The sequence below is a fragment of the Mus caroli genome, chromosome 12, assembly GCF_900094665.2.
Source record: "Mus caroli chromosome 12, CAROLI_EIJ_v1.1, whole genome shotgun sequence".
In the NCBI taxonomy this organism is placed as follows: Eukaryota; Metazoa; Chordata; class Mammalia; order Rodentia; family Muridae; genus Mus; species Mus caroli.
In genome coordinates, this window is record NC_034581.1 from 4,665,979 (window position 1) to 4,735,404 (window position 69,426).

The 69,426-nt window shown below is 42.4% G+C and overlaps 1 protein-coding gene across 1 annotated transcript; it reads left to right on the forward strand.

Annotated features, from left to right (window-relative positions):
* Positions 1 to 18,981: 18,981 nt before the first annotated feature.
* On the forward strand, positions 18,982 to 57,188 carry Apob (apolipoprotein B). Its single transcript, XM_021178578.2, has 29 exons — positions 18,982 to 19,208; positions 19,556 to 19,594; positions 20,581 to 20,696; positions 21,833 to 21,978; positions 24,001 to 24,154; positions 24,801 to 24,956; positions 26,347 to 26,471; positions 27,146 to 27,231; positions 28,791 to 29,010; positions 29,760 to 29,987; positions 30,195 to 30,312; positions 30,420 to 30,566; positions 31,316 to 31,527; positions 31,782 to 32,019; positions 32,427 to 32,603; positions 33,952 to 34,143; positions 35,884 to 36,051; positions 36,526 to 36,737; positions 38,700 to 38,882; positions 39,441 to 39,562; positions 41,214 to 41,424; positions 42,117 to 42,292; positions 42,417 to 42,604; positions 43,604 to 43,749; positions 45,195 to 45,568; positions 46,085 to 53,551; positions 54,061 to 54,175; positions 54,279 to 54,462; positions 55,364 to 57,188. The coding sequence occupies exons 1-29, from the start codon at positions 19,127 to 19,129 to the stop codon at positions 56,897 to 56,899; spliced, it is 13,518 nt and encodes a 4,505-aa protein (XP_021034237.1). The 5' UTR covers positions 18,982 to 19,126; the 3' UTR covers positions 56,900 to 57,188.
* The last annotated feature ends 12,238 nt before the right edge of the window (positions 57,189 to 69,426 follow it).

Here is a 69,426-nt window from a genome sequence, read left to right on the forward strand (position 1 = left end):
TATTTATAATAGCCAGAAGCTGGAAAGAACCCAGATGTCCCTCAACAGAGGAATGGATACAGAAAATGTGGTACATTTACACAATGGAGTACTACTCAGTTATTAAAAAGAATGAATTTATGAAATTCCTAGGCAAGTCCTTTTCTAATTTTAGAATGTCCCTGATGTTGAGGAACTGAAAGAAAAAAGTTTACATGTAGGAATTGTCCCTTACATTGCTAAAGAAATGTAATTTAAGTCTAGCTGTCTTATCAAAAGATGAACTGAAGTCTAGTTTCACAGGTAATAGCTTTCCAAGTAAAATAAAATTTATATATAAAGCAAGATTTTGTCTTATTCACTATATGATAGTACTTCACCTGAGAAGCAAAGACATGTGAATAATTGGAGATGCTCTGGTCCTACTTATGGTGGTGTGTACCTTATGGATAATTTATATATTTTTCAAAACAAATTTATTAGCTAGAAGTTGCAATCAGACAGATAAAAATATGTCCTTTATTCTCAATTATTTTAAATTAATAAACCTCTTTATCAGAACTAGGTCATTACTCATAGAGTAATAAATAGTAGATTAACAGCTAATCATATCACGTGTCTTCAATTATGTAATACTGCCTGGGGACAGTTGTGTAAGCTTTGTACAAAATAAATTCTGATTGGCTGTTAAGGTAATTGATATAGTCATCTTTGTGACAACTAAGGCTATAGCATGACATTTTTAAAATACGTATTTAATGCATGGCAGTGTATTTTAAATGATAATGGAAAAGATGATTAAAGTTATCTCAATGGCATCTTCCAGATAGCTATTTTGTTGTTATTACCTGGCTCATCCTTTTGCTAAGGAACTGAGCAGGTAGTCCCTGTAACAAAGAGCTTGTATTTCTAAGTCTAAACTACTATCTTCTTTGAAATATCAAAGAATTTCATTATATAAAGCTTGTAGCTTATTACTGAATTATATAAAGAATATAAAAGTACACTCTGTACATTTTCTCTCAATGTTTTTTTAAAGAAGAGTGCAAGAAAGAAATTCTCATGATACACAGGAAGAACATTCCCATGTGTCTAACCAGTCAGCAGAAACTAGAAAAGACCACTATATGTTAATGGGTGTGAAGATTTGCCCTTAAATATTCACTAAACATTGAAGTACCCTGGGTTGGAGCAGATTACAGTAGTAACACATAACATGAGATCTTCCCATACACTGAATTCTAAGTGTGCAACACATTGTTATAAATTGTACAAACAGCCAGTTTCTCATACCCAGTCACCGTACTTGACTGACACTTTAGCCTATTGGTTAGTGACCCCCCCCCCATTCCCTTGAACCTTGACAACCACCGTCTCTTCTGTCTCAATTTTAAATAAATCATTCTAAAAGTAATTATGCAGCATTTGTCTTTCTGTGGCTGTCATATTTCATTTAACATAATTCCCTCATGATTCATCCACATCAGTGCATTGTAAAAATTTTGCTTCTTTTTAATGCCCTACAGAATCCCATTGTTCACAAATGTCACATTCTCTCTCTCTCTCTCTCTCTCTCTCTCTCTCTCTCTCTCTCTCTCTCTCTCTCTCTCTCTCCATGTGTATGAACATGAGCTTTGTTTCCATGTCTTGGTTATTGTGCATAATACAGAAAGGAACAAGTGCTGAGGGCCTCCCTGAAACTCTGAGATCAAATTTTCTGGATAAATGCTCAAAAGCCAGGTGACTACATCATATCAGAGATCGCCATTTTGAGATTTATCAAGTATATCTGTGAATAAATAAATATTCAAAACATGAGTAGGAGTGGTTCCATTTTTATCTTGGTTGATCCTTTAAACTACATGTCGTATAAAAGGAAACTTCATTTTAAGAAATCACACAGTGTATTCAGGAAGCGTTCCTATCAATGCTGTGATTTAACCAAATGACAGTTTTTCATGGAACAATGGAAACTGCCTCAGGGGTGGTGGGGAGAGTGAACTTGTCATTTGAACAGACAACTGAGGCTTGGGAGGAGAATAACATAAATGACAGGTGCAACCTGATTATCAAGATATGATTAAGCATCAAATATTTGTCATGAAAGATGGTGAAAGTGGATTCTTCTCACATTCACAAAACAAGAGAGAGAAAAGGCTTCGCCAACTAATTAATTCATTCACACGTCCAGCATGTCACATTTGAAATATTTGCAGGACATTGTGCCAGTCACAAACATTCTGCTGTGCCTGGCAGGCAGTAACAAAAATGAAAGTGTGTAGCCACCATTCCAAATGTTCAGAGTAACAGGGGGATGAGTTGCCAAATGAACAATTACAGTAAAGTGAATGCTTATAGTAAAACTGGATAATTCTATCAAAAAAGTATATACAAAGCACATGGGTAGCATTGGATGTTTAAGTTAAATTTGCTGGGGATTTTTGTGAAGGCTCTACAGAGAAATTTAAGGTTGTTTGTTAGATAAATGGAAAAGGAACATTCTAGGCAGATAGGCATCTCCAAGGAGTCAGAGTCATGAGACAGCTTGAACCATCAAGGAAACCGAGGAGTGATTTTGTGTCTGCTACAACCAGAGAGCAGAGAATCTGTTGCAGTAATACCAGAGACCTATTTAGATGGGTAGTGATTGAAGAGGCAGAGGAATGCGGAAAGGACATACTTGGAAAGTCGGATTTCTAGGTTTAATCACTAATAGGGATGGGAGTAGTAAGGGAGAAAGGGGACTGCAGCAGCTCCTGGGTTTCTACCTGGGGATCATAAGCACCAGTTAGTAAAATCGGGAAGATACAAGGGGTGGAGGTTCATTGGGTATTGAAGATGCTTGTATTCCACGAGATATCTGGTCAACCATTGTAGGCAATCATCTAGAAAGAGGGAGTAGGGTAGGGAACTAAGTTGAAAATATGAATATGGAGCCATTGGTATGTCGCTATAAGTTAAGGAGTTGCAATGGGGCATGGGAAAAAGAGGTAAAATGGAAAGTATGAAACACTGAGCAAACACCCTCTGCATAAGCAAGGAGAAGAGCTAGTGGGACACGATAACCTGAGAGCGATCAGGAACATGGGAACTTGAGACATGGACAGTGCATTCAGTGTCAAGAGCCATAGTGTTTGCTGAGGAATTGCCATAGTGCTTTCTTAGTAGCTGCACTATCTGACATTCTACCTACAGTGCATAAAAGTTCTCTGTCTCCATTTCTTCCCCAGCATTTGTCAGCTTTTGTCTTTCTGATAATAGTCATTCTATTATCTATAGGGTGAGACAATGTCTCAGTATGGTGATGTGGCTTAGTGTATACCTCTGCACACATGTGCATGTGTAGGATGCTTACTAAAGTACATATGTATAATGCATGTGTGGAAATCAGAGTGACATTCAAGGTCAGGCTTCTCCTTCCTCCCACCTTGTGGGGTAGGGTCTCCTCTGCTTGTTTCTGCTGCTGTGCACTGTACTCCAGAACCTCCCAGCTCTGTCCCCCATCTCATAATAAGAAGCTAAGATTACAGATGTGCAGCACCATACCCATCGCTTACACAGTTCCAGAGATCACAGACTCAGGTCACCAGGCTTGAGTAGCAAAACATTTTTACCTGCTGAGCCATCTCTCAGGTCTTCAGTGTGGTTCTGGTTTTCATTTCCCTACTGACTGGTGATGAGGAATCTTTCAATTAAATAAAAACAGCTGGAGTTAGGTTAGTATGGGAAATAATTGAGATGCTGCCATTAGATTCATGCAATAAGCTTCAGCAAGGCTAACAAGGCACTGTTGTGGATTTAAGCAGAGATCAGAGTGCACTGAACTGAGAGATAGAAGTGAGGGGATGGAGGTGACACGAATGATGTATAATGTGAAGATGTTTACAAGGAGAACGGGTAGAGACCAGGGTCCAAATTACTCTTTAAGATGGCAGGTAAACTGGAGAGATTCTATGTCACAAACACCATAACATATTTCATATGTGCTACTTTAGTGCTTTCTATATATTTTCCCAGTTAACTTAGGAATCTCCCTGATAGATAATATTTAAAATTGTATTAAGCACCTACCATGCCAGGCAGTAACTGGCAAACAATATAAGCCAGGCTAATTGTATTACTTCATCTGACCTTCACAATCCTTATGAGGGAAAAAAATAATATCACACCCATTTGCAGGTAAGCAAAGTGGCTCAGAGACGAGTATTTCTAAAGGATATCAAGCTAGGAAACAGCACACACTGTGGCCTCAAAGTCCAGGCAGGCGGTATCGAGGTGTCTCATGTTGACTTTTTGGAGATGGAGAAGCTGATTCCGAGAAGTTAAATAATTTGCCTACTTTAAGACCAGTGAATCCTGATGCAGCTGAACACTCGAACCTAATTCCTGGCTTGGAACAACCATGTTGCTGAGAGAGCAGTCTCGAGATAGGAGAGACAGCCATGACAGGTGGAACAAGAAGCTGTGAAAACATAAGAGGTAAGAGCACAGGCAGAGCAGTTAGCCTGTTGTCTGGAACATGTCAACACGTTTGGGAATGCACAAAGCACAGAATTTGAGGGGAAAAGAAACAGTCTTAGAGACCCTGACTCCTTCATAGCAATTAGCAAAAGCAGATAGGGAAAAGTATATCTGCCTAGTTGGGAAAGTTAGAGGCCAGGAGATGGTGAGAAGATGGAAGTTTAAGCCATATGACCATCACACATGTGTGCATGTGCTTGTGTGTGTGTGTGTGTGTGTGTGTGTGTGTGTGTGTGTGTGTGTGTTATCAGCACTTATCACTGACCACAGTTCTCCTTCCCTACAGAATGGCTTCCTGTTTCCTCTTGCATACACTCCTCTGCTGGTTCTCAGAATACTAGAGAAACATTTACCCCAGCATCCTCCCCACCCAAAGAACAGGAAGTGGTGGTACAAGGTCTGGTGCATCCAGTGTGGCTATCTTTAGCAGATATCATCTCACCGTGCCTTTATTCCAAAGGAACTCAGAGAGTCATAGCAAAACAACATCTCCCCTCCCTTGGACTGTCAGACTCAACTTATTGGCAGCTTGCCCAAATAGTGGGGAATAAAACAAATTTTGAATTAGTTGGAGAAAAAAGCAGGAGCTCAGCATATTCTTCTGCTCACTCTACACATTTCTCCGTAACTTTCTGCTGCTTTCTGGTTTTTATGAGAGTGACAGTCGAGTCGTCTGTGTCTTTCCCATGTGGATAGCGCATGCAGAGTGCCGGCTAGAGCTCAGACAGAAGTGCTGACAAGATGAATGACAGCCATAAGAAACAAATAGAAAGCACAGAAATGTAAGATGACCTTGCATTTTGTGAGGGGTTCTAAAAAAAAAAAAAAACTGCATTCAAAACAGAAACTGGGGTTGGAAAAACAAGTGCAGAAGATCCCAAGAAATGAGAAAATAGGAGTTTGTTCCTCTCTTCCCCATGCTGCCCCTTCCAGGGGTATCATTCCCAACCCCTAGGTGGTCTGTCATATGATAACTCACAGTATCCATTATGGTATTTAAAAAAATGAGAGAGAGAGATTGCACAGACAGGAGCCTAGCCTGGGTGCCCTCTGAGAGGCCCAACAAGCAGCTGATTGAGACAGAAGCAGATACTTACAACCAACCAATGGACAGAAGCTGGGGACCCCTGTGTTTCAATTACAGAAAGGCTGGAAGAAGCTGAGGAGGAGGGTGGTCCCATAGGAAGACCAGCAGTCTCAACTGACATGGACCCCTGAGATCTCTCAGACACTGAGCCACCAACCAGGCAGCATACACTAGCTGGTCTGAGGCCCCTGACACATATACAGCAGAGAACTGACTGCTCTGGCCTCAGTGAGAGAAGATGCACCAAGCCCTTGAAAGACTTGAGGTCCCAGGGAGTGGGGAGGTCTGGTGGGGTTAGGAGGGAGGACATCCATTTGGAAACAGGAGAGGAAGAATGGGATGAGGAACTGTCAGAGGGCAGACTGGGAGGGGTAAAATGACTGGACTGTATAAAAGATTAAAGATAATTTTGAGAGAGAGAGAGAGAGAGAGAGAACTATACATTGTGTTGTAAATTGTATGTTTTGCCCATGCCTCTGCTATAGTGGCACAAGAAGCAAGGGAGTAGCAGCAAGGGTATCCCATGGCTCTGTGTGTTTTGTGTTTACACATCTGGAGATAAAGAAATGGCTACAGCCCGGTGTGGTGGCCACGCCTTTAATCCCACACTTGGGAGGCAGAGGCAGGTGGATTTCTGAGTTTGAGGCCAGCCCGGTCTACAGAGTGAGTTCCAGGACAGCCAGGGCTATACAGAGAAACCCTGTCTCGAAAAACCAAAAAAAAAAAAAAAGAAAAGAAAAGAAAAAAAGAAATGGCTGCATTCGTTCGTTTAAACTGGGATAATTTCAGCTTTCTCTTAGAAGTCTTTCACGCGGTTTTTAGATATAAGGATTCCACCACTGCTACTACTCATCTTTTTTTAATTCTACAGGACAAGGGAGGAGGAAGGTGACAAATGAAGAAAGACCAGTACAGGACTTGGAGGGTGAACAGGGTTGTAGGACTGAGCCTTCAAAACATAAATCCAGATCATAACCCTGTCAACATGATCATATCGGCACGATCATACGCAGATGTATACAGCATGATCATACGTATGTGTGTTCCACATAAGATTGAAGATCTCAATTTTCTTAACCATGCCTCATCATCCCTCTCTTTCAGCACCCAGCAAAGGGCTCAGGATACTGGAAGTCATCGATAAATACTGTTTATCGGTAAATGCTGATTGGCTGACACTAAGAAGGTTTATCATTTTTTTGTTTTTGAGACTCAGCTTCATTTGTACTTAGGAACTTCAACACCCTTGCCCCATAAGCAAACGAAAACCAGAAAGGAAATAAATGAAAACAACAGTATCAACAAGTAATATTAAGCTCGTATTTTTAGAAACTGAAAAAAAATTCTCAGCATAACACACATTCTTTTTTCAATTACTCATAGAACATTCACCAACAGAAACCATATTCTAGAGTATAAACAAACCTCAACAAACTTAAAAGAACTGGAATCATACAGAATAAATGCTCTGACCATAATAGAATCAAACCAATGCTGTGCTCAGAGAAGTAATACAACATTTTCACTTTATTTTGATATCATATTCTATTAACATGCCTTTTGTTCATAGGCTGGCTTGATGTCCTCAGAGTCACTTTAATGATATCACATATAAAGAACCAAAAAATGTTTCCTCTAACACTTCTTTGAAGAAGCCTGGCATTGCATATAAATGAACCTTTTCTAATTTCATAGCTTTTAGGTCTGTTCTTTTCTTACAAAGCGGCACTTTTATGTCTCTAATTTGCCAGCCAAATCATTCACAACACTGAAGCATTAATCCCCCCACCATCACCCCGATTAGAAGAAAATTTGTGGCTGTGTTGTCTCCTTTTATTATTTCTTTCAGTCAATATGGAAAATAACAGGCGTCATTATTACATCTTCAGACGCACAGCATTGTACTTGTGTTTTCTTTTGAACTAAGGAACTGCCTCATTGAAGGTGCGGAGAGTCTGTAGCTCTCTGGGAAGCTGCTGTTTGATCCCTCTCTGGGGCAAAGTCAACAGCCTTATCATGCTTCTTCCTGAGTTATTTTGCAGAGGTGAACAAGCTATCTTGGTTCCAGACAGTTGTTTTCGAGGTTTGCTCTCCCCAGAGAATGAGTACCACATGAGCTGGGGGAATCATGCTGACCAGCAAGATGCCACTGCAGCGTTTCCTTTCCCAAAGCACTCAGCACAGCTGAAGCACATCTGGGGAAGGACGTGGAGGACGGGGAGGCCATACTTGTAAAACAATCACAGGATCATAGTCCCTGTCACTTAGTGAACTGACAAGGTCTTGAAAAGTCTTCCAATGCCATTCTTGGGAGACACAGGAAGTGCAGGTCAATGCTACTGCCCACTCTAAGGACCTTGTAAGTGTGTTTTTCAAGTTACTGTGGCCTGAGATGTACCCCTTTTACATGACAAAGTCTTCCCAGCAAAATGATATAGAGATGCTCCTTGGGAAGTAAATAGGTTTAAATTAGGTTATGTGTACAGAACACTCATGAAATAAATGTCCTTTTATGACAAAATGCCAGAGAGCTCTCTCTCCCTTAGTCTCTTGCTATGTGAAAAGACATCAAGAAAGTGGCATCTACAAGCAAACAAGGAAGAGAGTTTGCATCCTGTTCTCATGCTGCCAAAACTCCAAAATTGAGAAAATAAACTGTTAAAGCCAAACCCAAAGGACTAAAGCATGGGTAGAAGTTCTAAAGCCCAGTATCTCTAAAAAGTTATAAGAGGTCACTAATGTGGGCCCTGATCCAAAAGGATTAGCATCCTTATAAGGAGATGTTTACAGCAATGACACACACAGGGAAAGAACTTGTGTAGAAGATAAACAGGAAGAAGATGGCATCTTCAAGTCAGGGAGTAGAGACTTGAAGGATGCTAACACCTTCATCATTGGATTCATTCTAGAATCCAGAGTTATGAGGAGAAAAAGAAAATGATCTGCTGTTTGATTCTCCCAGTCGGCAGCACATTCACACAGCAGCCTGAGCTGAGTAATGCCTAGGCTGTGTGAAGAGTCATCTAGGGACATTCCACATGTGCCAGCATCACAGCCCATAAAACAACTCAAAATAAATCACTCAGAGATAGTGGGTCACTGAATGAGATGATGAGAAAGACACTGTGGGGAAGAACAGGACGGATCACTTTCATAAAGAGTGTGGCTTTCAGAGATGAGTTTTGGCCTCTTGGGCAGGAGAATGATGCCCTAAGAAGACAGATGTAAGAGAAGAGGGTGGGAGTAGAGGAGCATAGACTTAGACCACTATCACTCCCTCCACAGGAGACCACAGGGAGGGTGGAGCAGGACCCAGAGAGTAGCAGCTACTGGTCTGTCCAAATGATGGGACAGGTCACCAATGAGGTGAGCCTGGAAACTGCTGGAGCCTTATGGGTCTCCCACCTCCCTGTCTCTCTTGTTTTGAGGAATCTTCCAGCTTCTATGCTGAGTAAAGTAGCAAACATCTCATCAGCCTTTCAACAACAAGGAACCTTGGCGATGCTGTCCATGAAGTGAGAGCAGAGCCTTGGTCTGGGTTTCAGCATCCATCAACACTTGTCACTGAGATGTCCAAGCAGAAAGAGTATAGAGTCCAAAAGAGGATTCGGATTTTTAAAAAGTGCCCTTGTTTTGGTTTACTGTTTCATGTCGACAGAGTTGTCCAAATTAAGTGGCAGTATTGGCCTTAAGCTTTGCCTAAAGGGCCAGCAAGTGACAGAGTGATTCCAGCCACTCCCCACGGACTCCAGTTTAGAGGACTGACCTGGTCCAGATAAGAAGACATACATCTCATTTCATATTGACTCAGTCCTGGGTTTTTTCCCCTGGGTGTGATGCGGTGTCTCACACATCAGATTGTTAACCCTGTAGGAATAACAATGCTCTGAGCAATATTGAACAAATGCCAGATGGATATCTATGGAGAAAGAAGTGAGTTGGGCACATAGCTTTTATGTTTACCTGCTTAGGAGAAAACCTATGAAGGCATTCAGAAGAGAAACCTCATGATAAACAGCATTTACGTTATGAACACAGCAAAGCAAACACAGGTGTTTCTGCTCCTTCATGCTTCTCCCCTGAGAAATTTCATCAGAAAGATGGATACTATAAAATCTATAGCCCAGGAAATACCCTTAAGCCCTACAGCCTTTGTCAGCAATGGAATACCCACCACAGGGTTTTCATATTATCTCCCTGGGCGTCAGCTAACATTCAGAACCTCCCTATTGCTTTCCCAACAAATGTCATGAAGACTCTTGCCTCTCCTCGTCCTCTTCCTGAGATCGAAAGATGGCCTAGTTGGCCATCAATGGAAAGAGAGGCCCATTGGACTTGCAAACCTTATATGCCCCAATATAGGGGAATGCCAGGGCCAAAAGAATGGGAATGGGTGGGTAGGGAAGTGGGGGGCGCTATGGGGGACTNTTGGGATAGNATTGGAAATGTAANTGAGGAAAATATGTAATAAAAATATTAAAAATCAAAAAAAAAGAGGGTGGAGTATGAGCTTTATGCCATAAAGTTAGAACACCTGAGTTTGAGTTCTAGCATACCTATTTATACGGTGGGACATCCTGAAATAGCTTTTAAAACAGGCAGCTCCAGGGACCTCACCTACCATATGTAACTTAAAACCCATGGTTATTAGAATTAAAGGGATTAATGGACACCAAAGCAATCAAGTGCATTCCTGTAATACAACAATAGCTCATTTCCCTGGGAAGAGGTCAGCCACAGCACAGAGATGCTATTGTTGCTCATTTGATATATATAGAGAGATAGATACAAATAATTGCTTTTTCTAGGTGCCTATGCTTGTAAATTAAGATAGTGAAATTTGATTTCATATAGGGTATTTTTGCCTTGGCTTTCTCACTTGTAAGAATGATGGTTAACAATACCTATCTTATAATTCTTTAGCAGTTGATTATTAAATGAGGTCATTTATGCTCGATGACAGTAAACAGAACAAGAAACTGTGGTGTATGCATACAACGGAATTTTATTCATCCAGAAAGAAAAACGAAATGATTAATGAAGTAATTAAAAAATGCCACGTCCAGGAAAATTGATGGAACCAGTGGTAGGTGTGTCGAATGAAATAAGTCAGACTCAGAAAAATGAATGCCACATTTCTCTTTCACATGGAAAAATCTGGGCTCAAATGTACATTTATTTACACATCTACATAGAATGTCAAAGTAGAACAGGGAACTATGAGGGGAAACAAAGAGGCGTAGAGAGAGAAAGAACAAGAGAAAGTAGTAAGAGCAAAAAGGACAAACTATAGGGCACTTTCTCTCATACACACAATCTAGATTCAAACACACACATAAAAAGACAGCAGTGGGAGGATTATTGCAGAGAGAAAGAGGAATAGCAGGAGAAAAAGAGAATGGAGGGAGGCAGTGGGGGATAGATAGTACATAAGAAAAACCTGCTGCTTTGTACAACTACTAGAAATTAATAAAAACATAAGTAAATGAAATGACTTATGAAAGGAAATCATCACAAAGTTTGGACCTTGGTAAATATTAGTTTTTTTTTAAGTATTTACAGTGCTGAAGTATTTTCTGCAGCTGCTCAGTAGCAGAGAAATTAACAGGCCACTGCGGAGCCCCCAGCCCGCTTCTTGAAGGATCACCTCATTTTCTCAGTTTGTCTCTGACCTTCACTGCCCAACCCCACCCCATGATTTACTCCTCCAGTTCACCTAAGATAATCATCTCCAGGTCCTGCTATCCCTTTGTCTCATTCCTGTGTCACTGATGCTTCCCATACAACGTGTTGAGCCACTTTGTGTGCCTTGTTGCTCCAACCGCACATAATTTCTAAAGAAAAGGAGAGAAAGTCATTCTTGGGGCTCTCTGGTCTCCAAAGGAGCGAGTGACTTCAGTTTCAGAAACTTAGAATGTCTCTTCATTCTTCCTGAAAAGATGGGATCTCAGGTCTGTCCACGCAGGGGCATACACTTCTGGACCAACCTGTTCCTACCACCTTGGAAAACACTGGGTATGGCAGAGATTAATAATAAGCAATGCTTCTCATTAAGCAACAGGGTTGATGTCATTCTCTTAGGGACTAGGTCACACCCTATGAGCAAGGAAGCAATAAACACTTCAGAGCCTCTTACCAGCTCACAAAACCTAGAAATTTCCCGGGGCAAGGCTGAAAAGGAATCCTCTATATAACATTAACTCAAAATGGATTATAGACACTCGTGACAGGCCTAAAACTGTCAGCTTGCCAGGAAGAAACACAGCAGCAGATTTGCTTGACCTGGTTTTAGACAATGGCTCTTCAGAGAAACCACCAGAAGGACATGCGGCAGGTGAGAAGAATGAATTGGACTTCATCAAAATTTAAAGCATGTGGACTGCAAATCAAGTTAAATTATGGTTCAGATTGAGAGGAAAATATTTACAGACCCTAAATCTGATTACAAACTTGGATAGGTAACATAAAATATTAGAATTTAACAATAAAATGCCCCAGGAACTCAATCAAGTGTCAAAATCCAAGAAACTGAGATAGGAGGATTTCAAGTTGGGGGATCACAGTGAAACCATGTCTCTGATGATGATAATGATGATGATGATGATGGTGGTGATGATGATGATGAGGAGGAGGAGCCAATAAGCACATCTTTAAATGTTTACTCATTTAATACTGGAAAGTGCTTACCTTGGGGCTGAAGGAATGGCTCCACTGTTAAGAGTCCTTGCTGCTTTACCAGAGGACCCTACTTCAGGAAGTGCCCACATCTGGCATCTCACACCTGCCTGCAATTCCAGCTCCAGGAGATCCCATACTTCCATCTGGCCTCTGCAGACACACACACACACACACGCACACGCACACGCACACGCACATGCACACACACATATATGTTTAGGTATAGGAGGGTAGAGGTATGTATATGTATCTGGGGAGTGAAGATAGAGGGGGATTCACACAGCCATATGTAGACAAGCTGGGGTGTTTCCCCTCTTACAAACCCTTGAATACTAGCTGACTATAATATTGCCCAGGTATTTAAAGACTGATGAGCATGCCCGTTGTAAGGAGAATTATTCAAGGACCTCTGGCCCTTTAAGACCCCAAACCTTTGCATTTCTGTGATGAACTGAAGAGTAATATTCATTCTAAATTCAAACCCACAGAAAGTCAATTACATTTTTCCACTTTCATTAAGCAATAAATTATAAGTAACTATACTGATACTAATTAAAGAGTCATCTTTTTAGAGCAATCTCTAAGCAATTTTATGAAGTTAATATAGTGCAATTAGCACAGAATGAGTATTCTAGATTGTAAACTAGGTGGACCCAGTTCAGTTATTCTCATGAAAAAAAAATATTTTTAAACCATGTAAAGCAATGGCAAAAACAAACAAACAAAATAAACCCTTGATTGTCTCTATCTCAGTTTCTGCATTCTTAAGTAATGCAATTAGTCTCCAGTTGATGTGTATGATCATCTCTGTCTCTGGGGCTCCTAATTCTTGTTCCTACATCTTCTTTCACAGCTCTTAACAAGGAGCCTTCAGCCCAGTGCTTATGGCCTTCTGTGTGACCTACAGCTTTAAAGCCACATGTGCCACCCTCAATGTCAAGTGCATCATGTGCTGTCTTAGTAACCTGCAATAACAATGATGGCTTTAATTAGTCTGGCAGCCCTGGCCTGGCCTTGGCCCTGGCCCAAGCCTGCCATATTGTGCTCCCTCCACATCCCAGGTCTCACTTTTGTCTCAAGAACCCCAGTGTGCTGGCTACATCCCAGACTACTGGACCCTTCACACATAATCCTAACTTGCTACCATCTTCAGTAACAGCACTCACACAATGACTCAAAGCTGGCCCAGGATTAATGACCCAGCTCGATCTTATCCATTCTGGGCTTGTAGACTACATCAGTCCTCTTCAGTTCAGCGGCATTGATGCCACATGTACAAGTTTGGCCTGTACTCAGATTTTGAGCTTCTTCTCACCTGTAAGCTATCACGGGACAGTGTCTGGGACAGTCCCCAAAACCTGACAGGCTTACTTATGTCTCCAGCTGCCTCTCCCTAGCACAGGTTTTATCCTTCTGAGCACAATGTCCTTCTGGCTTTAGTCTTATGAAAATATAAAGTCATCTCTTTTAATAAAAATGGAGCCATATAGTTGATTCAGTGAGTGTATACTTGCTGCAAAGATTTCTGGGATCCATAGAAGGAGCTGGACACGATGATGCATGTGTGTAATTCCTGACCTCGTATGACAGTATGGGAGATAGAGAATAAAGAATACCTCAAGATCTCATGGGACAGCTAGCCTGGAGTACACAGCACGTCATCAAACAAAAAAGACTCCATCTCAAAGCAGGTAGAAGACAAGGAACAACTCTCAAGCTCGATCTCTGTCCTCTCCATCCTCATTGCCATACACCCACACACAAGCACACACATGTGCACACACACACACACACACACACACATAGACCAATATTTTAAATGATTAATTTTAAAAGCAATTAACAACACCAAAGTGAATGAGGTCAAGGTAGGGATGAAACTTAAACCCAAACTTGAATAAGAAATTGTAGAGGTTATGGTTGATATGATCTGTTGTCTTGTCCCTGGAAAAGTTTGTCTTCTCCTCCCTCAGAAATCTGTCATCCTCTACCTTGTATGTATGTATGAGTATGATCTTTGCAGAATTAGAGAGCCTCTCAGAATCCCATCATGTTCAGGAATTCTGAATCCTTAGCCTGAGCTTCTAACCATGACAAAGTTTAGAAGCAATGTGATCAATATATTTATTTCTTAATTCCCCAGCTTTCTGTGGAATTACAACAGTCGGTTTTAGATAGAAGAGGCCTTGGAGACCATCCTTCCATCACAGAAAGAGACCTGACACCACTCTCAAAGGCTGCCCTATAATTCATGCTTGCAATTCCTTCTTCTCTCATAGCTTCAAATTCATTACATATCCTAAATTCAGATACTAAACACATGTAGCCATGTTTAAGAGTACTTATGAAGGCATGCAGGAAAAAACATCTTTTCCCAGGACTGTGGGATGTGTACCAACAGTACCTATCCTTAGCCACGCTCCCCCTCATCTGGCGTGAAGTGCTGGTGCTTAGGAAGCCAAGAAAAGGATGTATAATATGTGCATCATGGTCCTTGCCTGACAAGCTTGTTTCTCTGGAAAGTAAGATAATAGACAAACAAGTGAAAAAAAAAATAGAGAATGTTACAGGCTAAAATATAATTAAATTTGTCAGCACTAGACCCTATTGATCACGCATGTGTGAAGATCCTTCATGATCCATGTTCCATACTGAAATTGATTGGGAAGAAATCAGGGCCAGAAGCCATCAAGTCTACCTGGAGTGGTCCCAAGGAAAGAGTCCTTTCAGGAGCTAGGAGAGAAGGAGTGGAAGGATGATTTGAAGTCAAGATAGAGATAACCCCTACTCAGGGGAGCTCTCAGCACACTGACTCCTGCTGTCCTCTGACCCTTCTCCCTAGGAAAAACAGCCACCTGACATTCTGACCTTATCTCTTGGGTAGCAGAATAACAGAATAAAAATGTTTGTTTTTGCTTCCTCATGGGAGATTCATAATCATTCACCTGCAGCGTCTCCATTTGGCTGACACTGATCGCCATTAGAGTGTCCCCTAGCCATCCACCAATGGCTCCCCCTTTATCTTGCTGTATATGATTATGTGAGCGAGCATGTGTGTGTCCCTATGTATATATCTAGGGGTGTGTGTGTGTGTGTGTGTTTGTGTGTGTGTGTGTGATCACACGTTGTTATTTGCATGTTCTGAATTGCTGGGCATGGTTCCATCTACAATCTCTATAATTCTTGAAATTTACTTCCTAGCCTCCAGGCATCATTTGCAATTATAATGCTGTCAGGAGCAGAAAAGAGATGGCCTAATTAATCATTGTCCACACCAGTCCCTATTTACCACAGGAGTTTTGCTGTTGTTTTTGTAACAGCCTGGCTGGGAATAATTTATATCAAAATGTATTTCTTCATTTTATATCACTGAAAACGTTTACTTAGCATCATGGTCACTGTACATAAATTCCCTGGAAGCAATCGGGTATAACTAAATGGCATAGATTCATTTATTATGTTCAGGAAAGTACGTCTGAGCAGCTACTCCAGCACTTGAGCCCCACTGGATTCAGCATAGTGGGCTTCTGGGGACATTAAAAACCTCTGTGTTTCCCTGAACTTGGTCACCCACAAAAAAAAAAAAAAAAAATCAGAATGAAAATTCTGCTCCAGGGGATATAATTGTGTTGTTTAACATGATCTGGTTTCTTGAAATTCCATTGGTCATATGATTTTCCAGAGAAACTCCAGAGCCCTGTGACTATTAAATTGGTTGTCCAACCAACAGGACTTTGCATTCGTGAGCTGATAAGTCATAGTGACAAGCTGAGATTTGTCTGTGTGTAAGGTCAGTGACAGCTACTAGCCAGCTTGCTTTAGCAGGGTCTCCGTCTACTTTGGGAAGAGAGTAATATTAAGCACTCAGAAATCTGAGATGTCAAATGGATGATGATTCGGGATCTCAATCCCTCACAGATGCTCTTCCCCCCCCCCCCCGCCATCCCTTGGCCTTGAGTCACCACCTGTGTTCTGTTAACCTCTGCTTCTGTGTTGTGGTTCCTGAGTTCAGACAGGTACCCAACAAACATGCATCCACTGTAACATACACATAAGGAGTGGTAACCATTATTCTTTATCAAATGCCTTTTATTTCCCAGACATCTTGCTAGATGGCTTGTATTTCACATCATTTTCCTTAATTTTCAAAAGAGAAAATCCTAGAAAATAGATACTATTAATCCTGTGACCACACAGAGACCTAGAAGGTTGATGTCTTGCAACCCCCCATGATGTCAGCTAGAATTCATCCCCACCTCTCTTGAGCCAAATATCCACATAGCAAGTGGTCTCTCTAGGGACTGGGATTTTCTCTGCTCAACAAGGTTCTTATACTCCGGGGTCTCCTGGATCTTCATTTTATTTGAAGTCTCTCTGCAAACTGGCCTTTGAAATTTCCAAGTTGTTCAGTGCAACTCACTCATATACTATGTACTACACTGTGCGTTTCTTATATTCCAAGTTGTTCAGTGCAATGAGCTGAGAAGAGCTGTGCTTAAGAGAGATGAATGAAGGTCGCAGTGGTGGTCACAAATACCTCCAGATGGCTTTTAGCCAAGCATCTAGGCAGATTTTATAATTTAAGGAAAATCGACATGTGGCCCTTTCAGCATTTCTAAGTGTCCTCTGTCAGCTCAGCACTGTGACATTTGCTGTGTGGTGCCTGTGCACTGGACCCTGTCCACAGATAAGAATAGAGACTGAGCCCCAGCCTAGGGGACATTCTCCAAAGGTCACCAAGAGAAGAAAAATAAGCTGAACTCAATACTTCAGAGACTTGGGCTTTTTGCTGTAGAGATGGTTCTGAGCATCCGAGTATCTCAGCATCTTCTCTGCATCCAGGTTATTGAATCCATACTTCATACCCAATTCATAGAAATTACATCCCCCAATGATGCTAACAGTCGGTCATGGGCTTCATCTGTCAGCAACAGAGAGAGTCTGGACTTTGTTCATTTACTATAATCCTTCTCCTCCTCACTTCTGTTTCTATTCTTGCCTAGTTCCCCTGGAGCAAAGCAGGGAAGCAGAGCCATTTGCAAGCACTAACAGTGTTAGTTCCCTGCTCAGAGAAAAGAGGCTTCCGAGTAATAACTTTACCTGTCCTTTAGTGCTGTGGGTCTTGGCTAGCCTTCAGGTGAGACCTCTAAAATGACCACCTTTGGACATGGACATGCACAACCCAACGCAGCAAACCACTAAAGGGAGTTTAGCTGCCCATGGGGAATTTGTAGCTACAGTCACCATCTCAGTGAGGACAGATATGAAGAGTCAGGTGCAGAGAGTGACTAAACATGACGATGAGACTCTTCTGAGAAAGTGGGAGGGTGTGTGTGCTCAAGGGAGGCTGTGTGTGCGCCTCCATGGGCCCATAGCTGATGCAGGCTGTGTGTGTGCCTCCATGGGCCCATAGCTGATGCTCTAGAAGCCTCGGGAGACTCATCAGAGCATTTGAACGATTCCAAAAGAAGCTTGCCACATGAATCAAGCAGAAGTGCCACACTGTAGGTCCTGGACATAAAGTGCTTGCCTATGACCAAGAGGACCTGAGTACAGCACTCACTGGATAAAGACAGACACAGCATACTCTTGGAGCCCCAGGGCTGAGGATTTGAACACACAGTCCTTGGAGCTTGCTGTAGCTGGTCAAGTCAAACTAGTTAGCGAGTTTCAGGATCAGTGCCTCAAAAGCTAAGGTAAAGAGTGATTTTGAAAAACACTCAAAATTGGCTTATGGCCTCTGTATGCATGTATACACAGGCTCATGCATATCTATGCGTGCATGCCCATGAACCTATATATATAGATATATCTATATCTATATCTATATATATATATATATAGATAGATAGATAGATACGCGCGCACACACACACACACACACACACACACACACACACACCTGACATACTCTACCATACTCTACTGTCCCTAAGCTACGACCCATTTCCACTCCTTCCCAAATACCCCCTCCTGCTCCAAACACCCATACAGATTAATGTTCACCATGCCCTGCCTCAACTGCTCACCCAAAGCTTCTCTCTGTGGGGCAGATTGCCTCGCCACTAGATTGGAGGTGCTGAGACCACACAGCCCATCACAGACATTCGCCTTCCAGACCATCACAATTCCACCCCTCCAGCTTTCTTCCATGATTGGCGCTGCCCACAGTGGACCCCGGGAGCTGATCATCTCCGGGGCCCCCTCTTCACTAGTTTTCTGGGAGACTTGGACACCAAACCCAAGCACACACCAGACTTCCCCTTTTCTCTTCCCACCTCACAGTCACCTGCACTGGCTAAATTAGTTAGGACAGGATTGTTTATTCAAAACCAAAGTCCACCAAAATGGGAAGGAGCTTAGAAGAAGCCTCCACATAAAGAACATTTTCCCAAAGGGCTCCGGAGTCAGAGCAGGAGCAGGGTACAGGGTATGACATTGTCCCTATGGTTGGTGGTCTCCTGGAGAAAGTCAGGACATGCTGACAGGATAATAAGTCCACTATCAACCTACGACCCCCTGAGGAAAGAAACACAAGTTCGGGGGTGAGGGGAGCCCCAGGTGGCGGCGTTTGAACCAGCAGTGAGACCACCATCAGATCCAGTCTTATCCACCTAGAAATGCGCTTGTATGGAAAAGCAAACAGGCCCGGGCTGTGCCCTTTGGACCTTTGGCAATTCTCCTTAAGCCAGCTCCTCCTATAAATGGAGCACTTTTCAAAGGGCCAGGCAGTCTCATCAGTGCCTGCAGTGGATCAAGTACCTGCCTGAGCTCCACCTCCGAAGACCCTGTAGAGCAAGCAGCAGGGGCTAGGCCCGTGGCCAGGCCACAGCCAGGAAGCCACCCCACCATCTATCCACCATGGGCCCACGAAAGCCTGCCCTGCGGACGCCGCTACTGCTGCTGTTCCTGCTACTGTTCTTGGACACCAGCGTCTGGGCTCGTGAGTTAGGGTGGAAGCCTGGGAGAAAGCCAGCGTGGGGACAGAGCGCTGGGCTGTGCTACAGACCACCAGTTACATCCTGGGGTTGAAACTGGTGGCAGGCTGGCTATTAGGTAGCTTGGGCTAGGTGAGAGGGAAGGCAGCTGTAGGGTCCTAGGGAGGGGGGTGATGAGAAAACAAGATCTAGCAGGCTCCTTGGTTCCGGGTGAGGGCACTATACAGGGGAATTAGAAAAAGAAGGCTCTGTATAGCTCTAAAATAATTAAGGTTGTGAGGGCTCCCTCCTGTCAGGCCCTGGAACCCACTGGAAAACACAAGAAAACCAAGGTTCTCCTTTTCTCTTACAGAAGATGAAGTCCTGGAAAACTTAAGCTTCAGCTGTCCAAGTAAGGCATTTTTTCACTAGCCGCCTTGGGTACTTCTCACCCTGACTCTCCTCTGCAGATCCACCCTCCTCTGCTCCCGTTCCTTCCACGTAGAACCCACTTGCTTGGATTAGAAAGCACTGCTCAGACCCCTGCAAGCGAAGATTTTGAATCTCTGTGCACCCAGACTCCTCCAACAAAGGATCTCTGCTCTTTGTGTATTGCCTTTCTTGTCTGTACCAAGGCTTGGTTCTGAGGTAGCGATGAGACTGTGGGCACTGTAGAGAGACATTACTGTGCTGTTTATCGATGACTAATCAGTGATTCAGAGTATGTGAGGATGAAGAAATGCCGACTTTAACCTTTGTGCAGAACTCCAGACCCCTCCACCCCTTCCTATTTACTCTACCCTAGGGGTCAGAGGATCAGGCTTTGCCGCAATACCCAGCTTCCTCCGCAGAGCTCTAGGATTGGCCTCTCCTCTGATGGGGCAGCATCTCCATCTGGTGGCCATATGGCAGTACTACATCCGGGTTCCTAACCAGTTATTTTTCTCACAATCAAAAAATTCCTGTCATGGACAGTGGAATCTTCCAGAAGTTTCTTTTTATGGAGCGGGTATCTAGAAGTCAACCAGACAGCCTTAACAGCTAACTTTGTGTCCGGTACTTCATACATAGGTTCTAGTCACGATAGCATTTTCAAACTGAGAAAACACTTAGCCCTGTCCCTTTGATAACTTAAAATTTCAAAGGCCTGCAGTTCCATTTAATCGATGCTTGGCCCTCCCTTTCGTGGAATCCCAAATGATCAAACGCCATTCTCAGCTAAAACAGTGGCGATGTTAAGTCTATAGAGACCAATGGTGTGTAGTTCAAAGTCAAGCACAAGTAACCTGTGCTCAGTGACTTTCTCACCTGTGCCACAGTCCCACTCTGCCCGCAGCAGCTGCTGCCTTTAGAGAGTTGTTTCATCTTCAGGGCTGACTTATTTCCTCTTCACTTTAGAAGATGCAACTCGATTCAAGTACCTCCGAAAGTACGTGTACAACTATGAAGCTGAAAGTTCCAGCGGTGTCCCGGGCACAGCTGACTCCAGAAGCGCCACCAAGATCAACTGTAAGGTACGGAGGACAAGGGCTGGAGAAACCTGCAGCTGAAGCCTAGCCTTGTTCCACCAGGAGCCCCTCATAGAACCTTCTAGCACTTCCCAGCACCTCAACTGACATTACCCCACTTGAATGAAGATTTCCAAATTTCCAGCCAAGTTTTCCTCCCATTAGCTTCCAAAGTGTAATGGGGGGGGCATGGTCTAGGAAGCCAGCAGGATTGGCATGTAGATCTGACCATGAGAGAGATCCAGTGAGTACAGAAAAGAAGGTGGTTTTTGCAGGAGAACGCTGGGCATGCAACATTTATGGTGTCAAGCATAATATGGAGAAACATTTAAATACCTGGTTTGCTCAAATGATAGACTACTTCTCAAGAGACTTGTTAGACTCCTGTCTGTTCTCACAAAGCATAGCCAAGAGCTGCTATTGAGGTCTGTGTGGGGAAGAGAAATCCATTTGCTAAGTTATCCTCTTCCCTCGTGGACCACAGTGCTGGTCTGTAGAGTTAAGCGCAATGGGCATTGGCTACCTGTGGCCATTTAGGTTGAATAAATGCAACTTCTATTCTCACTGGCCGTATTTCAGTGTAGCCAACACCCACCCGTGGCGCCTGCTGCTGCATCAGAGCAGACAGCACAGACACAGAGCTTCTCCATCTCACTGCAATGTTCTGAAATGGTTCCAGAAAGCAACCAAGGGCCCGTTTCAATTCTGCCCACATAGGAAGCACTCATCATGCTCATAGATATGGTTTAGGGAAACGATGTCAGGAAAACATTCGCTTTTCCTGCTTGCTTTTTATTTTGGTTTGCTTCATTTAGTTTTCTTAAGTCTCGCTCCATTCTGCATTTCTGCTAAGCAATCACCCCAAACTCTTTACATGTAAAGTGAGTACATTTAAAACCAACACAAGGACATTCTCTCTTCCGTGCATAGGAGATGCAAACATAAACATCTTAACATAGGAAGAAGAAAGCTAAGCCAAGACATGGGGATCCATGAGATGTGTTTAGAACATGTGGTTCTGGTGCCTCTCTGACCAATACCCCAAGTACTTTCCCCTCCATGTCCTGATTGGAGACTGGGCTGCAGGAATATCTCCTATTCTAGATGGAGAACCTCAATGCATTATTACTTTCTGTTCTCAGGTAGAGCTGGAGGTCCCCCAAACCTGTGGTCTCATCATGAGGACCAACCAGTGTACCCTTAAAGAGGTGTATGGCTTCAACCCTGAGGGCAAGGCCTTGATGAAGAAAACCAAGAACTCTGAAGAGTTTGCAGCTGCCATGTCCAGGTAAGGTGTGGGTTTATGTCTTTTAAGTATCTGAGCTTTGTGAACACTGCATGAGTTGACCGTGGTACATGCCCATATGTGTGGGTCCGTGGGGATACTAGTGTGTGTGCTCATGTGAGGCATGCCTTTGAGTGCTAACATTTGTATTCAGTGCTTACCACAGATCAGGATGCTGTGAAGTCTTCACATCTATCTAAAACAGGGAAGTATTATTGACTCTCCTCTACTTAAGTTCCCTTGATTATCATTTAAATTGTTCTTCTAACAGATCTCATGGTTGAAGCACTTTTAAGACTATAAAGCTGAGATGGTTTGTTTAAACAAGCGAGATCTTGTTTATAGAATCAAACGAGGAGGATGCCTGGGGGTCTTCAGGTGGATTAGGCAGCAGTTGCTACTCTGAAATCGTAAGGCTGTATGGACCCCTATATGTTTGAGAGTGTGGCATCCGTTCAATACAGGACAAAGGGCCAGCAGTACCTTAGCAGTCTCCTACCCATGACTGCTCTGCAGCCACTGTGCACTGAAGACCAGTGTTGTCATTTACAGCTGGCATCTCTCCCAACACATCAGTGACAGTGCAGCACAAGAAGTATTTTCAACACCACCCTTGCCTTGCACCACTTAGTTTAGGAAGCCTTACGTGAATGGAACACAGGTAGATGCAGGGATGTTAACATGGTAGTAGGGGGATACCTTCCTTTGCCTATTTTCAGATTTGCTAAATGTCAAAACCTAGTCCTTTCCCTGAGAAATAGGCAAAAAAAAAAAAAAAAAAAAAAAAAAAAGCTCCTGTCTTCTGTCAGAACATCTTACTTTATTAGAGACTTAGATGAGAGGGGGAAGCTGCGGTGGAGGAGAAAGTGGCTGTTATTCTATGGTCCTTTCTCGGCTATAAACACAAGAGACTCCCCCTCCTGACCACAAGGACTTGCCAGGCTTGTGCTGCTGTGTCTAAAATATTCTGAGAGGTTCAGAGCTATGGGAGATGGACCTGGTTCTCCTCTCCTGTGAACTTCAGAGCCTTGACAGCTCAAGCAATCCCCAAGAGGAAGGCAGCACCTAAGATCATAGTTAACCTGACCGTCCATCTTGGCCTGAGAGTGGATTAAAAAATGAACATCTGACAACTGTATGAAGAGAAACTCAGATTCACTGGTAGTGGAGAAATGCAAATAATGTATTAGGAGAGAATTTCTAACTCCACACCCATTAGGCTACAGAAGTTGAGATGGTACTCATTGCTACAGGGAAGAAGAGTATATTTTCATACACTAGTGATAGAAATGAAAGCCACAGGGCAATACTGATATTTATATATCCAGTTGATAATATTTGTACTTTGACATAACAATTCTCATCTCTAGAACTCTGTCCCATCTACATAAAAAGTCATGTGTGAAAATAGATGTATGTGGATGTTTATTTCAATATCATCTGGGTGACCACAAAATAAACCCAGGAAGAGAAGATGACAAAGCTCTCAAAGGATGCATTGTTTAAGGAGCCATATATAAACAAAGAACATAGTGCTGTGTGAAGTTTAGTAGAGACTCTCGTGGAGCTACAGCAAGTAATGCAGATGCTCCTGGAACACATTAAATAAGAAAATCAAAATCAAGATGAACAAGCACACACAGTGCAGTGTCCTCCCTGTAAAACATGGCATGATCTCTGGGTTGTCATCCTCCTGAGTCTGCATGAAGTCATATGGACAGGTGCTGATATTGAAGGACACACAGTGATGCCCATAGAAACAGGGAGCCTGGAGGAAGACATGGGGGGCAGGGATGGGGTGGGGGATGAGCCCAGACAAAAAATTTAAAAGGCAAGAAAAAAGAAAGAAAAACTTACCATTATTTGAAGACTTTGGGGGAATGTATGGGAATGGAAACATATGTATAAAGAAAGTCCATCCAAAGAAGAACCACAGAGGAGCTTCCCAAGTCCCCAGCTCCTTCTGTGGGCTCGCAGTGGAAGCATGGCTTTTCTGTGAACATGCAACTCCTTTCTCCTGGGCAGGTACGAGCTCAAGCTGGCCATTCCTGAAGGGAAACAAATTGTTCTTTACCCTGACAAGGATGAACCTAAATATATCCTGAACATCAAGAGGGGCATCATCTCTGCTCTTCTGGCTCCCCCGGAGACAGAAGAGGACCAACAAGAGTTGTTCCTGGTGAGAATCTTAGACGTTGATGATAGTGGACTTTTCAAAGTCCTCTTCACATGTCAGAGGCCAGCCTCAGTTTAGATAAAATGCACTGCCTGTTGATGAGAGATATAGAAGTTACGTGGGGAACCCTAGATTGGTATGAGTATCAGGGGTCATAGTTCCCCATGTCCCCGGAGCTTACTGATAGACATCCTTTAACATTTTGATGGGGTTGGGTCTAATTTTAAACCTTTTCCTGGGACTTTTAACTACTACTCCACTAGCTATGGTTCAGGGTTTTTCCCCCTGTGTATTTTAGACACCCAGCAGATTATTTTAAGTCAACCTTGGGGAGAATGCAATGTCCTTCAAGCACAAGAAAATTCCTGAGCTCTGCCTATGCTCTGAGCTCTGAACTCCACTGTTTGGACAATAGAGACTCATTCTGCCTGGTCCTGCCCTTAAAACCAACCCTCATGAGTCTGTCCCCCACCCCCAAATATCAGCTAGCCAGGCTCAGCAATGCTATCCTCTGCCTGGAAGCAAAGAAAACTCCCTCAATCCATCTCCCCCCTGCCTCTATACCCAGATGTCTTTCCGAGTCCCTCTCAAGCACCTGGTGATGTTCTCCCACACTGAGTGTACCTAACCATATCTTGGGCTCCCACAGGATACTGTGTATGGAAACTGCTCAACTCAGGTTACCGTGAATTCAAGAAAGGGAACTGTACCAACAGAAATGTCCACAGAGAGAAACCTGCAGCAGTGTGACGGCTTCCAGCCCATCAGCACAAGTGTCAGCCCTCTCGCTCTCATCAAAGGCCTGGTGAGTCTCATACCGCATCATCGTACACATTCTGGAATGTTCTAGCTAGTAGAAATCTCTAAGAAGAGCCTGACCAGCTTATGCATTACATAGAACTTTAGTGAGACCCTAAAAACCAGAAATGAGAAGGACTGACCAGGCTGAAGGGCTATTAGAAATTATCCCAGGACTGGATCTGGGTTCTGGACTCCAACCTCAAAGCTTGGTCCTTCCTGCTCTCCTTCTGTCACAGCACCAACCATCTTCCTGTGTAACCCTAAGATGATATTCCTGTCACTTCTCTTCCCTCTTGGGTCTGTCACTTAGGACAAGAGTTGGTTATCCTGAGCAAGTACACTCTACAGAACTTATGAGGCCTATGTTCTTTCATTTCCCTCAGGCCATGAAGTGACATGAATGTGTCTCAGCTTCCTGTTCTCCCATCCCAAGTAGAGCTAAAGTCCTCAAGGTCCCACCTAAGCTTCCATTTCACAGCCCCCACACGGTGCTACACGGGGTCCTATGGTGCATGTTCCCTGGGTTTGCCCAGTCCCTGCAACACATTCCAGGACATGAGTCACAGATTGTCTCAGTCAACATGAACTACTGAACAATTCCTGCCATCCTTGACAATCTTCGTGGACTTTGTCCTTGAAGTAGAAAGAGATGGTCTGATGACCATGAGGGCCGAGTTAGACAAGGCCAATGCACTGACTTGGTATCTTCTCTTAGAGTCTGCCCTGTGTTCATCCTTACTCTGGGTAGAACAGAGAGAGAGAGAGAGAGAGAGAGAGAGAGAGAGAGAGAGAGAGAGAGAGAGAGAGAGAGAGAGAGAGAGAGAGAGAGAGAGAGAGAGAGAGAGGGAGAGAGAGAGGAAGACAGAGAAGAAAGGAAGAAACAAAAGAGGGAATCAGATAAACTGTGGGTGGGCAGCCTCCCCTCAAGGTGCTTCCAGATTAACATGGCAACAAAGTTTATACATCTACCAGTAAGGGACATACTATAATTGGTAAAAAGAACTGAGTTATGCAGAGAAGCAGCCCTGGGCCTGACAAGGAAAGATCAAGCATCTCCCATTCTCCTATTGCACTGGGCAGAGTCATAGATGTGGAAGAAAGCTGAAAAACTAAAAAGCTTTTATAAATGGAAGCTTCGAGGTGTACATGTGCATGGGATGCAGGGTATATGTTATACATGATGGACACTCCACTGGGATGGAATTTCATCCTTGAGTGTGCTGTCTTATGTCCCTTTGGCTAACGTCAGTTGTTGAGTTCTCTTCCTTTCACTGAGTTCACTAGTGCTGCAGACTTCTATCCTCTACTTCCTTGAAGACAATGCTCTATGGCAGAAGAGTCAGCTTGAAATCCCAGGGACTAATCGAAATGCTTTCCTCTGATCCTGTGCACAGGTCCACCCCTTGTCAACTCTTATCAGCAGCAGCCAATCTTGTCAGTACACCCTGGATCCCAAGAGGAAGCATGTGTCTGAAGCTGTCTGTGATGAGCAGCATCTTTTCCTGCCTTTCTCCTACAAGTAGGTTACCTGCTGCTTCCAATGCCCATCATTTAATGGGATTGTGGAGCTGTACACCAGAGTGCCCAGTTCCAGACTAGGATAGGCTTAGAGGAAGCTGTGGAAGGTACTGGGCAGAGGCTGCCATCTCTGTCCTGCTTTTAAGATCACAGGGAATTTGCCAGAAAGATCTTGAGCAAGTGGAACAATTTGAGACCAACAAAAGGTATCTCAGACTCAGACCGTGAGGGCTTCTAGATCCAGAAACAAAATATGAATTGTTCATTGCATGATGCCCTAGTTTAAAAGAGCTTCATGAAGGATTTGGGATTTCCCAACAGAGACTTATATATCCAAATCCATGTTAAAAACTGACATTCAATTAACATTCTTTAGAGAATTGCTATGTCCGTGAGACTGAGCTGTGGGAGTTAGGAAAGAGTTTTAAGGCTGGGCCATAGTCCCAACCCTTTTTGGAATTCTAGATTGGTGTAAAGTATAATAAAAGATAGTCAGTGTGAGCAGGAAGTGGTGGGCACCACCCATTGGAATATCGAGATGTATGGATTTCAACATCCTTTGAAAGGTGGGCAGAATGGGGACAGAGGAATAGATGGAGACCTTTCAATTTGAAAAGAATAATGTTATCCCAAGAACTGGTCACCCATGATGCAATGTACTTCCTCTGTTACCAGGAATAAGTATGGGATCATGACGCGTGTTACACAGAAACTGAGTCTTGAAGACACACCTAAGACCAACAGTCGCTTCTTCAGTGAAGGTAAGACTTTATGTCCCCTGAATGCCATGAAATCTATCCACAGGGTGTCATTCAGGGCTGAGCTCTTAGTGTGTTCCCTGTTGAATGTCTGCAGACTAATAAGTGTTCTGGTGTTCTGGCCATTGGACTACAACAATCAAGAGAGCATTTCAGAGGATGTCAAAGGGTTGTGAGACAAAGGAAAGGGAGGCAATATCCAACTGTCTGGTAGTTTATGAGGAAGAAACTGGAAGACTGAGTTGAATGTGATCACTCTGGTAGCACTGACAACATCCTACATTTATAAGACTCAGACCCATTCCAGATGATGTAGGGCCAGCAGAAAAGGAACTTCAGAGTCAGGCCAGGTAGTAATCTAAGGAATTGATCTTTGGAGCTAAAAAGAACTTGAAAGAATTTTAGTCTAACCCCAGGGCAGCAACACTTTGTATATTTGTCTGTCAACACTTGTATTTGTGCATTATTTTATTGTTTTCTTGGTTGGTAGATCCTGTGAGTTCAGAGGGTGGAGACACATGTTTATATGTCCATCCCATAGACTAGTGGTTCTCAACCCATGTTTCATTATCCCTTTGGGATCAAATGTCCCTTTCACAGAAGTTGCCTAAGACCCTCAGAAAACCCAGATATTTACATTATGATTCATAACTAACAAAAATGCAGTTATGGGGTAGCAATGAAAATAGTTTTATTGTTGGGGGTTTCTACAACATGAGGAACTGTTATAGGGTTACAACCTTAGGAAGGTTGAAAACCACTGCCAAAGAAGGAAATGGCACAGTGTAAGGCTTAATGAGGTAGTCTCAGTCATAGAATGAGTGCCTAAGTCTAGTCAAAGTCAACACTATAGCTCATTTCCATGAGCTAATGGGACTACAGGAGAGTATCCCTTCTCCATAGGCTCCTAGTGGAAGAACTGATAGGTGAGTACCACTGAGTTTAGCCTTGGTGTTGCCATGGCAGCAGCAGAGCTTCCTAGCCATTCTGTATAGCACAAGATGATTTGATGCCAGATTCACACAAACTTGGATTCAACTCCAGGTTGACCTCACACTCCTAGAGAGTTCTTGGGTAAGAATTCTCGAAGTAATAGGACTAAAGAAATGGCTTATCAGTTAAGATCACATGTTGTTCTTCCAGAGGACCTGAGTTCAGTTCTTAGAACTCCCACTGGATGGCTCACAAGTTCCTGAAACTCCAGCTTAAAGGGATCTGACACCCTGTTTTGCCCTTTGTGGGTACCTGCATTTATGCACACAAATCCATACAGAGATACAGATAAATTAAAAAATAAGATTTTTGGAAGAATTATCAAATTATGTTGCTCTCTTATTTCCCTTAGCCTCTCATTAAGTTGTAGAACATTCCCCTTCAAAAAGACAATGATGAGTGAATGAAAATACCCAGCTCAGAGTCTGATGTCCTATAGGAGTTGATGACATAATCACTGCCTTTTCTTTTCCCCTCTGCTGATACCTATGCCATTTCCAGTTTGCAGTCCACAAAGACACTGAGCTACATACAGAAGTAAAACTACCTTGGCACTTCTCTTCTTCCAGGTACCCACCGGATGGGTCTGGCCTTTGAGAGCACCAAGTCCACGTCATCCCCAAAGCAGGCTGAGGCTGTTTTGAAGACCCTTCAAGAACTGAAAAAATTGTCCATCTCAGAGCAGAATGCTCAGAGAGCCAATCTCTTCAATAAACTGGTTACTGAGCTGAGAGGCCTCACTGGTGAAGCAATCACATCCCTCTTGCCACAGCTGACTGCAGTGTCCAGGTAGTTCTCTAAAGGTTACAAATCAAATTATCAAATGACCTGTGAAAGCTACAGAACCTTTAGCCCAGGAATCTCGGGAACTATTTAATTGTTAACTCACATAACCAGTTAATTGGCTAATACCTACTGCCTGTGAACCGTCATCTAAGTTGCTTAGAGTTTTGTAGGCAAGAGACACATAGCATGAAGGTATACATGTATCCAGGTGCTAACATACAAGAGCACTGTATAACTCTAACATTTTATGGGCATCTTCTAATTCCTAACTCCATTGTGAGCACCATAAGGACCTCCATTGAACCTTTAAGGCTAGCAGAAAGAGATCTCAGATAAACAGAACGATTTCTCCACTTGCTGTACAGATAATACTTGTTCTATGTGCTAAGAAGCTTCACAGGAGGGACTGAGGCCAGGAATAGCCCATGCTTCTGCTGACAAGGCACAGTCTATGTTCCCACAAAAGGACCGTGATAACAGTACTCATTGGCTTCAGGTCTGGGTCCTTTGACTTCCCTCCATGATGTTTCTATAGTGGTAGCATCCCTAGGGAAAACATCGTGGAGGAAGTCATCAGGATTACTGGACTTCAAGCTATAGTGTGAAAGATGGTTAGCTCTGTGTAGTGAAAAAGGCTGTGTAAGTACTCTCCTGGCAGAGAATATGCCAGGTGCTGAGAATACTGGATTTGTCATGAGGGTCCTCTGTGTAACTCTCTCTCTCTCTCTCTCTCTCTCTATGTCTCTTCTCAGCCCCATCACTTTACAAGCCTTGGTTCAGTGTGGACAGCCACAGTGCTACACTCACATCCTCCAGTGGCTGAAAACTGAGAAGGCTCACCCCCTCCTGATTGACATTGTTACCTACCTGATGGCTCTGATCCCAAATCCCTCAACACAGAGGCTGCAGGAAATCTTTAACACTGCCAAGGAGCAGCAGAGCCGAGCCACTCTGTATGCACTGAGCCACGCGGTTAACAGGTGAGACGCCACCTTGCCTTGCTCTGCCTTACATCTCTTGTCCTGAGAGAAAAGGAACCCTCAAATCTCTGCTTCATGTTGGCACTTTCTCCCATTTTTCTATTGCTCAATTTGGGAGAGACAGTTTGAAATAAGAATTAACAAACACGAGTTTGGATTTTAAAAAAGGTTTAACTATCCCTCTCACTTTTTTTTTTAACTTGGTAGCTATTTTGATGTGGACCATTCAAGGAGCCCAGTTCTGCAGGATATCGCCGGTTACCTGTTGAAACAGATTGACAATGAATGCACGGGCAATGAAGACCACACCTTCTTGATTCTGAGGGTATTCTTTCCGTATTTTGCATTATATACATCATTTCAAAAATGGCCATCCTGGAAAGCCCTTATTTCTGCACTGAGATGAGCTCTTGTTTCATTTCTTCAATGAAGGTCATTGGAAATATGGGAAGAACCATGGAACAAGTAATGCCAGCCCTCAAGTCCTCAGTCCTGAACTGTGTAAGAAGTACAAAGCCATCTCTGCTGATTCAGAAAGCTGCTATCCAGGCCCTGAGGAAGATGGAACTGGAAGATGAGGTAAAGTTCTCTGTGTGGTCCTAAAAGTGAAAGTTTATGCTGATCAACAAGATTCAGGAAGTATAACGACAACCCATTATCTGGTTCACCAACTGGGTTTCCCAGTACCATCATCTTTGTGTTAGTTTCAATAAACGCATTGACATCCTAGTACTTTCTAAACATGAAAGACACACTATGTTGCAGCTAATTCACGAGGTAGAACACATATATTTTTTTTGCTACACGCTACCCTACAACTAAACTGATCATCATCTCATCTTAGGGAAACATTGGTACTACCCGATCAAATTCAATAGTGAATTTGATCTTACCTTAGGTGGAAAAAAACCCAGAGCATTAAACCATCTTATGCAAACTTACTATCACTTTCCATCTTTTTCCTTATTAAAATAATCTTATTTAGATAATAATCTAATTGTCTAATAACTAGACAATTAGAAATAATCTACATTAAGACAAATTGTTCTTAAGTGGCAGATCTACACGCAAGTCATAAGTTGGTCATGATTCATGTGCTGTAGTGCGATTGAGCTCAGCACATATTCTATTCAAATCTTCTGGGGACCATTCCTTGGGCTGGTCACCCTGGGGGACACTGAAGAAGACTAGGTATCAGCATTTGCAGCCACTTGAGAAAGAAATTAGACTTCTCATGAACATGCATTGGCAGACATGCCAGCCAGCATCCACCAGATATGCTCTGTCTTGATCAAAAGAAAGCCATCTCAATATATCTTCCAATGCAGGTCCGAACGATCCTTTTTGATACATTTGTAAATGGTGTCGCTCCCGTGGAAAAGAGACTGGCTGCCTATCTCTTGCTGATGAAGAGCCCTTCCTCATCAGATATTAACAAAATTGCCCAACTTCTCCAATGGGAACAGAGTGAACAGGTGAAGAACTTCGTGGCATCTCACATTGCCAACATCTTGAACTCAGAAGAACTGTATGTCCAAGAGTAAGTGAGAATCATTTTTCCCCCATCAGCGACTGAAAATCCTGGGCTGGGACATCAATTCCCCCATTCTGTCACTGCCTGACTTCATGGATACTTAAAGTGATGTGCAGCACAGACCTTGAACCAAATTTTGGGGCCATATAAGTCCATATACCTTAGTTGCCAGTAGAAATTCATATATGCTTGGGACGTGAGGTGACTATAGACAAGTGACATAGGGTTCTGACTCAAAGTCTATTTTTCTTTTCATTTAGTCTGAAAATTTTGATCAAAAATGCTCTGGAGAATTCTCAATTTCCAACGATCATGGACTTTAAAAAATTTTCCCGAAACTATCAGATTTCCAAATCTGCTTCTCTCCCAATGTTCGACCCAGTCTCAGTCAAAATAGAAGGGAATCTTATATTTGATCCAAGCAGTTATCTTCCCAAAGAAAGCTTGCTGAAAACAACCCTCACAGTCTTTGGACTTGCTTCACTTGATCTGTTTGAGGTATGTGTGACTGAAGGAGCTCTGTGTAGTTTGCCCATTCTGTGCAATATCATCTGTTTCCACTAGGGGTCATCTGAAACATGAGTCCTTAGACTATATAGAGACAAAGTTATGTCTCAGAGCAATCCCTGGAACCCAAACCCTAGAAAATGTCTCCACATGATTCCTCCCCCATCAAACCCTGCATCTGATCCCAACTCTAAATCCTTAATTATTTATCCTTTCTGGTCCTTAGTGATGTCTTCTAGCAGCTGAGGTTTAAGTAAACAACTTCCATCAAGTGTTTCTGCCATGTTCATCCGCTGCCTGTTTAATTACATGAGCTTAAAATGGCTGGAATGGGGGAGACAGGAGCTGCCGTACAACCAAAAGTCTAATGGCATATTTTGCCTGATTTTCTTTCTCAGATTGGTTTAGAAGGAAAAGGGTTTGAGCCAACACTAGAAGCTCTTTTTGGTAAGCAAGGATTCTTCCCAGACAGTGTTAACAAGGCTTTGTATTGGGTCAATGGCCGAGTTCCAGATGGTGTCTCCAAGGTCTTAGTGGACCACTTTGGCTATACTACAGATGACAAGCATGAACAGGTATGTGTTTGTTAAATAACTTTTTTTAAAGGGAATTGTTGGGTTTCACTGCCAGACCTTCATCTCTATGCCTAGAAGCAATTAAAGTTTTACCTGCCTGAAATGGTCACTGTGACTATATATTAGACACTTTGATGGGACTAAGAAAGACTCAGTGTCTTCTAGAGATAAGGGACTCTTGGAAATTTAGTGGGAACAAGGTCGAGTAGAGGCACTCCAGTGAATGATTAAGAGTGTGCCACATCAGACAAGAGTTTGGATTCACACCAAGCCATGCACCTTAGGAAGGTTGCCAATCTGTTTCTAGATAACAATCCATAGCTCACATCACCATTTAATGACTACATGAAATAAGTTACATGGCCCATGATATTATTACTGATTGTTCAATAAGCAGACAATTATAATTTTTAAGCTAGTATTTTCATTATTATTAACAACTTTTCTTCACTTGTCACTCATATCAGTGCATTGGCCAGTGAGAACAAAGTTCACCTTGAAGCTGGCAAGGAACTCTTATATTAAGGAGTAGAAACTAGATTGTACATGCTAGAGTTTCTTATTGTTCTGATTGTTTTAACTCAGAGTATAGTCTGTGTGATTGGCACCATAAAAAAAAAAAAAAACAACAACAACAACAAAAACTACACACACTTGTTAGAAATGATGGTTCTTGGGCTTACCCAAGTTCTACTGAATCAGACCCCATTTTAGCAAGATTCCAGGGAACACAGATATATATTTAAGGTTTAGAAGTAGGGCCATAGCTTGTTTTCGAGTGTTAACTTATGGTTAACTTTTGATTTCTGACCTCCACCAAAAGCTGATCCATTTGGGATCTTCTTCCGGGTGCCTTATGTCAGTTCTTGGAGCTGTTTGCTTGTTTGTTTGTTTGTTTGTTTGTTTGTTTGTTTGTTTGTGTCTAGTTGTGGATCTGCAGTCACATGTTTTTCATACTTCCATCTGATCTATACAATAGCCACCTTTTCTCAAGAAATCCCTAGCATTCATTCCTAGGAAAGGGATAGTGGGCTAAGCAGGGAAGAGGATCAGAGAACAGGCATCCTGGAGAACAGGAGTTCCCCTAATTATCCTTCAAGTCAAGCATTGCTTTGAAAACACTCCTATCCCTGAAAAGTGCTTGTGATTCTCTATCTCTGTTTAGAAGAGGTCTCCTTCACTAAAAGGTGGGGCTTAGTTCTTATACCTGTCCTGTTTTTTGATCATGCTTGCAGTGAAGCTGTGAGCTTGAGTACACCACAGCTGTGCCAGGTAGACTGACCTGAGGAATCTGTAACTGTTGGGCATAACTGGTGTCTCATTTGATATTTTGTTACTAAAATCCTAGGACATGGTGAATGGAATCATGCCCATTGTGGACAAGTTGATCAAAGATCTGAAATCTAAAGAAATTCCTGAAGCCAGGGCCTATCTCCGCATCCTAGGAAAAGAGCTAAGCTTTGTCAGGCTCCAAGACCTCCAAGTCCTGGGAAAGCTGTTGCTGAGTGGTGCACAAACTTTGCAGGGAATCCCCCAGATGGTAAGTGATCCAGGTCTTATCTGAGTTCTCACTGTCTAGCCGGGTTCTTCTTAGATCCACCACCCTCACAAACATGAGAACGTTTTTGGATAGCCTTCAAAACACAAGTTTGCCCCGAATAAAGAGGACTTTTGATGGCTAAGAAGGGCAATCAATCAACCAAGTTTGACCTGACTGGAAGACTGACCTGGCTTCGGACCCCAGAAACTACATTTAAAAAGCATATGGTGGTGACATACTCTGATAATTTAAGCACTGGGAAGGCAGACACAGGCAGATCCTTTGGACTTAGCAACAGACCTGCTTAGCCAAATCAGCAAGCTCCAAGTCAAACTGAGAGACACAGTATCTAAAACCAAAGATGAACAGTATGCTGAGGAATGACATCAGTGGTTAATATGGGCTATACACACATAGATATACATACACATGCATGTACATGGACACCCAAATACATATGCACACACGTAAACATGCATATACATGTATACACTGTCTTCAAAGGTAAAGTGGCTGGGGAGGTAACTCAGTGGGTAAAGCGGTTTCTATGTAAGCATGAGGGCCTGACACTCAATCTCCAACACCTGAGTAAAAGCCAGGCACAGACGTTCCCATAATGGTCCAAGGGCTGAGGTAAGAGGCAGGCAGATTCTGGAGCTCATTGGTCAGCTAGGCTGTCCAAACCAGGGAAGCTTCAGTGAGAGACCTTGCCAAAGAACAGAGAAGGGTAAAGAAAACCACCTAACATTAACTTCTGGCCTCACAGTTAAGTGCATAAGTACACATAAGGGCATATGTGCACACACACACACACACACACACACACACACACACACATACACCCTATATGCACAAAACTCTACTTAAAAAGATGATAATGATTCTTATTATCTAAAAACCTGGTACCACTTGGAAACAAAGTCATCATAATAGTTGTATCTTCCAAGCATGTTAGTTTGATCTTGTATTTTTATTAGAAAACAATTTTCAGCATACCTTCTTCCACCTAGGCTGGCAGCTTTTGCAAATATTGAAATGATACAATTATTATGAAATAAAGTTTTAGCGAACTGTAACCCACTATTGACATTTGTGTTATATCTACATTATATAAATTTATCATAAAAAGGGGGAAAGATGCAAATGTGTTCCCTATGATTAGATAAATAATCATGTTTGCTTTAAGAGCAGGAATCTCGAGAGCTGGGGGTATAGCTCAGTGGCACAGAGGTCACCTAGCATTGAAAAACCTGGATTCTATCTCATACACTTTGAAAGGAAGAAAGAAAAAGAACCCAAGTCTCAAGTTCTTTTGTGGAAATGTTATATAAAATAAAGCAAGATTTGATGTATATTAACACAGACATTGCCTCATAGCCACTAACTTTCCCAAAGTTGATTTTACCATAATACACTTCTACAATCAAATTTTTACAGGAGGAGAATAATGTCATACATCATACTTAAAGTTCATAAAGCTGTGAGGTTCAGCTAGGGACCTCTAAATCAGCAAGCTGATTAATGACGTGACATTCAAGCCAGAGAAACTGCTTATGCCTGATGTGTTGACACCAGTACACATCATTCAGCTGAGCTTACATTCAGCAGATCCTCCAAATAATTAAAATGTACTAGCTTCCCTCTTTCTAAATAAATGCTGTGAGGCATTTAGACCACATTTAACACCACTCACCCACATCCAGCTTACTTGTAAACTGTTGTCTCTCATTGGATTTTCAGGTTGTACAGGCCATCAGAGAAGGGTCAAAGAATGACTTGTTTCTCCACTACATCTTCATGGAGAATGCCTTTGAGCTCCCCACTGGAGCAGGGTTACAGCTGCAAGTGTCCTCGTCTGGAGTCTTCACCCCCGGGATCAAGGCTGGTGTAAGACTGGAATTAGCCAATGTAAGACTCTGCATTCATCTCAATCAAATCAATGACTGTCTCTTTTCCTTCAGGATGGGATTCTTGACCACATGTCAAGCTCCACTTCAAGGCAAAGAGCATCATGATTGCAATCTTCTTGCTAATTTTTATGAGGAATTTTAGGATTCTACCAGCACATATCATCTCTCAACATCTCTACTTGAGATGCTGTAATAGAAAGAGAAACCAGCTGTTCTCTCAATGAATGAAGACCCTAGTTATCTTTATATCTGATAGTGCTTAAAGTTAGTTCAGGCTCTTCCTAACCCAAGGAAATGCACCATGGCTCTGGGGGAAATGAATGTTTCAGCTTTTCTTCCTAAAAGCACATTTGTGGTCCCTTTGGTCAAAATTAGCAGAGGCATTTGCCAGGGTTCAGAAAGAGGGGTTGAGCTGTCTACCAGGGTGCCGAGGCACTGCATAAAACTGAACAGGTCACCTTCTGACTTCCAGATACAGGCAGAGCTAGTGGCAAAGCCCTCTGTGTCCTTGGAGTTTGTGACAAATATGGGCATCATCATCCCAGACTTCGCTAAGAGCAGTGTCCAGATGAACACCAACTTCTTCCACGAGTCAGGCCTGGAGGCTCGAGTGGCCCTGAAGGCTGGGCAGCTGAAGGTCATCATTCCTTCTCCAAAGAGGCCAGTCAAGCTGTTCAGTGGCAGGTAATTCTGTTCCCAATGTCTAGCTGGTGTATTTAAAAGGAAGAATTGGGTGTGGAGCTGCAGAAGTTAGCCAGGCTAGACAACAATTGGGTAACACAAGTTCCTAGGAAACAGGAGAAGATTGCTTTTGACTCTACACATCTCACTAAAGACTTTTATACCTCTCTTTATCACACTTAGCCTCTGCTGGTGAGTCAGTAGCTATGTGGCTATGGAGTTCTGTTTAATTTCATAATCACATGATTATGGGAACCAGCCTTACATTAAGAATTCCACTTTGAATGGTATCCTCAGCACATTCGTTTCCTTGCTTGGAAATAACACTTAATTGCCTCGTTTGTATCAATTTTGTTGAAGGAGACGCACAAAGACCCTGATCCTCTAGATTTTAATTCTCCAAGGAAGGCAGGCACTTAAGGAAATGACAGTAATGAGTCACAGGCTGGTTGAGAGGAGGAGTGGTCTGCTTTGAAATGAAGCCTATGAGAGTCAGAATGCGTTCCAAAAGCCTATGTCAGAGCTACTCAAGCAAAGGAGAAAGGGGGTGTGTGTCCATTCAAGGAGTGCAGTATTTGTAATGGCCTCAAAGATAAAGAAAATGGCTGAAAGAGCTAAGACGAGCTGAGTTAGTAAAGAACACAGGAAGCATATGGAAGCTATAGTGGGAAAGGGGAGTCCATCTTGGACCATGACTAGCCTGCTAAGTCCCTGGAAAGAGTGTAGACTCTTCTGAAGCCAAAGGAATTGAGAAGTATAATTAGGATGAGCTAGTGTTTCTGGGGAGCAAAAAAGGTAAAAAGGAAATAGGACTGGAGAGCTGTTAGAAGTTAGAACTGAAAGGAGACGGGGGGGGGGGGTTGTATTAGATGAATGTTTGTGGGGCAGAGAGGGGTTAAGCTCTAGAAACTGTGAGGAAGTAAAACACCGAGTGTCTGTCGATTGACTGGTTATGGGGTAAAGAGAAAGAAGAGAGGGGAGTGATGGGACCTTCACTGAAATAGGAAACAGAGACAGAGGGAGAGAGAGGAGGAGAAGGAGAAAAGGACAGGGAAGGGGGAAGAAAGGAGAGAGAGAGACAGAGACAGAGACAGAGACAGAGACAGAGAGAGACAGACAGACAGACAGACAGACAGAGAGATACAGAGAGAAACAGAGAGAGACAGAGAGAGAGAGACAGAGAGCTGTAGCTTGGAGTGAGATGGTGGATTGCTACTGTGAAATAACTAATTTAAACTAACTAGCTGGCAAATGGATCTATAGGTTTGAGCCCAATAAAGAGATAAGCACAGAGACGCAAGAGGTTAAACTCTAGTCTCTCAGTCTGGACAGGAGTGAGCATCTCTATAAAACAGTTCTGAGGGGTAAAGGAGGTTTAAGAACACACACACACAGTGCCATTGGATTGCAAGCATTTGAGGAGCATAAGGAGGGGGAGTCAGTGTAAGGTGTTAAGGTATTTGGAGAGAACACTGAAAGGAAAAAAAAAAACTCTTGGTTGTGAAGGAGACAAAATAGGGCTAAGAAGGAAAGAAAGATATATGTAGTGGAGGGGTCAGGGTGTTTGGTGCACAGGTGACAACACTTGAGTGTGCTAGTACAAAGAACTCAGACTGTAAGAAACCTTGAATGTGAAAAAGGCAGAGTTCGCACTTGTCTCCCTGTATCCAGCTCCTCTCTCCAAGCTTCTCTTTCCAATGTAAACTGGGAATCTCAGATCTGCAGTGGGGGGATGAAAGGTAATGCAGACAAAGAAGCCAGTGTTACATCGAAAACTGAGAGTCCTTAACAATCATGTGACTGATGCTCTTTGGACTCATAGCTGCTTCTCAGTAAACCAAGTAACTTGAGGTGGGTTTGAACAAAAGAGACGGGTAGAGAATGGAGCATATGCCTGATGAGATTCAGCAATAAGCATTTCAGTTTATGATGCAAAAACAACTCCACCTTCTCATTCTTTGCCAGCAACACACTGCATCTGGTCTCTACCACCAAAACAGAAGTGATCCCACCTCTGATTGAGAACAGGCAGTCCTGGTCAACTTGCAAGCCTTTCTTCACTGGAATGAACTACTGTACCACAGGAGCTTACTCCAATGCCAGCTCCACAGAGTCTGCCTCTTACTACCCACTGACAGGGGACACAAGGTGAGAGATTCTCAGTGCTCACCTAGCATCTGATTACCATCTACCTGGAGGAACAAAAAGAAAAATACCAAGCATTGTAGGTCCATGTTACCAACCTTAAGAGCTCACATCATCTTTTAGGAGCTTCAAACAGTGGTCCTCTGGTCAACATTTTGGGTTCCTCCCTTCATGCACTGGGTGAGGTGGTTGCAGTAGAGTCCAGTCTGTCCATTCCTTTTCAGGGTCCCTAGACCCATTGTATAAGCTTTGTGAAGTGTGCTCAAAGACCTCACAATGCACTGGGGCTCATCCTCATCTTCTACTCCCATTCTCACTACTTGGTTTTAGCATGACAGGTACGGGTCAACATTTCAGTTTACCCATAAGCCCCAGGGATGCTTGCCCTTGGGAGCTTCCCTTGTCCAGGGCTTTTGGGGAAGATTAAGTAGAACCATTGGGAGCATGAGATGATGTTAAAACCGTAACATTGTTGCAGTGTGTGAGGCTGGATTGTTGGAGGGATATTATTATCATCTATAAAAGAGCTAATAGTTACTGGATGTAATGTGACATCTTTAGGTATGAGCTGGAGCTGAGGCCCACAGGAGAAGTGGAGCAGTATTCTGCCACTGCAACCTATGAACTCCTAAAAGAGGATAAGTCTTTGGTTGACACATTGAAGTTCCTAGTTCAAGCAGAAGGTGAGTATCCCAAATGAGCCTGCAATATCTCTGCCTCAGTCTTGCGTTCTGGACTTTCAAAGGGGACAACTTTATGATGATACATTAGACAAACATTTCCTGAGTTCCCAGCAAGTGTCAGGCCTTTCTTAGAACTGAGGCTAGAAATGAAGTCTTCACCTCCGTGGAAGATATAGTAAACAGCCAAACAAGTACTCATAATGTCAAAAACAGTGGTGAGGAGAGAAAACAGGATAGAAGGCTCTAGTCCAGTGGTTCTCAACCTTCCTGATGCTTACGACCCTTTAATACAGTTCCTTAAGTTGTGGTGACCCCCAACCATAAAATTATTTTCATTGCTACCTCACAACTGTAATTCTTCTACTGCTATGAATCCTAATGTAAATACCTGAGATGTAACCACACCCCAAAGGGTCATGACCCACAGGTTGAGAACCTCTGCTCTAGGACATAGTAGATGTGGTAGGGAGAAAGGAGGATGGTGGAAACCGTAAAGAGAATGATAGGGGAATTTTCACCAGTAGGTAATGTGAAATTTGTTTGTTTGTTGTATTTGTTTCTTTTGTTGTTTTTGTTGTTTTGTTTTGAGGCAGGGTCTCCCTGTATAGCTCTGGCTGTCCTGGAACTCACTCTGTACACCAGGATGGCCTCAAACTCAGAAATCCACCCGTCTCTGCCTAACTAAGTGCTGGGATTAAAGGCATACTTCACCACTACTCAGAATTTGTTTTAAAAAGAGAAATAGGGAACTGAGAACAGTGATAGGATGGAGAGGAGATGAGCCACAGGGAAAGAGTTACAGGCTAGGGGACCAGAATGGGCAAATACTCTGAGGTTGGAACATGTTGAGGAAAGATGGCCAGGGGGCAGGACTGAGAATCTAGTGTGTAAGTGATTTCAGTAATCCAGAAAGAAGAGGAGGTGTCTGAATTAGACTAAATTTTCAGGATATTAGACCAGTAGTGGGGAAATAAGGCAGCAGATACAGGTCCAGGATGTGATGAGCAGCTGTGGAAAGAGAGGGTTGGGAAGGCAGTAAGGCAAGAATGATGAATGACGACAGAGATGTGAGGAGTCATCCTATTCTTCCTAAATATTGAGGAATGAGAGCTAGCATTCCCTGAACATCTGAGCATTGCCTACCTGAGGCTTTTGCCCACTTGCCCCCTCCCCACCAGAACTCATCATGGCTTATTAGTCCTCTCTTCACCATGGCCTTGCCCATATACCATTTATCATACCACATACCACAACAGAAAGACAATTTGTGACCATCATGTAGGAAATAGCCTCTCTTCTGTTCCTCTCTACCTCTTGTCCTCATAGCCTATTTCCCATATCTTTATGATATTTACTGCCATCTAACACAGGTAACTGATTTGCTTACTGTCTGCAGAACCCACTGACAACTAGAAGATGAGCTGTATGAGATCTGGGTACACCAATGCTGAGAACAGTCCCTAGCTCATGATAAGCTGCCAGTAAATACTTGAAAATTGAGTTAATGGATAATACATAGTCAATTGGAAAAATCTTAACCAATATTGTTGAAACCCACAGTAGTCAGGGTCTTGCAGCTTTCTCTCTGCTTCCCTTTTCTTTGCATAGCTTCACAGTACCCATCTCTTAACTCTCCCGTATACTCTTTCAGGAGTGCAGCAGTCTGAAGCTACTGCACTGTTCAAATATAATCGGCGAAGCAGGACCTTATCTAGTGAAGTCCTAATTCCAGGGTTTGATGTCAACTTTGGGACAATACTAAGAGTTAATGATGAATCTGCTAAGGACAAAAACACTTACAAACTCATCCTGGACATTCAGAACAAGAAAATCACTGAGATCTCTCTCGTGGGTCACGTGAGGTAAGGGAAGGTTTAAGAGACATAAGCTGATCTAGAGGCCCTGGTGGCTCCTTGCTATCTTCTTCAAACTTTATATCTGTCCATAGCAGGGACACCTCTGCTATACAGTCTACCTGAAAATATAGTTCTCAACATTTTCACCCTTGGCTCATACTCAGCTGGACATTTCTATTATTTAACAAGTACTTGTTATCTATTTATCAAGTATTTGCTAGGTGAATTAAAAATTCTCACGCCAGGTGTGGTGGCGCACACCTTTAATCCCAGCACTTGGGAGGCAGAGGCAGGCAAATTTCTGAGTTCAAGGCCAGCCTGGTCTACAGAGTGAGTTCCAGGACAGCCAGAACTACAGAGAAACCCTGTCTCGAAAAAAAAAAAAAAAATTCTATCAGTCCCAAGTCCCTATTTATTGACAAAGCCATAGCTTGGAGTGGTCTAATTGCCTGGCCAAGGTTAAAGAGAAAGATGTAAGTGATTTTGACGAAGTTTATCTACCTCCCTGCAAACTCCACACTGCATGCTGAATATTGGCTTTATACATTAATGGGTTTAGTCAGTGTATGGTTAGGTCTCTGGTTTGTCTGTGTGTGTGTGGTTTTCATCAATGAAACTTCTAATTATTGACTCCTATGTACCTACATCCTTGGAACGGACAAAAAGTCATTGATGCCAACTTGTTTCTTCTTCAATAGTTATGATAAAAAGGGAGATGGCAAGATCAAAGGTGTTGTTTCCATACCACGTTTGCAAGCAGAAGCCAGGAGTGAGGTCCACACCCACTGGTCCTCTGCCAAACTGCTCTTCCGAATGGACTCATCTGCTACAGCTTACGGCTCAACAATTTCCAAGAGAGTGACATGGCGTTATGGTATGTGTTTCTTCTATCATGTGAGCCCTTCCCAGGGTACTGTGTGCTTAAGAGTAGCTGCTGAGAGCAATAGACATGAACTTATCTAACACCACTGACGGCCATGTTGCATATCCATTTTCAGATAATGAGATAATAGAATTTGATTGGAACACGGGAACCAATGTGGATACCAAAAAAGTGGCCTCCAATTTCCCTGTGGATCTTTCCCATTATCCTAGAATGTTGCATGAGTATGCCAATGGTCTCCTGGATCACAGAGTCCCTCAAACAGATGTGACTTTTCGGGACATGGGTTCCAAATTAATTGTTGTAAGTATGATTATGCAGCAGAATAAACACATGGCTGATGATGTTAACTAAATCGCCAATTGAGCTGGGTGCAGAAGTATTCAAAGATGCATACACAAAGCTTAAATGGTTAGTTTCCCAGTCACATAAACCTGCATAGGACAAATATCCAATGGAAGCCACTAAGCAGAAGAGTTTTTTGCATTAAAAGCCACTGGCTAGAGGGGTTAACAATGTCATATTATACATACATACACATATACAGAGGAGGGAGGAAGAAGAGGATGTCTCAGTCAGTAAAGTGTTTTCTGTATAAGCATGGAGATCTGTGGTTGATCCCTATCACCTTCATGAGAAGACAGGCAAGTGGCATACACTTGTGATCCCACCATAAAGTGGTCAGAGACAGGTGCATCCCTGAGACTCAATGTCCAGACAAATTGGCAAGTCCAGGATCCCAGTGAGAGACTTAAGTGCAAAACAACAAGCTAGGCAAACAGTGTTAAAGAAGGAAGGATGCCTAAGGTTGACCTTTGGCTTCTTCTAAACACATCCACGTGTATGCACATGGACACACAACTACACACACACACACAAACTAGTAAAAAAATAATTTTTAAAAAAGCTCTTATGCTTTTGCCTTTCTCTTGTCTCTTACCCCCTTGTTCCCCCCTCCTCTCCCCCTATTCCCTTCCCCCCTCTCTCCATGTGGTCATGGCTGGCCTCTACTTCTCTGCTCTCTCCTTCTCTCTGCTTTCTCTGCTACTCTCGTAACTCCTCTCCCCATACCCTGAATAAACTCTACAATAATAATAATAATAATAATAATAATAATAATAATAACAGAAATCAGAGACTAGAGATTCACACTTTTCTGTAAGGTCTCTTTGCCTTTCAGTGCAGCTCCCTGCTCCCCCTTGATATTTGGTCTGCAAGCATAAACTGTCAGTTCATGTTGATTCTACTTGGAGGTCCATCCAGACCCATTTCTTGCTCTAAAAGTGCCCTGTCATTTTGTAGGTAACAAACACATGGCTTCAGATGGCAACCAGGGGTCTTCCTTACCCCCAAACTCTACAGGATCATCTCAATAGCCTCTCAGAGTTGAACCTCCTGAAAATGGGATTGTCTGACTTCCATATTCCAGACAACCTCTTCCTAAAGACGTAAGAGGGGAACTAAAGAGCATTATCTTTGTACTGGGCAAGGAAATGGGAAAGTTTTACCTAGACAGATTTAGTCTTTCTTTGTTGAAAACTTTCAGAGAAATTATTTAAACACTTGGAGACAATGAACAGCTACCAAGTAAGCACTGGTGTTTTTGCATCATTAAAAATGAGTTCCTAAGGTGAACCCCAGCCCTGTATGGAGAACTTATGAAAATTATTAAAGATTCTGAAAATCCTGGTTATTAATGGTACATCTACAATAGCCTGAGTTTGCAAGGCATTCAAACTCAGCTATGGAGAGTCAGAACAGAGCATGGAATGAAGGCACTTATTTCAAGAGATGTTTAGCCCCACACCCTAGTAGGGTAAATCCTAAATTCAGAAGCACACTGCTCACTCTGTTTCTCTGTTAACAAAAATGTGTATAATTTGTTATTTATTTCATGGAAAAATTGTGGAGCATGAGCTAGGAAGACAATGTTTTCTAAGGCAATGATATAATTCTCACAATTCAGAATATAAAAACCCTGTGTTATATAGGCCCCTCAGTATGTTGTGGCTGAGGAGCACAATTGAACATGCCTGATTACTAGGATAAAGCTGAACTCTCCCTAAGCCACAAACAGACCAAGATTGCTGAAGATAAAATGTGTTCTTTACGACTGGAATTTCAATATGTGGGAACAGAACAGGACTTCAGTAGTGATCATTCATTCACCTGTTGAATGTGGTCAGAACAGTCAGCATTCTTCGCATATTACTGTAGTACACAATGAATGGCTATTCACATATAACAAATACCACATACTTTATTTTTATAGGCCAACATCATAGTCCACTGCATGTTGAGTTAAAAAGATTGCAAAGCTCATTTGATACCTTAACGTGATTTCTGGGGTTCAGAAGAAAGCTTACTGCTATCCAGATAACATCTCTAAGACCCAGAGAGGCTAATCATAACATTCCCAAATAGCCAAAGCTAAAACTATCGCCCACTTTTTTGACTCTTTTTTTTATTTTTGGTTCTTTTATATATAAACTTGCTTCTATATGGCTTACCAAATACTTATCAAGTATCCACGATGTGAAAAATAGTAGCGTAGAAACAGTAAGAAGACAGAAACTGGGTAAAGTTTTGTCCTTTCTGCCAGGAAGATACCTTGCAGACACCAACAAATGAATCAACAAATAACTATATAAGCAGAGTTAGGGTGTGCTCTTTAAGACTGGTATAAGAGGCCATGAAGATATAGAGGTGGCTCTTGGAAGGGTTTTGGAAGGATTGGGGAGGTAGAGAGAAAGGAAAAATATCCAAGCATTTGAAATACCCTGGTGAAAAGAGCATAGTGGGGTGAGAAAGAGCAAATGTAATATTGCTGGAGGAATCACAGTCTTTAGTTCTTAATGTCTGACCTTGGGGACACTGTCTTTGTTCATTCCAGTGACGGCAGAGTCAAATACACAATGAACAAGAACAAAATAAACATTGACATCCCTTTGCCTTTGGGTGGCAAGTCTTCAAAAGACCTCAAGATGCCAGAGAGTGTGAGGACACCAGCCCTCAGCTTCAACTTTGTGGGATTCCATCTGCCATCTCGAGAGGTCCAGGTCCCCACTTTTACAATTCCCAAGACACATCAGCTTCAAGTGCCTCTCTTGGGTGTTCTAGACCTTTCCACAAATGTCTACAGCAACTTGTACAACTGGTCAGCCTCCTACACTGGTGGCAACACCAGCAGAGACCACTTCAGCCTTCAGGCTCAGTACCGCATGAAGACTGACTCTGTGGTTGACCTGTTTTCCTACAGTGTGCAAGGTGAGGCCTGCTCAAGAACAGATCCATGGGACTATTGTATCTCACATTCTGATGGGGAAGCTCTAGGAAGAAAGGATTTGGGCTTTCCTATAGATGCTTTGTGTTGTTTGGGTTTGTTTGTTTGTTTTGCTACTTAGAAGTCATTTCATTCTTTCAACTGATGAAAATATTTATTAAGCATATGCTAAGTAGTTAATAATCTGTTGACAGTAAAAATAAAGCAGCTATATATCTGAGTAATTATAGTTATGTTAAGAAACACTGATATAGTATATACAATGCAGTAGGAGATGCAGTAGAAACATTTGACAAGGGAATCCAAGGCAGTCTGCAGCAACCAAGGAAGGATAACTGGAAGAATGCCTTTGACATCAAATTTCATGGATATAATATAAATGTCACAGTTACACAATTGATCCAGCTATGTATAAGGTTCCTACTGAAAGACTTTCAACAGAAATGCTGTTCTGGAAATTTATTGCTTAATTTAACCAATATTTTTGATTTTTCTGTTAGGATCTGCAGAAACAACATATGACAGCAAGAACACATTTACATTATCCTGTGATGGATCTCTACACCATAAATTTCTAGACTCAAAATTCAAAGTCAGCCACGTAGAAAAATTTGGGAACAGCCCAGTCTCAAAAGGTTTACTAACATTTGAAACATCTAGTGCCTTGGGACCACAGATGTCTGCTACTGTTCACCTAGACTCTAAAAAGAAACAACATCTATACGTCAAAGATATCAAGGTTGATGGACAGTTCAGAGCTTCTTCATTTTATGCTCAAGGCAAATATGGCCTGTCTTGTGAGAGAGATGTTACAACTGGCCAGCTGAGCGGTGAATCCAACATGAGATTTAACTCCACCTACTTCCAGGGCACCAACCAGATCGTGGGAATGTACCAGGATGGAACCCTGTCCATCACCTCCACTTCTGACCTGCAAGACGGCATATTCAAGAACACAGCTTCCTTGAAATATGAAAACTATGAGCTGACTCTGAAATCTGATAGCAGTGGGCAGTATGAGAACTTTGCTGCTTCCAACAAGCTGGATGTGACCTTCTCTACGCAAAGTGCACTGCTGCGTTCTGAACACCAGGCAAATTACAAGTCCCTGAGGCTCGTCACCCTTCTTTCAGGATCCCTCACTTCCCAGGGTGTAGAGTTAAATGCTGACATCTTGGGCACAGACAAAATTAATACTGGTGCTCACAAGGCAACCCTAAAGATTGCACGTGATGGACTATCAACCAGTGTGACCACCAACTTGAAGTACAGCCCCCTGCTGCTGGAGAATGAGTTGAATGCAGAGCTTGGGCTCTCTGGGGCATCCATGAAATTATCAACAAACGGCCGCTTCAAAGAACACCATGCAAAATTCAGTCTTGATGGGAGAGCTGCCCTCTCAGAAGTGTCATTGGGAAGCATTTACCAGGCCATGATTCTGGGTGCAGACAGCAAAAACATCTTCAACTTCAAACTCAGCCGAGAAGGGCTGAGGCTGTCCAATGATTTGATGGGCTCCTATGCTGAAATGAAACTTGACCACACACACAGTCTGAACATTGCAGGTCTCTCACTGGACTTATTCTCAAAAATGGACAATATTTACAGTGGAGACAAGTTCTATAAGCAGAATTTTAACTTACAGCTACAGCCCTATTCTTTCATAACTACTTTAAGCAATGACCTGAGATATGGTGCTCTAGATTTGACCAACAATGGAAGGTTAAGGCTGGAACCACTGAAGCTGAATGTGGGTGGCAACTTTAAAGGAACCTATCAAAATAATGAGCTGAAACACATCTATACCATATCTTATACTGACCTGGTAGTAGCAAGTTACAGAGCAGACACTGTAGCTAAGGTTCAGGGTGTCGAATTCAGCCATAGGCTAAATGCAGACATTGAAGGGCTGACTTCCTCTGTTGATGTCACTACCAGCTACAATTCAGATCCACTGCATTTTAACAATGTTTTCCACTTTGCTCTGGCACCTTTTACCTTGGGCATCGACACACATACAAGTGGTGATGGGAAACTGTCCTTCTGGGGAGAACACACTGGGCAGCTATATAGTAAGTTTCTGTTGAAAGCAGAACCTCTGGCACTTACTGTCTCTCATGACTACAAAGGATCCACAAGCCACAATCTCCCATACAAGAGCAGCATCAGCACGGCTCTTGAACACACAGTCAGTGCCTTGCTGACGCCAGCTGAGCAGACAAGCACCTGGAAATTCAAGACCAAACTGAATGACAAAGTATACAGTCAGAACTTTGAAGCCTACAACACTAAAGACAAAATCGGTGTTGAGCTTAGTGGACGGGCTGACCTCTCTGGGCTGTATTCTCCAATTAAACTGCCGTTTTTCTACAGTGAGCCTGTCAATGTCCTTAATGGCTTAGAGGTAAATGATGCTGTTGACAAGCCCCAAGAATTCACAATTATTGCTATGGTGAAATACGATAAGAACCAGGATGTTCACACCATCAACCTCCCATTCTTCAAAAGCCTGCCAGACTATTTGGAGAGAAATCGAAGAGGAATGATAAGTCTACTGGAAGCCATGCGAGGGGAATTGCAACGCCTCAGTGTTGATCAGTATGTGAGGAAATACAGAGCAGCCCTGAGCAGACTTCCTCAGCAGATTCATGATTATCTGAATGCATCTGACTGGGAGAGACAAGTAGCTAGTGCCAAGGAAAAAATAACTTCTTTCATGGAAAATTATAGAATTACAGATAATGATATACTAAGTGCCATAGATAGTGCCAAAATCAACTTCAATGAAAAACTCTCTCAACTTGAGACATACGCGATACAATTTGATCAGTATATTAAACATAATTATGATCCACATGACTTAAAAAGAACTATTGCTGAGATTATTGATCGAATCATTGAAAAGCTAATAATTCTTGATGAACAGTATCATATCCGTGTAAATCTAGCAAAATCAATCCATAATCTCTATTTATTTGTTGAAAATGTTGATCTTAACCAAATCAGTAGTAGTAACACCTCTTGGATCCAAAATGTGGATACCAAATATCAAGTCAGAATCCAGATTCAAGAAAAACTACAGCAGCTCAGGACACAAATTCAGAATATAGACATTCAGCAGCTTGCTGCAGAGGTAAAACAACAGATAGACGCTATTGATGTCACAATGCATTTAGATCAATTGAGAACTGCAATTCTATTCCAAAGAATAAGTGACATTATTGACCGTGTCAAATACTTTGTTATGAATCTTATTGAAGATTTTAAAGTAACTGAGAAAATCAATATTTTTAGAGTTATAGTCCGTGAGCTAATTGAGAAATATGAAGTAGACCAACACATCCAGGTTTTAATGGATAAATCAGTAGAGTTGGCCCACAGATATAGCCTGCGTGAGCCTCTTCAGAAACTCAGTAATGTGGTACAGCAAATTGAGATAAAAGATTACTGTGAGAAATTGGTTGGGTTTATTGATGATACTGTTGAGTGGCTTAAAGCATTGTCTTTCAAAAATACCATTGAAGAACTAAATAGATTGACTGACATGTTGGTAAAGAAGTTGAAAGCATTTGATTATCACCAGTTTGTAGACAAAACCAACAGCAAAATCCATGAGATGACTCAGAGAATCAATGCTGAAATCCAAGCTCTCGAACTTCCACAAAAAATGGAAGCATTAAAACTGTTGGTAGAAGACTTCAAAACCACGGTCTCCAACTCCCTGGAAAGACTCAAGGACACCAAAATAACTGTGGTCATTGATTGGCTGCAGGATATTTTGACTCAAATGAAAGACTATTTCCAAGATACTCTGGAAGATGTAAGAGACCGAATTTATCAAATGGACATTCAGTGGGAACTGGAGCACTTCTTGTCTCTGGTAAACCAAGTTTACAGTACACTGGTCACCTATATGTCTGACTGGTGGACTCTGACTGCTAAAAACATAACAGACTTTGCAGAGCAATATTCCATCCAAAACTGGGCTGAGAGTATAAAAGTACTGGTGGAACAAGGATTCATAGTTCCTGAAATGCAAACATTTCTGTGGACCATGCCTGCTTTTGAGGTCAGTCTCCGTGCTCTCCAAGAAGGTAACTTTCAGACCCCTGACTTTATAGTCCCCTTGACGGATTTGAGGATTCCATCAATTCGGATAAACTTTAAAATGTTAAAGAATATAAAAATCCCATTGAGATTTTCCACTCCAGAATTCACTCTTCTCAACACCTTCCATGTCCATTCCTTTACAATTGACTTGCTGGAAATAAAAGCAAAGATCATTAGAACTATCGACCAAATTTTGAGCAGTGAGCTACAATGGCCTCTTCCAGAAATATACTTGAGAGACCTGGATGTACTGAACATTCCTCTCGCAAGACTCACTCTGCCAGACTTCCATGTACCAGAAATCACAATTCCAGAATTCACAATCCCAAACGTCAATCTCAAAGATTTACACGTTCCTGATCTTCACATACCAGAATTCCAACTTCCTCGCCTCTCACATACAATTGAAATACCTGCTTTTGGCAAACTGCATAGCATCCTTAAGATCCAATCTCCTCTCTTTATATTAGATGCTAATGCCAACATACAGAATGTAACAACTTCAGAGAACAAAGCAGAGATTGTGGCTTCTGTCACTGCTAAAGGAGAGTCCCAATTTGAAGCTCTCAATTTTGATTTTCAAGCACAAGCTCAATTCCTGGAGTTAAATCCTCATCCTCCAGTCCTGAAGGAATCTATGAACTTCTCCAGTAAGCATGTGAGAATGGAGCATGAGGGTGAGATAGTATTTGATGGAAAGGCCATTGAGGGAAAATCAGACACCGTCGCAAGTTTTCACACAGAGAAAAATGAAGTAGAGTTTAATAATGGTATGACTGTCAAAGTAAACAATCAGCTCACCCTTGACAGTCACACAAAGTACTTCCACAAGTTGAGTGTTCCTAGGCTGGACTTCTCCAGTAAGGCTTCTCTTAATAATGAAATCAAGACACTATTAGAAGCTGGACATGTGACATTGACATCTTCAGAGACAGGGTCATGGAACTGGGCCTGTCCCAACTTCTCGGATGAAGGCATACATTCGTCCCAAATTAGCTTTACTGTGGATGGTCCCATTGCTTTTTTTGGATTATCCAATAACATAAATGGCAAACACTTACGGGTCATCCAAAAACTGACTTATGAATCTGGCTTCCTCAACTATTCTAAGTTTGAAGTTGAGTCAAAAGTTGAATCTCAGCACGTGGGCGCCAGCATTCTAACTGCCAATGGTCAGGCACTGCTCAAGGACGCAAAGGCAGAAATGACTGGTGAGCACAATGCCAACTTAAATGGAAAAGTTATTGGAACTTTGAAAAATTCTCTCTTCTTTTCAGCACAACCATTTGAGATTACTGCATCCACAAATAATGAAGGAAATTTGAAAGTGAGTTTTCCACTAAAGCTGACTGGGAAAATAGACTTCCTGAATAACTATGCATTGTTTCTGAGTCCCCATGCCCAACAAGCAAGCTGGCAAGCGAGTACCAGATTCAATCAGTACAAATACAATCAAAACTTTTCTGCTATAAACAATGAACACAACATAGAAGCCAGTATAGGAATGAATGGAGATGCCAACCTGGATTTCTTAAACATACCTTTAACAATTCCTGAAATTAACTTACCTTACACGGAGTTCAAAACTCCCTTACTGAAGGATTTCTCCATATGGGAAGAAACAGGCTTGAAAGAATTTTTGAAGACAACAAAGCAATCATTTGATTTGAGTGTAAAGGCTCAATATAAAAAGAACAGCGACAAGCATTCCATTGTTGTCCCTCTGAGTATGTTTTATGAATTTATTCTCAACAATGTCAATTCTTGGGACAGAAAATTTGAGAAAGTCAGAAACAATGCTTTACATTTTCTTACCACCTCCTATAATGAAGCAAAAATTAAGGTTGATAAGTACAAAACTGAAAATTCCCTTAATCAGCCCTCTGGGACCTTTCAAAATCATGGCTACACTATCCCAGTTGTCAACATTGAAGTATCTCCATTTGCTATAGAGACATTGACTTCCAGCCATGTGATCTCCAAAGCCATCAGCACCCCAAGTGTCACAATCCCTGGTCCTAACATCATGGTGCCTTCATACAAGTTAGTGCTGCCACCCCTGGAGTTGCCAGTTTTTCATGGTCCTGGGAATCTATTCAAGTTTTTCCTCCCAGATTTCAAGGGATTGAGCACTATTGACAATATTTATATTCCAGCCATGGGCAACTTTACCTATGACTTTTCTTTTAAATCAAGTGTCATCACACTGAATACCAATGCTGGACTTTATAACCAATCAGATATCGTTGCCCATTTCCTTTCTTCCTCTTCATTTGTCACTGATGCCCTGCAGTACAAATTAGAGGGAACATCACGTCTGATGCGGAAAAGGGGATTGAAACTAGCCACAGCTGTCTCTCTAACTAACAAATTTGTAAAGGGCAGTCATGACAGCACCATTAGCTTAACCAAGAAAAACATGGAAGCATCAGTGAGAACAACTGCCAACCTCCACGCTCCCATATTCACAATGAACTTCAAGCAGGAACTTAATGGAAATACCAAGTCAAAACCCACTGTTTCATCATCCATTGAACTAAACTATGACTTCAATTCCTCAAAGCTGCACTCTACTGCAAAAGGAGGCATTGATCACAAGTTCAGCTTAGAAAGTCTCACTTCCTACTTTTCCATTGAGTCATTCACCAAAGGAAATATCAAGGGTTCCTTCCTTTCTCAGGAATATTCAGGAAGTGTTGCCAATGAAGCCAATGTATATCTGAATTCCAAGGGTACTCGGTCTTCAGTAAGGCTTCAAGGAGCTTCCAAAGTTGATGGTATCTGGAACTTTGAAGTAGGAGAAAATTTTGCTGGAGAAGCCACCCTCCGACGCATCTATGCCACATGGGAGCACAATATGAAAAACCATTTGCAGGTATATGGCTACTTCTTCACAAAAGGAAAGCAAACATGCAGAGCTACTTTGGAGCTCTCCCCATGGACCATGTCAACCTTGCTACAGGTTCATGTGAGTCAACTCAGTTCCCTCCTTGACCTCCATCACTTTGACCAGGAAGTGATCCTAAAAGCTAACACTAAGAACCAGAAGGTCAGCTGGAAAGGTGGGGTTCAGGTTGAATCACGGGTTCTTCAGCACAATGCACAGTTCTCCAATGACCAAGAAGAAATACAGCTTGACCTTGCAGGATCCTTAGACGGACAGCTGTGGGACCTTGAAACTATCTTTCTACCAGTATATGGCAAGAGCTTGCAGGAACTCCTACAAATGGACGGAAAGCGACAGTATCTTCAAGCTTCAACTTCTCTTCGATATACCAAAAACCCTAACGGCTATCTCCTCTCACTCCCTGTGCAAGAACTGGCTGATAGATTTATTATACCAGGGATAAAACTAAATGACTTCAGTGGAATAAAAATCTATAAGAAGTTAAGTACTTCACCATTTGCCCTCAACCTAACAATGCTCCCCAAAGTAAAATTCCCCGGGATTGATCTGTTAACACAGTACTCTACACCAGAGGGCTCCTCTGTCCCTATTTTTGAGGCAACTATACCTGAAATTCATTTAACTGTATCCCAGTTTACACTTCCAAAGAGCCTTCCAGTTGGCAACACTGTCTTTGATCTGAATAAGTTGGCCAACATGATTGCCGATGTTGACCTGCCAAGTGTCACCCTGCCTGAGCAGGCTATTGTGATCCCACCCTTGGAGTTCTCTGTACCTGCTGGGATTTTTATTCCTTTCTTTGGAGAACTGACTGCACGTGTTGGGATGGCTTCTCCCCTGTATAATGTCACTTGGAGCGCTGGTTGGAAAACCAAAGCAGATCATGTTGAAACGTTCCTAGATTCCATGTGCACTTCAACCTTGCAGTTTCTGGAGTATGCTTTAAAAGGTAAGGAAATGTTCTTCCACCTCTCCTGGATGCTATGTTATTCCAACTGAATTCTGAGTAAATAACTGTCTATTTAATTAACATCAAAGGCACAATTGTCATCTGTAGCAAAATGTAGAACTAAATGGAGAATATATATGTACCACCATATATTCTTATATACAAAATGGGAAAACCTACTGACAATGGAGGACATTCTTTTTTAAATAGTTTTTGTCTGTTATGATTTAAAGACTAATAATACTTCCAATCTATTTAAAAGAAAAAATCATAGGGATTTGGAGTATTGTTCTGTGGAATAGAACATTCTCAGCATGTATGAGGTCCAGGGTTCAAATATTACCACAAAATAATAATAATAATAATAATATTTTAAAAAATCTACAGACTGAACATGGTATGCTTAAAACTTTTAAATTAAGTATTTGGTTAAGCTATCTATCCACGTTTTCACTACACATTACACAGAAAATGATGTACCAATGACATATAAAATCTCTCCTATACAGTTGTGGAAACACACAAAATTGAAGAAGATATGTTAACCTACAATATCAAAGGAACACTTCAACACTGTGACTTCAATGTGGAATATAATGAAGATGGTCTATTTAAAGGACTTTGGTATGGAAGTTTTAATGACATTTGGTATCTTTTCAAAACTTGCTGTGGTGTTTGCCATCTCTGGACTCCTTCCACTATGACCCCCCTGCTTTTCTGCTTTCAGGGACTGGCAGGGAGAGGCTCACCTGGACATCACCAGCCCAGCACTGACTGACTTCCATCTGTACTACAAAGAAGATAAGACAAGTCTGTCTGCCTCAGCAGCCTCCTCCACCATAGGCACTGTGGGTCTGGATTCGAGCACAGATGACCAGAGTGTGAAGCTGAATGTCTACTTCCACCCCCAGGTGGGTCCCAGCTGATGAGTATCACATGCTCAAAAGCAAGGAGAGAGCTAGAGGTGATGCATTTCGTTCTAGACAGTCCCTGAGAGTATGCTCAAAATAGATGAAAGACAAGTGGTGAGCCAGCCCAACACCTTCAGGTACTACTGTCCTGAAAACGTTATAGTCAATCCTTACTGAGCTTAATTATTAGACACATCCATGATACCCAATTAGCTTTATTATTTATGACTTCCAGGACAAAGATGAGGGCCACACCCCATTTCCTAAGACATGCATAAACTCTGCCACATGTACCTTTTTTTTTTTTCAAAAAATTGTGGTTTCTGAATTTTATTTTTGAGGCTTCATAATTCTTCCCTACAGTAAAATTGTTTGATTGAGGCACATCAAATACATATCATGCCATTTATACGCTCTGCTGGGATCAAATCAAAAATGACATTGTTAGAAGGAAAGACATAAACCTAAAGCCTGTCACAAGCATGGCAGATGAATGCTGAAGTTGGAATTGTTGCCTGGACTTTTCCTCCTTTATTCCAGAATGTGTCCTTTCCTGCCTCTTCCTTCCTTCTTCCTCCTCCTTCTCCCAATTCTCCATTCCAGAAGGACTTAGTGTTAAACACCACTAAGTAGATACTACACATATCTTTTTATCCTTCCTGGAGCATGTGATAAAGAGAAATTAACAACAGTGGGCCTGTTTAACCATAAACCACAAACCATGTTAGTTCTCATGAACTTCATGAGAACTAACATGGGGAAGATAAATCCCCTTTCAGAATACCAATGACCCTCCCCTCATCTTTACTTTTAAGTGCTAATGAAGTTTTAATGTAGTATATTATATAATCAGAGTCATTGAAAACATGTTTTCTCATCTGTTTTGTTTTTCTGGTTTTAGTCCCCTCCAGATAAGAAACTCAGCATATTCAAAACTGAGTGGAGGTACAAGGAGTCTGATGGTGAAAGGTACATCAAAATTAATTGGGAAGAAGAGGCAGCTTCCAGATTGCTAGGCTCCCTAAAAAGCAATGTGCCCAAGGCTTCTAAGGCTATTTATGATTATGCCAATAAGTACCACCTGGAATACTTTTCTTCAGAGCTAAGAGAAAGTCTACAGGTCAATGCTGAACATGCCAGAAGGATGGTTGATGAAATGAACATGAGTGCCCAAAGAGTAGCCCGTGATACCTACCAGAATCTCTATGAGGAGATGTTGACTCAGAAGAACCTAAGAATCCCTGAGAATCTCAAGAAGAGGGTGTTAGACAGTATAGTACATGTTACTCAGAAGTACCACATGGCAGTCATGTGGCTGATGGACTCATTCATTCATTTTCTGAAATTCAATAGAGTCCAGTTCCCAGGGTACATTGGAACATATACTGTGGACGAACTCTACACTATAGTCATGAGGGAAACCAAGAAGTCACTGTCTCAGCTGTTTAATGGGTTAGGAAACCTGCTTTCCTACGTTCAAAACCAAGTAGAGAAATCAAGATTAATCAATGACATAACATTTAAATGTCCTTTTTCCCCAAAACCTTGTAAACTAAAAGATCTCATATTGATTTTCAGGGAGGAGTTAAACATTTTATCAAACATAGGCCAGCAGGATATCAAGTTTACAACAATACTAAGTAGTCTTCAGGGATTTTTGGAGAGAGTTTTAGACATCATAGAAGAACAAATTAAATGCCTAAAGGACAATGAATCTACTTGTGTTGCTGACCATATCAACATGGTCTTCAAAATACAGGTCCCATATGCTTTCAAATCCCTAAGAGAAGACATATACTCTGTCCTCAGTGAGTTCAATGACTTTCTTCAATCCATACTTCAGGAGGGGTCCTACAAGCTACAGCAGGTCCATCAGTATATGAAGGCCCTTCGTGAAGAGTATTTTGATCCAAGCATGGTTGGGTGGACAGTGAAATATTATGAAATAGAAGAAAATATGGTTGACCTGATCAAGACCCTTTTAGTTTCCTTTAGGGATGTCTACTCTGAATATAGTGTGACAGCTGCTGATTTTGCTTCCAAAATGTCAACTCAAGTTGAACAATTTGTGTCCAGGGATATCAGAGAGTATCTTAGCATGCTTGCTGATATAAATGGAAAGTGGATGGAAAAGATTGCAGAGCTTTCTATTGTGGCAAAGGAAGCAATGAAAAGCTGGGTCACTGCAGTAGCCAAAATAATGTCTGACTACCCCCAGCAGTTCCACTCCAATCTGCAGGATTTTTCAGACCAACTCTCTAGCTACTATGAAAAATTTGTTGGTGAGTCCACAAGATTGATTGACCTGTCCATTCAAAACTACCACGTGTTTCTCAGATACATCACCGAGTTACTGAGAAAGCTGCAGGTGGCCACAGCCAATAATGTGGGCCCCTATATAAAGTTTGCTCAAGGAGAACTGATGATCACCTTCTGATTCATCTACTAACAAATTCAAATTAAACCTTCACATAGTAGGAGACTTTGTAGACTACTATAAAGACCATCCTGAGCCAGACCTGCAGTCAACAGCAAGAGCAAGAAGCACATAGGAACTATACCTGCAACCAAGCTGGCACAAGGGCCAAGAACTTCAAAGCAGCCTGAACTCAAGATGATATATTTTACAAGTTAGAAAAAATTCAAGATCTGAGTTGTTTTGTCCAACTCAGGATGGAGGGAGGGAGGGAGGGGGAAATAAATAAATACTTCCTTATTATGCAGCATACCTCTCAACTTGGTTCATTTGTATTGGAACATATTAGATTTCAAGCAATCTGACCTTCCCAACCCTATTTCAGGGGGGAAAATAGGGATAATATCTATATAGGATTATTTGTGAAAATTATTTAAAGTGAGAGGCTATTATTATGAGGTGATTGGTTAAGGTAAGCTTATTTTAAAGAAAGAAAGGAGGTAGAGAGATTGGTCCTGCTCGGGGTATCATTCACTACATCCTCTACAGTGATGAGGCAGTAGTAGATAATCTGTCTGTTTGTCCTTCTAGCTGAAGTAGATGTCGTCTGATGAGTGTTAGCAAATGGCAATGGAGATTGTAAATAGAAAGGATTAAGGAGCAGAAAGCTGTTGTGGGAAAGGTTGGGATAGACCTTAGTGAGATATGGACAATAAAAGAGAAAGGTCAATTCAAGAAGAGAAGAATGAGAAAGGATACGTAAGAGTGTGGTGTGAACACTGGACTCGTTATTTAGAGAGAACAGGGAGTGTAAAAGGAAGACTAAATTGGAAGGATCAGCCTGACAAGATTTCAGAGTATGCAAATATTGGTGTAAAAAGATGGTTTCATCTTTCGCTGTTGAAGAAGGGGATCCAGGAAAACATTCTGACCAGTGCTTAGAGAACTCAATGTAGTAGCATATGCATGCCTTACAGTGGAATAGATCTGGGGTGTGCAGCTGTGCCTGAGTCCCTCTGAAAGGTCAACTTGGGAAGTCATGAATGGTAAAGAGGATTTCAGCAAAAGCAGATAAAAATGAAGAACCAAAAGGATCAAGTGACTCATTGTTCAAAGCAAAGGCAGTGAGCAGTAAAGCTGAGTTAGAGTTCAGAGTCAGAAATTAAAGGAAAGGTGAGAGAGATCAAAGAGCAGGGGGGGAAACCTGGGTAAGTGACTGAGGTTGGGGGACACAGTTTTTCATGGTTCTCAAAGACAGGAAACACAAGAGCATGGCATCAGTATCTGCTGAGGGCTTTTATACCAGGTCATTGTCCTAATCAGGGTTCTTATTGCTGTGATAAAATGCTACAACCAAGGTCAATCTGGGAAGAAAAGGACTTATTTATATTTTCATATCACAGTCCATCACTGAAGGCAACTAAGGTAAGAATTCAAACAGAGCAGGAACCCAGAGTCCAGAGCTGATACAGAGGTCATGGAGGGGTGCTGCTTACTAGCTGCTTCTCATGGCTTGCTCAACCTGCTTTCTTTTTTTCTGTATTTTTTATTCATATTACAACTCCATTGCAGTTCCCCTCAATCCTCTCCTCCCACTCCCACCCTTGCAAACCCCATCCCCCATTACTCCTCCTCATTCTCCTCAGAAAAGAGGAAACCTTCTTTAGGTACCACACAGCCCTGGGACATCTGGTCCCAGCAGGACTAAGCACCTCCTCTCCCACTGAGTCCCAACCAGGCAGTCCAGGTAGAGGAAGGGGATCCAATAGCAGAGAACAGAGACAAGAGACAGCCCCTGCTCCCATGTCAGGGGACCCATATGAAGACCAAGCTACACACCTTCAACAAATGTGTGTGGGGCCAAGATCCAGCCCCTGCATGTCCTTTGGTTGGTGGCCCAGTCTCTGTGAGCCCCATGGACCCAAGTTAGTTGATTCTGTAGGTCTTCTAGTGGTGGTCTTGACCCATCTACCTCACTTAATTATATCCCCCACTCTTTTGCAAGATTCCCCAAGTTTGGCCTGATGTTTATCTATGGGTCTCTGCATTATTTTCATCAGCTGCTGGATGAGGCCTTTCAAGAGGCAGTTATGCTAGGTTCTTGTCTGCAAGCATAGCAGAGTATCATTAATAGTGTCAGGGGTTTGCTCTTTCCCATGAGATGGCTCTCAGGTTGGGCCAGTCATTGGTTGGCTGTTCCTTCAGTCTCTGCCCCATCCTTACCCCTGCACATCTTGTAATCAGGACAAATTTGGGGTTGAAGTTTTGTGGGTGGGTTGATGTTCTCCTCCTTCCTCTAGAAGTCTTGCCCGGCTTTAGGAGGTGGACACTTCATATTCCCTACTGATAAAAGTCTCAGCTAGGATCACACCCATAGCCTCCCCTGTCCCAGGTCTCCAGTTCATCCAAGAGATGCCCCCATACACACACCTGGGTATCCGGCCATCCCTGGCACATCAAGTCTCTGCAGGGCTCTGTGCATCCTCTTCCACTGAGGCCAGACAAGTCAGCTCAGTTAGGGGAGTATATTCCACAGACCCACAGACGGGCAACAGCTTAAGGGATCGTCCCTGCTCCACATAAAGACTGGGCTGCACATCTGCTACATATATGTAGGGGGCCTAAATCCAGCCCATGTATGTTCTTTGGTTGGTGGTTCAGTTTCTGAGAGCTCCTAAGGGTCCAGGTTAGTTGACTCTATTGGTCTTCCTGTTGAGTTCCTATCCCCTTTGGGGCCCTCAATTCTTCCCCCAATTCTTCCATAAGAGCTCCATTCAATGTTGGCTGTGGGTCTCTGCATTTGTTTTAGTCAGCTGATGAATGGAGCCTCTCAGAGGACAGTCATGTTAGGCTACCAGTCTGTAAGCATAACAGAGTATCATTAATAGTGTCAGGGATTGGTACTCACTCATGGGATGAGTCTCAATCTGTTGGCCTTTCCCTCAGACCCAGCTCCATCCCCTGTCCCTGCATTTCTTGTGTACAGAATAAATTTTAGGTCAAAAGTTTGTGGGTTGGTGGGTGTCCCTATCTCTGGCATTCCTGACTGGCTACAGGAGGTGGACTTTTCAGGTTCCATATCCCCACTGTTGTGAGTCTCAGCTAAAGTCATCCATGCTCCCAGGTCTCTGGCATGTCCTGGAGACGCCTCTACCCAACTCCCCCCAGCTGCAGATTTCTATTCATTCTCCTAGCCCTCTGACACTCTCTCTTTGTCCCTCCCCACACTGATCTTGAACCTCCCCATTCCACTCCCCATCACCTCTCCCACCCATTCCACTCCTCCTATGACTATTTCATTTCCCCTTCCAAGTGAGATTCAAGTATCCTCATTTGGGTCTTACTTCTTGATTAGCTTCTTTGGAACTGTGGAGTGGAATGTTGATGTCGAATTTCTTAAGTTCTTTATATATCTTAGAAAGTAGTCCTCTATTGGATGTAGGGTTGGTGAAGATCTTTTCCCATTTTGTAGGCTGCCATTTTGTTCTATTGATGGTGTCCTTAGCCTTGCAAAAGCTTTTCAGTTTTATAAGGTCCCATTTGGTATTCTGTTCAGCAATTTGTGTCCTGTGCCAATGCATTCAGGTCAGTACCCCACTTTTAAATGCAGGACCACCAGCCCAGCGATGGTACCACCCACAGTGGGCTGGGAGTTCCAACATCAATTACTACTTAAGAAAATGTACTACTTTCTTGCCTTCAAATAGATTTTATGGAAGCATTTACTCAATTGAGGTTCCCTCCTTTCAGATGACTCTAGCATGTGTCAAAATGACATAATAACTAGCCAGCATAGTCATGAAATGGTAGAATGAAAAACAGAGTCAAGGAAATAGCAAGAGAGTCAGGAGAAGGATGGGAGGGAGGGAGGGAGGGAGGGAGGGAGGAAGGAAGGAAGGAAGGAAGGAAGGAAGGAAGGAAGGAAGGAAGGAAGGAAGGAAGGAAGGCAGGCAGAATCAAAGGAATGAAGGTAGGAATTGGATAGAATTTCCTTTTTTCATAACTAACAAAATCCCTTAATAACAGGACTCATCCATTTATAAGGTTTGTACCCTTATCGTAATACTCTTAGTTTGGAGATATAGGACAAGAACTTTAGGTCTACTCACAAGCCACAGCAATAATCAAGGCAGACCTCAGAGTTATGACATTTTGAACCCATGTAACCTATAGAAATAGAACCAGATAGAGTGTTGATGAGAGGGAGATTACAGGAGCAGGTGATGGACTCAGAGACTGTCACAGTCATAAAGCACCTGTGGAATCACACAGTGGGTTCCAATTTTACTGCTTCACCCAAGTGGAAATTTCCTACTAGGATAAGATGGACATGCATTCTGGAGAGCAACAGCCAACAGAATGGGGACAACTTAGCATTAATCATACACAGCTTCAGAAAATTAATAAGAAAACACAATGTTTTCTCATTGTATAATTAATTGGCCTATTATACAGCAAGTGAATCACCTTGTACATCTCCTAAGAACATACTGTGGGGTGATGTGGGAAGTTCTCCTATAATCACAGATTTTCCTCTTATAAAACAAACATCTAAGGTTCAAATCAAAGGAGGAATCAAATAATGGCACCTTGCCCAGGTCCCGAGAACTTTGTTTGCATGACCAAACCATGTGCTGACTTGACTCCCAGGCTTGGCTCAAACTCATAGCACTGTACCCAGCATAAACCCTTATGGATTGGATTCATTTGAACTGAGCCAACCAGGTACCTTTGGTGTGATCTCCATTTTGTTTGTCTTCTCATTTGAAGACTAAGCATATGAAAACCTCAAGTCTCCCTTTCTTGGTGAGATGAGTAAAAGCCCTCTCTCACAACCCATTCTAGAGCCCCCTTCTGGTTCTGATTTATGACTTAGTCCCCATTCAGTCAGGGAAGGGGCCAAAACAGCCTTCAACTGTGGCCTACAATATGGGAGCCAGAGTGGACAAACAGATGTTCCCTCTAAAAGTGTCTAATAACCAAAGATAAATGTGCAGAAACAGACCCTTCCTCTTAGCTCATCTCTTTGTATGCTGTCTCACATTAAGAGGTCACTATAACTCCCTTTGGGGTGCTCCATTTGTTGGTGGGATGGCTGGGTGGTCACCAACAAATAACATTCCAGGGCCTCATAAAACATTGGTAGGGCAGGTACACATGTCTCCTTAGGCTGAGAGCTCTGTTCTTATCCTCCAATCTGGTTCAACTCCCTGGATCAGAGAAGAGCTTCAGTGGGACTCAAAGCAATGGGCACTAAGCTCTGATCTTGTGTCCATTTCTCCACTGTTCCCCACTGGACTGGCACTATCTAGTCCAGAATTAGAGTAGATGAATCATTTAAGCCTTGGGGATGACCAGGTTTCTGAATTATAGGCCTGTGGCCCCACCTTTGTTGTGAGCTTCAACTCAGGGCATCAGCTATACAACAGGAACAACAAGCCTCACTACCCAGGAGCTACCAGAGTGGAGATGCTAAAGCAGACACTGGCCTGAAGGGAGAACAGCTCTGTGAAGAATCCAGATCCACAAATATTCCACAAAGCTCCCCTCCCCATAAAGATACTTTTTGCTTCACGCCCTTCTCCTCCAGTAAAGTTCGGTACCCATCTAGAAGGGTACCAAGGTCCTCACAGAGTACTAGATGCCAAGATGGATTCAGGAGACACAAAGGCCTTGAATTAGAACTGGACGGCTCGAGCAGAGCTGCATCACTAGAACATTAGTGTGGTGTATTAGATGCTTACAGAAGAATCCATCAAGGGAGGGCTCAGTGCTGTCCCACAGCTCTGTTGAGTATATAGTAAACAACAAAAAAGGACCCCAAAAGCCAGTACACCCCCCTTGCTCAGGAAAAAGATCCAGTGACAACTTCAAGTTTCACCTCATCCATGAATTATCTCACTTACTTTTGCTAGACCTCAAATCATGACAAAATAGATTTCCTGGGAAACAAAGGTGGTTTTTTTTGTTTTTTTTTTCTTCCCTTTTGTTAGAGTTCTTGGGAAGATTGAATTAGAAAACAAATGTCAACTCTGGTATGCAGAACAGAGATAAATGGATCATGTCCCAGTGGCAACAGTCAAAATTAATGATGTGTAAGTCCAATTACAATGATGCAGAGAAGATGTACCAATATGATACAGAATAAGATGGCAAGTCTCAGAAGACAGAATAAAGTTAAAACTCAATGAAAACCAAAGACTTAAAAAAGTACAAGTACAAGTACCGCCTTAAAACAGGAGAACAAAAAACTGAAGGTTCAGGATGAGTTACTGGAGAAAGAACAGTGAAGATATACAGTTGGATAGGAGGTCCCATTACTACTATGGCCTCATTTTGCTACTGGGGTGGGGATAGGGTGCTTTGAGTGATTATTATGCTACTAGCTAAATTATATTAATAAATGGAGTAATTTATACAAAAGAAAAATTAGGAAAAATCTTTAAGTTCCTGGCATACATTAATCACTTAAACTACTTTATGTTGCCTTTTCTTCCCTGTGACACCTGGATTGTTAGATGGACAGACTCTCCACTTTGAGGGAAAATTATTTCAGGTTGCATGTAGCAAGGCTATTTTCTGGGTCAAATGGATCAAGAAGTGGGTTGCCCCTAAGAGGGAGACCTGGCTGTGAGTTTGCCACCTAAATAGCTGAAGTGCTCTGGGAGACCATGTCATCCTTTTGGTCCTTAGGAACTTCATTTGCAAAATGGTGACTCAAAGAATGAGTTCCAGATGATCTGGCTGGACCTGAGTTCTCCTGTGCTATCTAGAGTCTCTACTTCCAAAAATGGCTCCTTTCTGTGCCTTGAGGAGAATCCTACAGGACTCACAGAAAGCATCTTTTGGTCCTTACACCACCTCTTGTCATTTGCTCACCCATCCCCATGCTACATTAATCTCTATCATCCTGACTCATGTTGCTGCCCAGACCAAACTGCTTCTCTACCAGACCATCCCCAAGGCTCTCTCTAGGATGTTATTGGATGTCTCCAGTATTTTACCTGCCTGGATAGTTAGGACTTACAGTTGCAGGTTCCCTAAATTTACTGAAGCAATCATTCCTTCTATGGTTGCCTCCAAGATATTTCACTCAGCTCCAATATGTACTGCCTGGCCACTGGAAGATTAACCATTCAGAAGAGGATTGCCTAATCCTGTAGAGACTTGATGTTCCAGGGAAGGGGAATGACTGGGGGTGGGGGGTGGAAGGGGAGCACCTTCTCAGAGGCAAAGGGTAGGGGGTATGGGGTGAAAAACTCTGGAAGGGGAGACCAGGAAGGGAACAACATTTGGGATGTAAATCAATAAAATAATTAATTTTTTTAAACTGAGCATTATTTTTTAATTGCTAGAACTACTATTGATTCTTAGAACTACTATTGATTCTTGTACTAATAAACCAATTTTCCCCTTAGTTTAAAAAAAAAAAAGATTAACCATTCCATGAAATCACTACAGCTTATGGTTTCCTCTCATGTGTGTGGTGGGGAAGCAGGGAGTGAAGCTAACTTAGTCCTAGAGAAAGAGATTGTCCCTGTCCTGTGAGGAAGCTGAGCTGGCAGTGGTTGTTCAGAAAGCACCCCTTCTTTCCTCTCTTCCAACACCAAACCCTAGAGCTATCCTTGTTCTCACCAGCCCTTCTTGTCTCTTTTCTCACAACCTCTAGCCCCACCTTCCTGCCAGCTGCCTTCCCAGGCCCCAGCCTTAGCCACCTCTACTTCCTTTGTCCTACAGTGACAACTAGGTATGGACCTAGGTTTTATAAAATTAGAACTTAGTACCCTAGGTCCGTCTCCCAGTGCTATTCTCACCACTTCCCCTTTCTCTGAAGTCTTAGAGCAGTGCTTCTCAACCCTCCAAATGCTACAACCCTGTATTACAGTTCCTCATGTTGTAGTGACCCCCAACCACACAATTATTTCTATTGCTATTCATAACAATAATTTTTCTATTGTTATGAATCTGATATGCATGATATCTGATATGTGACCCATGTGAAAGCATTGTTTGACCCCCAAATGGGTCATGACCCATAGGTTGAGAACCTCTATCTTATATCAGTTTACTCAAGGAGCTTAAGTCCATGGTGCTTGATAATACCATGCCTCCTAGACTGACTAAGGCTAGCACCTTTGAGCAAATGTTTTCCATGACAGCTGCTTCTTGCTGCCATGTCAGACTACATATTGAGTTTACCCCACCATGCTGTCCCATACACATGCCCAGCAGCCTTGACCCACTAACTCCTTTTCTCTGATGGGAAAAGAAATGAAGTGAGGGTATAAGATCTCCCCTTAGTCCTGAGTACAACAAAGGCACAACACTATGATAGAGTCCACACACAGCCACAACTCCCCAGTAATGCCATGCCAACAGGATAATATGAATACAGGACTTTCTTTTTAATTTAATTTTGTTTTTCACTTTTTCACTTTACATCCCACCACTGCCTCCATGGTAACCTCCCACCATGGCACATCAAGTCTCTGTGAGACTAGGAACTTCCTCTCCCACTGAAGCTAGACAAAACAGCCCAGCTAGAAGAACATATCCCATGTACAGGCAACAGCTTTTAGGATAGCCCCCACTCCAGTTGCTCAAGACCCATATGAAGACCAAGCTACACATCTGTAACATATGTGCTAGAGGCCCAGGTCCAGCCTGTGTATGCTCTATGGTTGGTGGTTCAGTCTCTGAGAGCCCCAGGGGTCCAGGTGAGTTGACACTGTTCACCTTCCTAGGGAGTTGCTATCCTCTTCAGGGCTGAAATTCTTCCTCCTATTCTTCCATAAGAATCCCCAAGCTCCATCCATTGTGGCTGTGGGTGTCTGTATCTGTCTGAGTCAGCTGCTGGGTGGAGCTAGGCTCCTGTCATGCATGTCCTTTTGGGACTGGTGATAAACACTTTCAGCCAAGTGGCTGTATATAGAATTAATTCAAAGAAATAAGTAGCCCTCGTTTACACAAATTAGGGAAACAACACCCTTTATAATAACCATGAAAAATATAAAATATCTTGGTATAACTCTAACCTAGCAAGTAAAAGATCTGTATGACAAGAACTTCAAGTCACTGAAGAAAGAAATTTTAAAAGATATCAGAAGATAGAAAGAACTCCCATGCTCATGGAATAGGTAGAACTAACATAGTGAAAATGGCCATCTTACCAAAGAGCAATCTACAGATTCAGTGAAATTTCCATCAAATTTCCAACACAAATTTGTATAGACCTTAAAAGATATTCTCAACTTCATATGGAAAAACAAAAACCCCAGAATAACCAAAACAATCTTGAAGAATAAAAGAACTTCAGGAGGAATCACCATCCCTGACTTCAAGCTGTGCTACAGAGCAATGGTGATAAAAAAGTATGTGTGTGATTTTGGTGTAGAAATGTTGTTTGATGGAAGCAAACTGAAGACCCAGAAACAAACCTACACACTTATGGACACTTGATTTTTCATTAAAAAAAAAAAAGCCAAAACCATACAATGGAAAAAAATAAAACATCTTCAACAAATGGTGCTGGTCTAACTGGATGTGTAAACGTAGAAGAATGCAAATAGATCCATATTTATCACCATAAACAAAACTCAAGTCCAAGTGGATCAGGAATTCAACATAAAACAGGATACACTAAAGCTCATAGAACAGAAAGTGGGAAATAGCCTTGAACAGATTGGTATAACAGACAATTTCCTGAACAGAACCAATGTCTTAGGCTCTAAGATCAACAATTACTAAACGGGACCTCATGAAACATCTGTAAGGCAAAGGACACTGTCAATAGGACAAAAGAGAGGCCCACAGACTAGGGAAGGATCTTCACCAACCCTACATCTGACAGAGGGCTAACATCCAAATTTTATAAAGAACTCAAGAAGCTAGACATCAACAACCCAAATAACTCAATTTAAAAATCGAGTACAGAACTAAACAAATTCTCCACAGAGGAATCTTGAATGGTGGAGATGCACTTAAAGAAATGTTCAAAGTCCTTAGTGATCAGGGAAATGGAATTCAAAACAACTCTGAGGTGCCATCTTACACAAATCTGAAAGGCTAAGATCAAAAACTCAAGAGATAGCACATGCAGAGCAAGGGGAACATTCCTTCATTGATGGTGGGATTGCAAACTTATACAACCACTTTGGAAATCAATTTGGTGTTTCTTAGGAAACTGGGAATAGTTCTACCTCAAATCCAGCTATATCACTCCTTGGAATATACACAAAAGTTGTCCCACCATCCCACAAAGACACTTACTTAACTATGTTTATAGCAGCTTTATTCATAATGGCCAGAAAGGGAAACAAGCTAGATGTCCCTCAATTGAAGAATGGATTAATAAACTGTGGTACATTTACACAATGCAATACTATTCTGCTATTAAAAACAAAGACCTTGTGAGTTTTGCAGGTAAATGGATGGAACTTGAAACTATCATCCTGAGTGAGGCAACCAAAAGGAATACAAATCTTTCTAACCTTTAACTTTCCCTCTTTCAGGGGTACCCAGCTCCTCCAGGTTCCTCATGGGGGTTCTAGGTCCTGAGAGAGAAAGCCCTGAGGAAATTTGAAATCCTGGGAGCTTAAATCCTGAGCTCATAGAGTCCTTTTATAAACAGGTTTCTCTACCAAAAGCAGTAGCAGTCTGTAGGCTGCTACCACAGGCTGTGTGACCTCTGACAAGTCCCACAACTTCTAGGTCAGCATTCTTATGATCTGACATCCTGAGCTTTGAGCTATACAATAGTGTGCCCTGCTTTAAGCAAAACCAAGGAATCGGGACTTAGAAGCACAGAAGTTGCTGTTCCTAAATGCTGGCTGCCTGAGTCTGCAGAGTTGTTCAGCCATGCCCTCTTTAACATAGATGGATCCATTAAGCCTCATCTCACACACCCTCCTGAAGTTTTCTGGACATTCCTACAACATGCCTGTCCCTGTGAGCCATCTGTTCCCATCTCTGTATCTCTTTCTATTTTCTTTCAGCTTGCCCCCCACCCCCGACCCAGTCTTCCCTACAAAGTATGAGAAGCCACCATCACTGTGGGATGAATTGAAATCTGTGGCCACAGCACTCTCATGTGGGTGGCACATGGGATAATGGTAGAACATCCACGGTGCAGCTGTAACCCTTCAGAAAAATCAAAGCAGTTCTCCAATTTGTAAACATTTGTCCTCCCGGTAAGCTAACCAGTCCTAACTACAGGCATCATTAAAAACAATTCTCCCTCATTTTACAAATAAAATGGGGACAACGATTCCCCCTACCATGATTTTTGCAGACTCTGTTTAACAAGATACTCAAGTTATTTTACTGGGACAAGGTGAATGACTAAAGAGTCACCCTGGACACTTGTCTTCTCTCAAAGGCAGAGATGGGAGTCTTGCACAGTGGCTTTCCAGGAGAGGGGTTGTGGATTCCAAGACAGAACATTCTCTACTTGTCCTCTCCCTCTCGGTGCCTAGAAGGTGAGCCCAACTTGTGTTCCACATGAAGACCACGGATAGATATAAATGAATTCAGCATAATGCAAACCCACAAACTTTCATAAAACATTATGTGATTTTCATTTCGAAACTCAATTGTGCAGTTATTGAGCATACACACAGTAGACGGCAGCCTCCTACAGTGTCAAAATATTAGACACTCCTGGGTCCTAAAAGAAGAAGTGAGGCGAGACTCTCCGTGAACAGATCGTTACAGATGATCGATCACTATATTGTAACCAGATTTGATTTCTACTTCACCCTGTATTCACTAGATCCTGGAAACCATGGGTCCATGTTCACTTTGAGTAATCAAAGAGCATTTGAAACTTACAAATATAAGACACTGTCTTAGTCAGGGTTTCTATTCCTGCACAAACATGACCAAGATTCAGTTGGGGAGGAAAGGGTTTATTCGGCTTACACTTTCCACAATGCTGTTGATCACCAAAGGATGCAGGACTCGAACTCAAGCAGGTAAGAAAGCAGGAGCTGATGCAGAGGCCATGGAGGGATATTACTTACTAGCTTGCTCAGCCTGCTCTCTTATACAACCCAAGACTACCAGCCCAGAGATGGTCCCACCCACAAGGGGTCTTTCCGCTAATTGAGAAAATGCCTTACAGCTGGATCTCATAGAGGCATTTCCCCAACTGAAGCTCCTTTCTCCATGATAACTCCAGCCTGTGTCAAGTCGACACACAAAACCAGCCAGTACAGACACCTTGGTGGGAAATATTCTTATAAGTGCCCTCTTGTCCTATGAACTATGCTGGAGAAAACAAGTCTAGCATGCAGATTTCAGAGGTTTGGGGAATTTTTATTAAGCTTGGTACCAGGTCTGCTGAAGCAGTAGAGAAAATGTGTGTAGTCAGTATACTGGGTAGCAAAAGGGAAACCTGTTCCTGTTGTCACAGAAATTCCTCTAGTCCAAGAAAAAATCCAAAAATCTCAGCAACTTACTCCACTTGTGTACACGGTCTGCTTTCCTCTTCACCCCAGAGTGAGATGGGAACAGATTCTCCCTCTCTCCCCCTCCCCCTCCCCCCTCCC

Coding starts and splice junctions, on each gene's coding strand:
- Apob (XM_021178578.2), top strand. CDS start 19,127: ATGGGCCCACGAAAGCCTGCCCTGCGGACGCCGCTACTGCTGCTGTTC. Junction 24,155..24,800: donor ACCAACAAGAGTTGTTCCTG/GTGAGAATCTTA, acceptor GGGCTCCCACAG/GATACTGTGTATGGAAACTG. Junction 45,569..46,084: donor GTTTTCCTACAGTGTGCAAG/GTGAGGCCTGCT, acceptor TTTTTCTGTTAG/GATCTGCAGAAACAACATAT.